The sequence below is a fragment of the Erythrolamprus reginae genome, chromosome 6 (assembly GCF_031021105.1).
Source record: "Erythrolamprus reginae isolate rEryReg1 chromosome 6, rEryReg1.hap1, whole genome shotgun sequence".
NCBI classification, from domain to species: Eukaryota; Metazoa; Chordata; class Lepidosauria; order Squamata; family Dipsadidae; genus Erythrolamprus; species Erythrolamprus reginae.
The window spans coordinates 1,837,178-1,889,325 of NC_091955.1; the positions used below are offsets into that span (position 1 = coordinate 1,837,178).

The following is a 52,148-nucleotide window of genomic DNA, read 5'->3' on the forward strand; positions in this document are numbered from 1 at the left end:
GCTCAAGAATTTCAAATCCCACTCAAGTAATTACTTAGGATTTTTCCACAAACCAAATATATAGGGCTCCCAAATCCTAACTTTTGTGCCGACTGATCTGATGTTTTTAAAAAATGTTATTTGAAAAGGCCACGTTAAAGATTAAACACCCCACATTAAGCCTCCGTGATTCTAACTTTTTGTCCTGTCTGGAATTTCAGATGGCAAAAGGTGAAGTCAACAATCCGAGGCTGAGAACCAGCATTAGCATTTACGACAAATTCAGTAGAGAAGATTGAATTAAAAGTCCAGTCCAGAAGCCAACAAAAACCATTCATTTATCTAAAAATTCAAAGATTCGGAGGATAAGGTTGTAAATGGAGGGTCTTGTTTTTGATGCATTCGGCACAGTAATCTATGTACAAGTTTGTTTCACCTAGATGTAGTCGTCTTTGGAGTTCCTGGCAGAGTTCATGGGAGCAGATGCGTTATAATAAACATAGATCAGGTCTGGATCTAAGTTTGTTGTGATTGGCATTGTTTCTGGCAATGGAGTTTATAGCGTAGATAAATTGTCATTTGCTGGACTCGTTTTTACATACCACTCTGCAGAATCGGGGAGGGGGGGAGCACTCGTTGTTTTCTAAGGTGTTTCTAAGGTATGGGTCCATGCCTACTTTGAGAGAGGAAACACGCTCTGCCCACAGGCAAAGATTCCTGGCAATCCCGCATCTGTATTAAAGGGTTGTTCCATGGGTGCCCTGGCCGTGCTTCAAAGGATTCAGCCTGAACTGCCAGCAAATAAGGTCAGCCTCTCTCTTTCAGGCTGGAAGCGCGTTACACACAGGCGCACCAAATCTGAGCCAGGCATGCTGGGTTTGCCATACGGAAGCCCTCTGCACATGCTTGGAAGAATTCAGCATGAAGAAGACTAGTGGGGAAAAAAAGGTAGGAGGGCTTAGTTGCCTGACCTTAAGTGGCTTCTTTGAGAATGGAAATTCACAGACAGATAGGTCACGTTTAGTGACGCTTGAGATTCCTTTCAAATCCAGATGGACTCCTAACGTGTCCTGTGTGGTCACATCATGCCAGTTCTTTCTTTCTTTCTTTCTTTTCTTTCCTTCCTTCCTTTATCTATCATCTACATACCTATAATTTTCCTTCCTTTCCTTCCTCTATCCATCTATCACCTCTCTCATCTATCATATACATACATAGAAAAATAGAAACATAGCAGACTGACGGCAGAAAAAGACCTCATGGTCCATCTAGTCTGCCCTTATACTATTTCCTGTATTTTATCTTAGGATGGATCTATGTTTATCCCAGGCATGTTTAAATTCAGTTCCTGTGGATTTACCAACCATGTCTGCTGGAAGTTTGTTCCAAGCATCTACGACTCTTTCAGTAAAATAATATTTTCTCACGTTGCTTTTGATCTTTCCCCCAACTAACTTCAGATTGTGTCCCCTTGTTCTTGTGTTCACTTTCCTATTAAAAACACTTCCCTCCTGGACCCTTTAACATATTTAAATGTTTTGATCATGTCCCCCCTTTTCCTTCTGTCCTCCAGACTAGACAGATTGAGTTCATGAAGTCTTTCCTGATACGTTTTATGCTTGAGACCTTCCACCATTCTTGCAGCCCGTCTTTGGACCCGTTCAATTTTGTCAGTATCTTTTTGTAGGTGAGGTCTCCAAAACTGGACACAGTACTGTATTATTCCAAATGGGGTCTCACCAGCACTCTATATAAGGGGATCACAATCTCCCTCTTCCTGCTTGTTATACCTCTAGCTATGCAGCCAAGCATCCTACTTGCTTTTCCTACTGCCCGAAATCACTACCCCTAAATTCTTCTCTTCTGAAGTTTTTGCTAACACAGAACTGCCAATACAATACTCAGATTGAAGATTCCTTTTCCCCAAGTGCATTATTTTACATTACCGTCCTTTCATTTCTCTTATCTATCATCTATCAATAATCTCTCATCTACATACCTATCATCTTCCCTTTCCTTAATCTCAACTTACAACAGTTGATTTAGTGACCATTCAATTACAACAGCCTCAGAAGGGAGCAAGGGAAGGAGAGTGACGGAAAAGCGATTTATGACCATTTTCCACACTTAGGAGTTGCTGCACTCCCCACCCCAAGGCCACATGATTAAAATCCAGCTGCTTGGCAGTGGATTCCTCTTTATGACAGTTATAAGTGGTGCGTGCATGTGTCACGCGATCCCGCTCTTGCAATCTTGCGCCAAGCAAAGCCAACCGGGGAAGCCAGTTTTGACTTCACTACAGAGCACACAACAGATTTAAACTTAATATTAATCGCTCCAAACTTGACTGTAAAAAATACGACTTCAGTAACCGAGTTGTCGAAGCGTGGAACTCATTACCGGACTCCATAGTGTCATCCCCAAACCCCCAACACTTTACCCTTAGATTATCTACGGTTGACCTATCCAGATTCCTAAGAGGTCAGTAAGGGGCGAGTACAAGTGCACTAGAGTGCCTTCCGTCCCCTGTCCTATTGCTCTCCTATATCTCCTATACTTTCCTTCTATTCCTATATCTCTTCTTCTATTCTTTCATTGATATGTTTTATATTTCGGCCTTATTTTGGCCTCATCAGCTAGCCATACCCACTGGGACTTGAACCTGCAACCTTTGCCTAGAGAATTATCCTCTAGGCTACAGTATCCAATCCCTTCAGCTCTGCACCAGGGAAGGGTTACATATTTGTGTCGAATATATACATGTATACCCACTAAAACTCTCATTGTGTATTGGACAAAATAAATAAATAAATAAATAAAAATAAACTTCACTAACTTAACTCCAGCAGCAATTCACTTAACCGCAGGGCAAGGAAAGTGGTAAAAACAGTGGGAAAAGGAACGTGTCTCATTTAGCATCATAAATATGGGGCTCTTGCAGATTTAAAGCTGAGGGCTGCTTATATTCAGGGGGTCCAGGGGGAAAGCATTTTGAAATTCACCCATATTTCCCTGCAACTTGTGATCTAGTTAATGCATGGTCATAGAGGACCTCATACCAAACGGCTCAGCCATGGAGAAATATCGGTAGCCAAGGAAACAAGTTGTTGCCACAGTTATGCACATTTTTGCTTGACTCTGCCAGGCAGCGCGATACGTTTTTTAAAAAACATTTTTCCTACTTTTAAACATTGTATTCCCCCTCATTTATTCCATTTTTCCACAAATTTCCTGATAATTCCTTGATATTTCCCAAACTGCCAATTTCCATGATAATTATCAAATCGAATAAATAAATATACACTGCCCAGAATCCTGAAGGAGTTGGACCGCTTGTAAATATACGCCAGTAAGGGGCGTACATAGGTGCACTGGTGTGCCTTTCGTCCCCTGTCCAATTGTCTTTCCTCTCTTTCACCTATCATATATATTTTCTTTCTTTCATATATCCTCTCCTCTAAGTCCACTTTTACCTTTATATATATTACCACATGTCTATTTTTCTTCCTATGTATTTGTGTATTGGACAAATAAATAAATAAATGAATAAATTATCCCTCCCCCAGTTTAAATTAAAAGCCCAGGATCACCTGGTGGCCTCCCATCCACGCAAAAAAAAATAAATATCCCACATACAAAGGGCTGTGCATGTGAGTGAGTGAAAAGAAGAAAATTTTCTGAGACGTCCGAACTTTGCCCCGCCCGAGCCGCCTCAGCGTTTCCCGCCTTTTTTTCCCCCCTGCGCAGGCGCCCTCGCAGAGAGGGGGATCCCGGCGCGCGCCTGTGTGCGTGCGCGTGCGCATGGAGGGGGGGGCGGCGCCGTCCCTCCCGCCCCTCTGAGGCGGCACTCGGGTGCAGCCGTTAGTCTCTCGCCCCCCCTCCACCCGCGAGGCCGTTTGAAGGAGGGGAAGGAGGCGGGGAAAATTAACCCCCTCGTGACCGCTCCGACGCTCCTTTTCTCCTCTTCCCCCCCCTCCTCCTGCGACTGAGGTGGCGCTGAGGGGGGAGAGCCACGCGCCCCGGTGCATTGTGGGAACGGAGTGGGGGGCGAGCCGGAGCGGCGCGGGGAGTCCCGTCGGCGGGCGGGAAGAGCAAGCCGAGTGCGCGGTAAGGAGAAGGCCGCGGGGGGGGGAAGTGGGGGGGGGGGGCGGTTGAGGAGAACGCGCTTAAATTGGAACGCGCCCCCTTCAGGATGGGTGGGGGGGAGCGCGCGGGAAGAAGCCCCGGGGTGCGGGTGGCCGTCTGTGAGGAAAACCCCTTAAAAAGAAGGCGCTCCTTTAAAAAAAAAAAACCTTGCCCGCCTCCGGAGGGGAAGAGGTTAATCTTTCCGCCCGTCGACATTTTTCTTTCTTTTTTTTCCCCCTCACTGAGGGTGGGGGGAGTGAAGCGGGAGGCCTCGCGCGTGCGCACTTGCGCCTGGAACACCCGGACCGCGCGAGCAGCGGCCTGGCTCGCAGTCGCTCTTTTTTTCCCCGCCGAGGCCACGCCCCCTCAGGGGGAGGAGCCAGAATACAAGCTCCGCCCAGGCCAGGAAAGAAGGGGAAGACGGGAGGGAGAGAGAAGGCGGGAAGGCGGCTGGGAATGGGAGGAAATAGAATAGAATTCTTTATTGGCCAAGGGTGATTGGACACACAAGGGATTTGTCTTTGGTGCAGATGCTCTCAGTGGACATAAAAGAAAAATATGCATTTATTGAGAATCATGAGGTACAACATTATTATTATTATTATTATTATTATTATTATTATTATTATTACTACGCGTAATGGTTGTCATAGGGGTCAAATAAGCAATCAGGAAACAATCAATATTAATAAAAAATCTTAAGCATACAAGCCACAAGTTACAGTCATGAGTGGGAGGAGATGGGTGATAGGAATGATGGGATAAAAACTAGTAGCAATAGTAGTGCAGATTTATTAAAGAAGAGCCTTCTCTGTGGGGGCCCCGGCCCTCTGGCATCAGCTCCCCCTGGAGATTCGCACTGCCCACACTCTCCTCGCCTTCCGCAAGAGTCTTAAGACCCATCTATATCGCCAGGCTTGGGGCAATTAGGTCTCAGCCCCCTGGCCAACAAAATGAGATATATGTTGTATGATTGAACTGGTATGATTGTTTTTAAATATTGGATTTTTAGATTGTAATTTTAAATTTAATTAGATTTGACGTTGCACTGTATTGTTATATTATATGCTGTTATAGGGCAGCATACAAATCAAATAAATAAAGTTTTGAGGGAATTATTTGTTTACCATAGTGATGGTGTTCGGGTGTGTGTGTGTGTGAACTGTCCTTGAGTCTAGTTGGATGATCTCCAAAGTCCCTTCCAACTATTCTATTTTCTCTCCTATTCAATTCCACATTTTCTATTCACCTTCTGTTTTCTGTCCTATTCTTTTCTATTTTTGTTATATTTCTATTCCGTATTCTACTTCTGTTTCATTTCTATCCTGCTTTGTATGACTGTAAGTTGTCGCTTATATCCTAACGATTTATATGAATATTGATTGTTTCCCGAGTGCTGAATTCTGTTCTATTCTAATCTACTCTACCCTGCTATATTTTCTATTTTTTCTACCCTACTCTCTTCCTCATTGCTTATTTGTACACTATGACAATCATTAAGGGTTGTACTTCAAGATTCTTGACAAATGTATATTTTGTTTTGTGTACACTGAGAGCATATGCACCAAAGACATCAATCACACTTGGCCAATAAAGAATTCTATTCTATTCTACTGTACTGTATTCCTCATTTCTTATTTGTATGCTATGATAATCATTAAGAGTTGTGCCTCATGATTCTTAACAAATGTATATTTTCTTTTGTGTACATTGAGCATCTGCACCAAAGACAAATTCCTTGTGTATCCAATCACACTTGGCCAATAAAGAATTCTATTCTGTTCTATTGTCTCACTTACCAACATAAATTTTGGGCTCAGTTGTGGTCATAAATTGAAGGTTACTTGTATTGTGTTTCCCTGGAAAATGCTTTGCTTTTCATCCTAGCTTCTTCTGTTCTAAACCTCCGTTTTCAAAGAAAGAAAAGCGAAGTCCAGTTGTCTTTTGGAAAAAAGCACCTTTGGGACAGTCATGACTTGGATGATTGAGAATCTCCATAGACATCCCAATTTATTGAACTGAACTGAATTGAATAAGCTTTTCTGAGAAGGGAAACTTCAAGGGGAAAAACAAAACAATATCCTGTTGTCTTTTGGAAAGCAAGCACCTTTGAGGCCTTGTTTGCTGGCTTCTCCTAATCGTTTGGGTTCCTCTAATGTGCATTTTAGCCAAAAGTATTATATAAACTCAGCGCTGGTGTCTCCACCCTTCAGTTGGCTGGAAAAACTCTTTGTTTAATGTCATGGCTTTTCCAAAGAGCCAGTATGACATGCATGGGATTCTGTAGTCATTTCTCCAAACTTTTGTTACATCCCTGATGTGTTTGTGTGCAATATTGCACATGTACAATTCCTAGACCAGTGATGGTGAACCTAAGGCACGGGTGCCACAGGTGGCAGTCGGAGCCCTATCTGCTGGCACGTGAGCCGTTGCCCTATCTCAGCTCCAACGTTCTGCTGTGTGCTGTCCATTTGATTTTTGGCTCACACAGATACTCTGGGAGGGCATTTTTACCTTCCCTCGGCTCCAGGGAAGCATTTGGAGCCTGGGAAGGGCAAAACATGAGCCTATTGGGCCCACTGGAAGTTGGGAAACAGTCCATTTCTGGCCTCCACATGGCCTCTTTGGGGGGTGGGGGAAGCTGTTTTCACCCTTCGGAGTCAGCTATGTGGACTGGGGAATTCTGGGATTTGAAGTCTACAAGTCTTACAGTTGCCAAGTTTGGGAACCCCTGGTGTAAGATAAACAAACTCAAACTTACTTTGGGCAAGAGCTAAATATTTTTGATGGGGCATTCGCAGTGGGAATGGGGAAGAGGATATGATAGACGTGGTCCTTACCAGGGAGAGAAAATGTTACCAGGAATATTTTAAACACACAAAAACAGCGTATGGATGGTTTCCTCAACTGCAGGTGTGCATTAAATACAAGATTTGCCAAGTTTTGAACCTTTGGCTGTTTAGCTTTAAAGCTGTTTTTGCTTTTATGTTTTAACAAACATATTGCACAAGACTTCTGAATTATTCTGATATGACCACCAATAATTAATTCATTTGTCGCTGACTTCATTGCTCTTTTCCCTGTCAACCCCTGACAATTCCACATTCATGCACTAAGTTAAATTGAATTGGTGTCTTGGTCTATATTTGGAGTGGTCTCAACAATTCATCTCAACCATCACAATTTGGCATGGATGAACATCTACAAAAGGCCTACAGGCTAACTGAAAAAAAATGTTTACTGCTTGAACAGGCATTGCATTTTGGTGTTCTTAAGGAAATTCAAAGTGTTTCTATGGCTTTTTATTTCTAAATTATATGTAGTATACTACAAATGCAAAGATTAAGAACAAAAAACAGTCTGTAATTACATATAGTAAAATCACAATTGGTTCATTGGCCATTTAACTCCAGTAGATTGTCACTGAACAATTTAGCAGACAAAATGAAATCTAATAGGCTGTTTCATGAAGAATTTTGATGTATATTCCATACAAAAACAGTTGGGAGATCGCAGTTTTATACAGAATATTGCGACTGTCACAAAAGACAATGTTTATGCCATATGTTTGTATTTTTTTTACAAAACCTAGGATAACAACCCAACCTACTTCATTAAGAAGAACAAAATCTGCCGTTACGAACTCTGAGAATCATGTCTGTTCGAGAGTCTTTTAATCCAGAAAGTTACGAACTTGACAAAAGTTTTCGGTTAACCCGATTCACGGAACTTAAAGGCACCGGCTGTAAAGTGTCTCAGGACATTTTGCAGAAATTGCTCGAATCCTTACAAGAAAATCATTTCCAGGAAGATGAACAGTTTTTGGGGGCTGTTATGCCAAGATTGGGTAAGAATACCTTTTACCGGTTATAATTATTTCTTGGGTCTTTGATGCACATTATTGAAGAGTACAACATAGAGGTTCAAAAAAAAATCTTCTGCGTGAAATCATAGGGGAGCATTTGGCAGTCGGTACCAGCAAAACTACTGTAGGGTTATTAGTGGTCGGGCTCAGTCCTAAAAAGCTTCATTTAGTTATGCCTCAAATAGTGATATGAAAACCATTGGGTTCTACAACATTTTGAAAACTTTTTGACTTTCTTTTTTATAACCCTAAGCTTTTATATGCCAAATTATTGCCTTAATGTATGAAAATGCTGTTAGTGTAAAACTTTTTATCTTTATGGGTATCTTTTTTAAATTTTAATCTTAATTATTATTATTATTTATTAAATTTGTATGCCGCCCCTCTCTGTAGACTCGGGGCGGCTCACAGCAGTAATAGAAAAACAATATACTGCACAATACAAATCTAATAATTAAAACTAAAAACCCATAATTTAAAAAAACATGTACACAACATACCATACATAAACAATATGAGAAAGGTCATAAAATGGGAGGGGGAGGGAACTCAACAAATATTTCCCTTAGCAACATAAATTTTGGGCTCAATTGTGGTCTTAAGTCAGGATTGCCTGTATAATCCTTATGAAGTCTAGTGCACGTGACACTTTCTCTCAGGTAGACAAACGCTGAAGAATGTGGCAGCCTCAATGACAAAAGGAACACTGGAGTGTCGCTTTCAGAGTCACACTAGAATACACACCGTAGAAAGGTGGTTACAAGAACAGGCCAATATTCTGGAAAATAAAGCGGCTTAACTTTTATTACAGGGATTGGCATGGATACGTGCGTTATTCCTTTGAGACACGGAGGTCTGTCTTTGGTCCAGACGACGGACTACATTTATCCCATTGTGGACGACCCTTACATGATGGTAAGATGTTTTGAAATGTTGGTCACTTCTTGTCAAATAAGAACTTTGGAGGAATGGGGATGGATGTCAGACTAAAGGTTTCACCTGGCTTTAGCTTAGGCGTCTTCCCTGGTTTTGGCTGGAACTACCAGGCCTTTGAAGAAATTCTCCCACCCACCCACCCCCAAAGACCCTGGACTGATCTTGGTTTATTTCTACTCTTAACTAAATGAATGAGGGCCTTATGTAGTGGTAGCCTGGTACTCAACCCCTTTGAAATTCATCCAACTTGGTACCCCAACACATTTTGACATGAAAAAGTATTTTGACATGTCCCAGTAGTCATCATTTGTTTGGTACTCAACGTATAATTTGCTGTCGGCTGCCTTGTGAATCATACTACATTATTCCTTATGGGAAAAAATTGTTTGGTAATCACAGATTTTAGTAATCATCGCACCTCCCCCGTTAACAATGAGTACCGAGGTACCACTGTATAGAAATTCAGTAATATTCTATATCAGGAGTAGGCAAATTTGGCTCTTCTATGACTTGTGGACTTCCAACTCCCAGAATTCCTGGGCCAATCATGCTCGCTCAGGAATTCTGGGAGTTGGAGTCCACAGGTCATAGAAGAGCCAACTTTGCCTATCCCTGATCTAAGCTTTCAGAGAAGATGGTTTTAACGGTTGGAAAAAAAAAATCAGAATTTACTGGTTTGCCCAAAGGAAGATAATATACAAAGCCCTCCGTTGATGCCAAACTTTGGGGGCATCTGGTCTGCGATGAGGCCCATGAAGCATAGGACTGTGTAAAATGTTCAGAGGATGCTCTGCAATAGATATTAGTGTCAACCACTTACATTTCTGGTGGTGTCCCCTGGACAGCTGCTTTGTTGTGCCAGGAGAGATGTCATATGCACGGTGAATTAACACACTGTCTGAGAAAGTGTTTGAAGCAACCGTTCTGAGCTTTCTAAGAGACGGAGCTTCCAGAGCTATTTAGATGATTTTTATCCCCTTACATTTAAATGCATTGCATAGTCCTATGATGTTTTTTTTTGTTTAAAACAAATCTTCTTTTTTTTTTACATACGTTATTTTTCAAGGTTTTCTAGGTTTTCTTGTTGGTTCTGTTTAAAGTTGCTTTAATGGTCAAAACTCTTTTGCATCCCAATAAGTAAATAAATTGGTGTTTTTCTTAGTGCTCAGTATACAACAGAGCTAAATGCAACAGTAATAGCAATTCTGTTAATTTCTTTCACTGTTATACAGTGGTACCTCTACCCAAGAACGTCTCCACTTAAGAACTTTTCTAGATAAAAACCAGGTGTTCAAGATTTTTTTTGCCTCTTCTTAAAAACTATTTTCTACATAAGAACCCAAGCCCGGAAAAATTTCCCAGGAAATTTGAGAGCGGCACAAAGGCCCAACCAGTTTCCTGCCATTCCCCTTGGGTTTCTCTCTCTGGTGCAGTGTATGGGAGGCAGCCTCGCGCCGGGTGTATGGAAGGCGCATGCTCCTCACCGTCTCAGAGTCCCTCTTTTTTTTTTAAGCCTTAAAATTTTGGATTTTCTTTGTTCCCATCACCTCACTTTCTTCTTTTGGCAGCAACTATCCTCCTCCTCTTCCTCTTCCTCCTCCCATCCAAATTCCAAGCTTTTATTTCTTTCCTAATGGGTTTGCACGCATTATTTGCTTTTACATTGATTCCTATGGGGAAAAATTGCTTCTACTTACAAACATTTCTACTTAGGAACGTGGTCACGGAACGAATTAAGTTCTTAAGTAGAGATACCACTGTATTTTGTTTCTTCCATCTGCCACCTCAAATTTCAGTTGGTAGATATCTTGGTCTCCCCCAGTCTCTTTTTAAGGTTAGTTTAGGAAGCAGGTTAAGTATTAGAACAACAGTTCAATGAGAATTCTTTGTGTTGCTTATTCCAGGGACGCATCGCCTGTGCCAATGTCCTTAGTGATCTTTATGCCATGGGAGTCACCGAATGTGACAATATGTTGATGCTTCTTGGTATCAGTAATAAAATGACAGACAGGGTAAGTTCCTTTAATTGTGTTGATAAGAAATTCTGATCCGCTATTCTCTGTATCTCTAAATTGACATTAATCTGCACAATAAAAGTAAATGGTATTTCAGGCATCTGTAATCCAGAATCTGCCAATTGTCCACCTCTGTTATTTCAATTATTAGTTGCTCTTGCTTACATTACTGTGCTTGAAAATTCTAACAATTACTAAAAAATACAGATTTTGGTGTGATCGTTGTATTCAAGCCGTTCAAAATCATGAAAGGCAAAATAGACACTCATAATTTTAAGTATTCGCCGTATATATTTCAGAACTGATAAATGCATTGGAAGGGTGTTTGATGTCTATTATTTCATCACAAAGTATAAGGGTTTTTTAAAAGTTATTTTTTAAAGATATTTTCATGATTTCTTACCGAATTTGAGAGGAAGTTGCACAAGAAAGTTTGAAATATTTGTATTTGTATTTATTAGATTTGTATGCCGCCCCTCTCCGAAAACTCGGGGCAGCTAACAATATAAAAAGACAATGTAAACAAATCTAATATTAAAAATAATCTAAAAAAAACCCAATTTAAAGAACCACTCATACATACAAGCATACCATGTATAAATTCTATAAGCCTAGGGGGAAGGGAAATTTCAATTCCCCCATGCCTGACGACAGAGGTGGGTTTTAAGGAGCTTGCGAAAGGCAAGGAGGGTGGGGGCAACTCTGATATCTGGGGGGGAGCTGGTTCCAGAGGGCCGGGGCCGCCACAGAGAAGGTTCTTCTCCTGGGTCCCGCCAAACGACATTGCTTAGTCGATGGGACCCGGAGAAGGCCAACTCTGTGGGACCTAACCGGTCGCTGGGATTCGTGCGGCAGAAGGCGGTCTCAGGGGTATTCTGCTCCGAAATAATTGACTCAATGATCATCTCATCTATTTCTAACGTTTCTAGTAACTTGTGCTAGAAAGTCACAACGGGAGTTGGGAATCAGACACTTCAATAAGCCACCAAGTTTGTTGCACAAGTTTTCCAGGGATAACTCATCATTAAAATTTTACTCTGGTTAGTTCTCTAATGTATAATAGGGTTTGCTTCTCCATAGCTTCACATGTTGTATGAACCTTTTTTTCAGTCCAGCTGAAATAAAGTAACCAAAGGGGTTGTTGCACATTTTTGCCAGATTCCCGTGCAATTTCCCAATATAATTTTTCTCCAAACTATGTTGAATGTTTTGGAAATCCAGTGAGGTACTTTATTACAGGGGGGATCCCACCCTGGGCCACAGCCCACCAGGAACCAGCTGCACAAGCAAGTCAAGTCCCATCCACATGTGCAGAATTCAGGCAGCACATAAAACCACACACACACAGAGAATCCGTGGAAAAACCACCTTCCACGCAACCGGTCCCTGGCACCCAAAAGGTTGGGGACCACTGCTTCACTATAAAGACGAATTTACCAAACTTGACTTTTCTCATTTAATTTGTGAGAAATGGCCTCATTCAGCTTTTATTTATTTATTTGTTTATTTATTTATTTATTGGATTTGTATGTCACCCGTCTCCGCAGACTCGGGGCGGCTAACAACAATGGTAAAAACAACATGTAACAATCCAATAATAAAACAACTAAAAACCCTAATTATAAAAACCAAACATACCATGCATAACTTGTAATGGCCTAGGGGAAGGAATATCCTAACTCCCCCATGTCTGGTGACAAAGGTGGGTCTTGAGTAATTTGCGAAAGACAGGGAGGGTGGGGGCCGTTCTAATCTCTGGAGGGAGTTGATTCCAGAGGGCCAGGGCCGCCACAGAGAAGGCTCTTCCCCTGGGGCCTGCCAAACGACATTGTTTGGTCGACGGGACCCGGAGAAGGCCAACTCTGTGGGACCTTATCGGCCGCTGGGATTCGTGCGGTAGAAGGCGGTTCCGGAGGTATTCTGGCCCAATGCCATGTAGGGCTTTAAAGGTCATTGCCAACACTTTGAATTGTGACCGGAAACCGATTGGCAGCCAGTGCAGGCTGTGGAGTGTTGCAGAAACGTGGGCGAATCTAGGAAGCCCCACGATGGCTCTCGCGGCTGCATTCTGCACGATTTTGAGTGGAACCTACAGATAACCAACTACTTTTAACTTTAGGGGGGTTAGGGAAGTATACATTCCGGTAAGTAGACTGTTTCTACTGTATGTATATATGCAGGTGTGAGGGGATGTTTCAACTTTAGCAGTTGTTGAAATATGAATCCCTTTGGGATGTCTTGTAAGTTGTTAATGCTTTTAGTAGATGCTTGACCAGGCAATTGATTTTTCCTACCTGAGTTTTGTTTTGTTTCTCTGAAGGAACGGGATAAAATCATGCCTCTAATTATTCAAGGATTTAAAGATGCTGCAGAGGAGGCAGGAACGTCGGTGACTGGTGGTCAAACTGTATTAAACCCTTGGATTGTTTTAGGAGGAGTGGCCACAACTGTCTGTCAGCCTAATGAGTTTATAATGTAAGTTGGAGCATTTTATGCCAAGGAAAAGGTGCTGAAAGTATTAAAAGAGGTAGCTACTTCTAAAATTCTGAATTGTTTCTCTTATATGTTGTTAACTTTGAGGAAATTAAATGCTTGCCTTTGGCTCTGGACTCGGGATATTAATAACAACGCCTGCTTTTCTGGTGAAGCTTTGCAAATTTATTAAGAGCGTTCCTCTTGCAAAGACACAGTTGATTTAATCGTGACTTGTTTAAAAAATTACACTTGATCAAGCTCATACAGGATGCCAAATAGTCAAATTATGATTTCCGGTATTTAGTATTTGGATTAAAATAATGCTGTAAACAAAACAAAATGAAAAATTACATTGCTGTGAAAACTTTAGAACTCATTGTGATAGCAGTTCTACAATATTCTGTGGTTATATTGAGTTTCTCTTCACTGTAGGTAGCTGGTCTATTTCATCAACCTGGAAAAACAGTGTGACAGTAAATTATTTCATGATTCCAACTGTTAAAAATCTGAGCTCTGAAAATCTGACTTATTTTCAGTGTCTAAAATAAAGGCAACAAAATCTTATCCAGAAGTAGTTTTGTTTTTTTTAAATAGAAGTAGCAGATACTGAAACTAGTAACAATTTCCCTTTAGGGCAAAATTGTCATGTTAGCCTTCAATATGCCTCAGATAAAAATCTACCAATAATCATCATATATTTGTAAGCCTTGATGATTATCTGTGGTTACATTTTAAAGAAAAAATACTCATGTAAGATAACTTATGATAATGAGTGCCTTTTTTGGTTGTATTCATTCCAAATAAGATTTCTGGATAATATTAAATAAACTTTGTAGAGTAATTACTGAAAAATAATGATGGCATATGTGCTTTTTAATAATATTATGTTCACTATCTCTAGGCCAGATAATGCCGTCCCAGGAGATGTACTGGTGTTAACCAAACCATTGGGGACACAAGTAGCTGTAGCTGTTCATCAATGGTTAGATATCGTAAGTAAATCAATTTAAATATAGATCCGACAAAGTGGCAGCCCCTATTTGTGACTAAGCTATATCAAAGTAGGGTAAATGTAATTTATTTAATACCAACCTGTTCTTTTGGTTTATATTCTTTTCATATACATTAAATATTTGGAGATAACTTTGGAATATTGTTTTATATACAGTAGTACCTCGTGATATGAACCCCTCGTCATACAAACTTTTCGAGATATGAACCTGGGATTCGGAATTTTTTTGCTTCTTACAAACTTTTTTCGCCTTACAAACCCGCCACCGTCCTTCCTGGCCAGCTGAAACGTGGACTCCAGGAAGGACGTCTTCGTGACGTCAAAGCTCCGCCCCTGGAATTCCCTATTGGGATTCCCCACCTCTGTTTGAGCCTCCCTACCGGCCGACAGCTCCGCGGGTCTTCTGCAAAGGTGAAAGCTGGGCGGCGGCACTTCTCAACGGCCTCCCGAATGCTGAACCCGAACTTTTGCTGAAATTCCGGGTTCGGTGTTCAGGAGAACGCTGAGAAGCCCCTGGCTGTTTTGGGAGGTGACAGACAGGCGGTGGCGCTTCTTGGCAGCCTCCCAAACCCAAACCTTTGCCAAACCTCTGGGTTCGGGTTCGGGAGAACGCCAAGAAGTCCCCCCCGGCTGTTTCAGGAGGTGACAGCCGGGCGGCGGCACCCTCCGAGCGCCGATTTTGTGATTATTTTTTTTTGCTTGCACGCATTAATCAGTTTTACATTGTTTCCTATGGGAAACATTGTTTCGTCTTATGAACTTTTCGCCTTACAAACCTCCTCCCGGAACCAATTAAGTTCATAAGACGAGGTATCACTGTACTGTATTTTTTGGAGTACAGTATAAGATGCACGTTAGTTTTTGGGAAGAAAAATTGGGAGGGGGATCTGTCTACCAGGTATTCATCCAGCTAGCATCCTTATTCTGGTCAGCTTCAGCACATTTATTTTAAGCTATGGCTTAAAAAAATGTTATATGGAGAGAATAACAATGAAAGAGCCAGCAAGCTGGGAACATCATTAGCACCTTGTTAGGGCTGGAAAGAAACCTATTCGGAGCAAGTATAGCAGTGGAAAAAAGCCTGCAAAGACTTAGAGCTGGAAAGACATTCTTCAGAGAGAGTAACAATGAAAAAGCTTGCAAGGGAACAGCTGGGAAGATCTAGTTAGGGCTGAATTTTAAAAAAGCTTCACAAAAAGATACATTCAAAGCATAAGGCGCATCCAAATTTTCAGCGTGACTTATACTCTGGAAAATACGGTATGTATGGAAAGTTGTCATTGTAAAATGACAGAAGGAAAAGGGACAGAAGGAAAAGGGGGGACATGATCGAAACATTTAAATATGTTAAAGGGTTAAATAAGGTTCAGGAGGGAAGTGTTTTTAATAGGAAAGTGAACCCAAGAACAAGGGGACACAATCTGAAGTTAGTTGGGGGAAAGATCAAGAGCAACGTGAGAAAATATTATTTCACTGAAAGAGTAGTAGATCCTTGGAACAAACTTCCAGCAGACGTGGTTGGTAAATCCACAGGAACTGAATTGAAACATGCCTGGGATAAACATAGATCCATCCTAAGATAAAATACAGGAAATAGTATAAGGGCAGACTAGAAGGACCATGAGGTCTTTTTCTGCCATCAGTCTTCTATGTTTCTAAAAACAAATTTCTGGATGTATGTTGACTATATAGAAATCTGTTTCAGAAGAAAAAACACTTTTTATTGTACTCGAAGTAAAATTTATTGAAGAGGAAATGTAAAAAAAGCAATGATAATCCTTTTTCTCCTTAATTTGCCCTTAGAAATTAATTGCATAACTGAAAATAAAATTTATTTATTTCATTTTTATTTAATTCGACTTCCCATGGGACTCAAGATACACTCTGAAACTCTGTTTCAGCTGCTACTAATTCTCCTTGGTCCTCATCCAGCAAACAGAAAAAGCAGTTGACCAGAATCGGTTTGTAAAACAAAGATGTTCTGATTGTGGCTGTCCAGATAATAAAAGTCCATAGAAACATAGAAGATTGATGGCAGAAAAAGACGTCACGGTCCATCTAGTCTGCCCTTATACTATTTCCTGTATTTTATCTTAGGATGGATCTATGTTTATCCCAGGCATGTTTAAATTCAGTTACTGTGGATTTATCTACCACATCTGCTGGAAGTTTGTTCCAAGGATCTACTACTCTTTCAGTGAAATAATATTTTCTCATGTTGCTTTTGATCTTTCCCCCAACTAACTTCAGATTGTGTCCCCTTGTTCTTGGGTTCACTTTCCACAAACGCAACAAGAAGGGCTTCAAAGGATTTCTTCAAGTGGGGAGAATCGGCCCTTAAGGCTGTTCAAATATTCATTCATGCGTAGATTGATGATCTTGAATTAAAGAAGATTGTCAAATCCCCTCCTAAGATTATCAGGAAAGGATAAGAAGTAACAATTAAAAAAAACACCCTAAAATACCATAACATAGCTATATGTATGTAGCCTTTCTCTTTCCTTCTGTGCCTTAGCCAGAAAAGTGGAATAAAATCAAGTTGGTTGTGACCCAAGAAGACGTGGAACTCGCCTATCAAGAAGCGATGATGAATATGGCCAGACTCAACAGGACAGGTAAGGGAACAGGTGGTCAGTTTCTTCCACTCAGTGGAAGGCCGGCTGTGACGTTTTAAAACACGCGCGCCGCTTTGCAGCTGTCTTCTGAAGCCGAACGCGGAAGTTAGCGTTCCGGCTTCAGGAGACAGCTGCAAAGCGGCGCGCGTGTTTTAAAACGTCACAGCCGGCCTGGGGGGCTCGGGGGGGGAGCCCCCCAGGCCGGCTGCCACGTTTTAAAACACGCGCGCCGCTTCGCAGCTGTCTCTGAACGCTAACTTCCGCGTTCGGCGGCAGCAGTTTTTTTTGTTGTTGCACGGATTAATTGACTTTACATTGTTTCCTATGGGAAACAATGTTTCGTCATACGAGCGTTCTGACTTACGAGCCTCCTTCTGGAACCAATTAGTCTCGTAAGTCGGGGTTCTACTGTAAATCTAATCTAATCCAATACTGAGAGATGGGCTGAATCCTGAAGTTGCGTCACCTTTTTCTCTTTCTCGCCCCCCCCCCCCCTCCTCTCAAGCTGCAGGGCTCATGCACACGTTCAACGCTCACGCAGCCACGGACATCACCGGCTTCGGGATCCTGGGGCACGCACAGAACCTAGCAAAGCAGCAGCGCAACGAAGTGTCCTTCGTCATACACAACCTCCCCGTCCTTGCCAAAATGGCGGCAGTTAGCAAAGCTTGTGGGAATATGTTCGGTCTTATGCATGGGACTTGTCCGGAAACATCAGGTAAAATAAATACATAAATATATAAATCAAGAATTGTCCTAAAAGTGCGAGTTCCGGGTGTATTTATAAATGAAGAGGCAACAGCCATTGCGATCTCCGGAACGTTTAAAGTTTATTAAAATCTACTAAAATTAACTAAGCTTTCGTTAGTCCTCTACTAATGTCATCAGAGTGTTACAATCCCCATTGAAGACAGTTGACTTTATATAATGCTGCTCACTGCCCATTGCTCAAATCACAGGCCCACACTCTTCCTTCCTTCCTGTCTTTATCTTTTGCGTATTGCCCCTTTTTAATTGATTGATGGATCAGATTTATATAGTGAAGCCGATTTCTTGTTGTGCAGTGCGTGAAAAATACTTACGCAAGATCAACTGAATTTTCATAACGGAAGGTCCTATCTTCAGGCCCCTCTGTTCTATTACAAATAGAATACTTACGAAAGAAAAATTGTGTAACACATTATCCCAGGAAGTCCCTGCCACACACAGTGGTCATTGTGCTGCTACCAAAAGAAAGATGATTCCTTAGAGATTCTTGTAAATGGTCAGTGGATGGCACTGTTTCTCCAGACAACTAGATTCTATATTGGAAACCTGTGCTGAGAAAAATCTGCGTTTGACAGATGTGGGATTGGCTATATACACTGGTACCGCTATCTGAGAACGCCTCTACTTACAAACTTTTCTTGATAAGAACCAGGTGTTCAAGACTTTTTTGCCTCTTCTCAAGAACCATTTTCCATTTACAAACCCGAGCCTCCGAAACTAACTGGAAAAGATGGGGAGAAGCCTCTGTGGGGCCTTTCTAGGAATCTCCTGGGAGGAAACGGGTGGAGAAGGTGGGGAGAAACCTCCGTGGGGCCTCTCTAGGAATCTCCTGGGAGGAAACGGGGCCGGAGAAGGCAGGGAGAAGCCTCCGTGGGGCCTCTCTAGGAATCTCCTGGGAGGAAACGGGGCCGGAGAAGGGGGGGGGGGAAGCCTCCGTGGGGCCTCTCTAGGAATCTCCTGGGAGGAAACGGGGCCGGAGAAGGGGGGGAGAAGCCTCCGTGGGGCCTCTCTAGGAATCTCCTGGGAGGAAACGGGGCCGGAGAAGGGGGGGAGAAGCCTCCGTGGGGCCTCTCTAGGAATCTCCTGGGAGGAAACGGGGCCGGAGAAGGTGGGGAAAAGCCTCCGTGGGGCCTCTCTAGGAATCTCCTGGGAGGAAACGGGGCCAGAAAAGGCAGGGAGAAGCCTAGCCTGCTAGTGATCCCATCACAATTGGTGCAAAGGTTAATCAGCAGATAACGGTTATAAATCCAGGCAGCAACGTAGCTTTGTCCCGTGAATGAGAGCTAACGCCGTCCCTTCTCCTTTCGCAGGGGGCCTCCTTATCTGTTTACCCCGGGAGCAAGCAGCACGTTTCTGCGCTGAGATCAAATCTCCGAAGTACGGCGAAGGCCACCAAGCATGGATTATTGGGATTGTAGAAAAGGGAAACCGCACTGCCAGGATTATAGACAAACCTCGGATCATCGAAGTCGCGCCCCAAGTGTCCACCCAGAACGTAAACCCCACACCTGGAGCAGCTTCTTAATCCTAGATGAAATAGGTGTTTTTTTCCCCCCTTTGTTTGAGGATTGGTTGTTTTTTTCTTTTGTTTTGTTTTGTTTGTTTCATTTTTAAAAAATTAGATTATTTCCTTTACAGCTTAAAAGAACTGTGTAAAAAAGAGAGAGAGAGAGAAGAAAGACATTGTGTCTGCAAATCTGGTGGCCTTAGGTCGGTTGGGACGTGTGAATTTAACCCCCTTGCCTTTCTTTTCCCCCCTCCCCTCTTTTCCTGTTACATGAACTGAAGATGCTCCCGTCTCGAGGCAGCTTCTGAGTTGAGCATAATATTGTTATCCAATACTGTTGATTCATTTTGAATCTTTAGACACTGACCTCTTGCCGCATGGGCTCTTTTTCTTAAAAAGGTGCTTTCACGTAGCGTTCGTGGTATCCAATGCAGTTTATGTCCCTTTTTTTTAAAACAGAAAAAAAACACTTCTTTTTTTTTTTGGAGGCTTTGTGTCTAGTTACCACTAGCTCTAATTTTGGATGCCTTGAAAATGAAATTCTGAAAGGCAATAAAATTTTGACGCACAAGGAAATGAACCCGGAAGCAAAGAGGGTTGCATGTCTACCTACGTTTTGTCTTTCTCATTTATACAATCTAGTCGTGAAGATCTACAGCCTCGGACTTAGCGCGGGAGTACACTCTGTTAACGGAAACACACAAGTGCTGCCTTCACAAGGAGAAACACACCAGAGGGTGAAGGAAGGAGCAATTTCGTTCGCTCAGACAATGTTTACTTTTTCCAATTAATCATTTCCTTTTTATTGATGGTATAAACGGCATAAATCAATTTTCAACGGGACTTGGTGTGCTGAATAGCAGCAGAAAATTGCCAACTGAATGGGAGGGTATTCTATAATCATTTACATTTCACTATATAATTTTTTAAAATATAACCAATTAAAAAAAAAAAAGCCCTGTTCTGTGGATAGTAGTGTTTAAAACATTTTATATTTTGTATAGTGACTATATTTTTTTGCTTTTCTTAACACCGGCTGTCTAGTGCGATGCTTAGTATTTTTGTTCAGCCCCCATTCTCCTGCACGCTTTTGTGATGTGTTTAAAAGCTACGTTGCCAACTTTGCAGCCTGGACTTAAGCTTATTATTTGAATAAATATTTAATTTTTTTATTGCTCTCGTGCAAGTGGGTGACTTTTTAACCTTTATGCCTAAGCTACCGGGAAGTGAGAACAAAGCTTTTAAATTGGGTTCTGCCTTTAAATTAACTACCACTAAGTTTAAAAACAAAGGCTTTGTTTTCTATCTAAAGCAATATAGCGTTTACTTCCAAGTTTCATAATGTAACAGGTCATATAAATACCTCTTCCTGCCAACATTTGCACATATACCATAAATGTTTCTGAACCTGAAGTGTTTATTAAAAACCAGTTTTTCTAGTCTGGTTGGGTTTCATGTATAAAAATGTCTTAAAAAGAGATTGCAACAGGCCTCTTTCCAATGGGAACCTTTCCTTGTGCTTATGGTTTTGAAAGAACGGAGGAACCTGAAATAGGGAATAGTTATTCTGAAAGATCACGCGCATGTAACAGGCCTTTTTTTGAGTGAAGATAGCTGGTGGTTGGATTTGACCTTTTAAAAAAAATGTATGCAATAATTTGGTATTACACCCTTGCACGTTGTGACCCTGTCCTTAAATTGTGATTATATAATTTTAAAACAACAAAGATTTCACATATGATGGTGTGTGCCATATTTAAAGAAACGGCAGCGATATATATGGAAGTTCTCCACTTGAGAATACATAATTGTTGAAACTTGTACTATTCTTACACGTAGGAAATCAATGCAAATGGAAGCGAATATGTGTAGCTCAGGGTGGAGCTGGCAGGTGGGGCGGGTGTCTCTCGTTGGTGCTGTCTAAACATTGTTGTTTTGCAGACATTTAATTACCATTACCCAACTAGGTAACGCCATCAGAGCTAAAAGGAAGTGAGGTTTGGGCTGTTAGGCACTGCAACAACTGGCAACATCAGGAAAAGCAAAGCAAATAATTTAATCAACGTCTCCTGCAAGATTGGATACCTACGCAACTTTATCAAAGAGTGCCTCACCACTTGACTCATCACCAGTCCTTAACAACAGTTTGCTTAGTGACCAAAGTTACAACCGGACTGCAAAAAGGGACATATGACAATCGCACCATCCCCCATGGTCACGTGATTTACATCTGGGCGCTTGGCAACTGGCTCGCCTTTATGACAATCTCGGGGTCCCAGAGTCACGCGAGCCCCTTTTAACCGGAGCCCGGATTCACTTAACATCCGTGTGACTAAAGAACTGCAGTGATTCGCCTAACAAATGCGGAGAGAGAAGTAACGTGGGGCAAAGCTCAACAACGGGGCAAAGCTCAACAAACAGCAAATTGTGGGCTCAATTGTGATTGTAAGTCAAGGACAACACAAAACGGAAGGATAATGCTGGGATATGTTTTGAAAACATCCGATTGCAATGGCCACGTGGTATCACGGTAGCACACCAACCCAACTACGTCAAACAGCCAAGCTCAATGCAAAAGGACTCCGAACATACCTCAATTTCCTCTCTTCTTTCTTCACCCATATGGCAAAAGGCATTATGGTCTCAAGAAATCCTTTGATTTATAATTCGCAAATTACTTGGGTAATTTTTGGGTGGCAAATTAATTTTAGTAAATCTCACATGGGCAAACATCTGTTTGGGGGCACACGTTAATTTAATCTACAGCGGGCAGTTGAAAAATAAAGAGCGGACTTTGGTCAAAATTATTTGGTACACAAGTCTTCGGGTCACCTTTATTTTTTTCACTTTTTTTTTAATGTTCAGAAAAAGCCATTTCAAATGAGCATTTTTTTAAAAAAAGAAAGAAAAGTGTAATATTTTGACTCTGTTTTGCAGAAAATGCGGTGGAATAAATTACCAATTCAGTGATAATAGAACCTGACTTCTGTAGTTGAATGGTTTGTTTGTTGATTTGAGAAAAATGTCATTTATTCTATAGAAGGGCTTTTTGGACTCAAAATACCTCCAAACCTAATTTTGTTTGTTATATACAGTGTTCCCTCGGTATTCGCGGGGGATGCGTTCCGAGACCGCCCGCGAAAGTTGAATTTCCGCGAAGTAGAGATGCGGAAGTAAATACACTATTTTTGGCTATGAAAAGTATCACAAGCCTTCCCTTAACACTTTAAACCCCTAAATTGCAATTTCCCATTCCCATAGCAACCATTTAGATTATTACTCACCATGTTTCTTTATTAAAGTTTATTAAAAAATATATTTATTAAAGGTGGATGAAAGTTTGGTGATGACATATGACGTCATCGGGCGGGAAAAACTGGTATAGGGGGAAAAACCGCAAAGTATTTTTTAATTAATATTTTTGAAAAACTGGTATAGACTTTGCGGAGTTCGAACCCGCAAAAATCGAGGGAACACTATAGTTATTTTATCTCCCACATTTATATACAACCCACTCGCATCATGTTTCTGGGCATCTTTTAAAAATACTGTATCCCTAACTGAGATGCTTAAATTAGTTCAATATTTCCGCATAAATATGACTGAAAGTGTGATGTTTTTCACATAACTCAGAGCTAAAACTCAACTAAGGGACCCAGATAAACAAAGCAGTCATGAACATGACTCTTTATGGAGGAAAACTATCAAAAGCTACATATTTACGCAGTTTGTACATTTCTTGTAAAGACAACAAAAGTAGTCACATTTCCAAAGTCCAGAGTCTAAAGTCTAAGCATGAAACCTATCAGGAAAGACTTCATGAACTCAATATGTACAGAAGACAGAGAAGGGAAAGGGGGGACACGATCGAAACATTTAAAGATGTGAAAATAAGGTTCAGAAGAGAAGTGTTTTTCATAGAAAAGTGAACCCAATAACAAGGGCACAATCTGAGGTTAGTTGGGGGAAAGATCAGAAGCAACGTGAGAAAATATTATTTTACGAAAAGTAGTAGATGCTTGGCACAAACTTCCAGCAGACGTGGTTGGTCAATCCACAGTCACTGAATTTAAACATGCCTGCGATAAACAGATCCATCCTAAGATAAAATACAGGAAATAGTATAAGGGCAGACTAGATGGACCAGGAGGACTTTTTCTGCCATCAATCTATGTTTCTAGAGAAAGAATTCAACCGTTTTATGTTTATGTTTATTTAGATTTGTATGCTGCCCCTCTCTGCAGACTCGGAGCGGCTCACAACAAAGTGCAAAAAATACAATTTATAACAAATCTAAATTTCTACTAAAAACATTTAAAAACCCCATTTCTAAACACACATACATACACACATACCATTCATAAATTGTATATGCCCGGGGGAGATGTCTCAGTTCCCCCATGCCTGGCGACACAGGTGGGTCTTAAGGAGCTTGCGAAAGACAAGGAGAGTAGGGGCAGTTCTAATCTCCGGGGGGAGTTGGTTCCAGAGGGTCGGGGCCGCCACAGAGAAGGCTCTTCCCCTGGGGCCCGCCAACCGACATTGTTTAGTTGACGGGACCCGGAGAAGGCCCACTCTGTGGGACCTAATTGGTTGCTGGGATTCGTGCGGCAGCAGGCGGTCTCGGAGATATTCTGGTCCAGTGCCATGAAGGGCTTTAAAGGTCATAACCAACACTTTGAATTGTGACCGGAAGTTGATCGGCAGCCAATGCAGACTGCGGAGTGTTGGTAAAACATGGGCATACCTGGGTAGGCCCATGACTGCTCTCGCAGCTGCATTCTGCATTTTAACAAGAACAAGGCTACTTGAGAAAAGTACTTTGTCTCTAGAATTGAAAGGACCCACACACTAAAATAATTCTGATTCTGAAATTTAAAAATTTGTAAAACTCACAAGGTGTTGTGATTCAGCCTGAGGCTCCTCAGGGACCGGCTGGATTTCTGCCGGATCCATGCCCAGAGGAGGAGGACAGTGAACAGGAGGGGGAGGACCAGGCAGACGGGGGAGAGGAACGTCAGGAAGAGGAGGAGGGAGAGCAGCCTGAGACCCCCGGGGGGGGGGCCTCTCCCCAGCATAACCTGCATTCATTGGATGAAGACGCACAGGCTATAATAGACATGAGGCAGGGACGTGCAGCTCAAAGACGGGGCCAATTAGAAAGGTATTTCCATCCCTGAATTGGCAACAGCTGGGTTTGGGTGTGGTTCTCCTCAGCAGGGTTGAAAAGGCAGGCCCGTCCTTACAGTCTTGTGGAGAGTTATCAACTAGGAGTCCTGTGACCTTGCTTCGATTCTCTGCATCTCTGATCTTGGCTTGTGGCCTAGAAGTCTGGAAGACTTGGGGGAGGCGTGGGTTTTATTATCTCCAGCGTTGTTTTTGCCAGCAAGAATCCTGTTTTATTGCCTGGCCTTCGTGAAACCTCTGTGAAGCTTCATCGTGTTCCTGTCTGTAAGAACAGTTTTTGTTACCTGTGTTTGCCTTGAATTATATAAACTGCCTTTGCTTTTTACCAGTGTGTCTGGCTTCTCTTTTTGGTTGGTGTTGGCGTCTGGGGGGACCCAGACAGAACACAAGGTTAGGACAAATGTTGCATCAATGTTCAATATTTGGCCTCGTAAAGGTCAAAATGCCCTTTGAAACCACTGGGTTCATTTTCAAGGTCTAAATGTTTTCATTGAGATCATTGACATTTAGAATAGGGCTCTGCAGCTTTGGCAACTTTCACCCTGGAGGACTTTAACTCCCAGAATCCCTCCAAGCTTCAAGTTGCCAAAGTTGGAGACTCCCTGATTTATTTATTTATTTATTTATTTATTTATTTATTTATTTATTTATTTATTTATTTATTTATTTATTTATTTATTTATTCTTTGTCCAATATACAATACATATGAAAGAATAGACATTAAGTAATATATATAAAGATAGAAAGTAAAAAAGAAGAGAAGTAGATGGGAGGGAGACAATATATATGATATAAGAGATAGGGGGAGAATATATATGATATATATAATATATATATTATATATATACTGTGTGTATATATATATATATATATATATATATATATATATATATATATATATATATATATATATATACAGTAGATTGTTCTGAGTTCGGGTTTTGCCCTGTGTAATATTTTGCATGTTTATGCGACGTTTCGGTGAAATCACATCCACCATAATCAGGCTGAAGTTTACAAGCTTCGTGCTGTTGTAAAATGGAATGTCTGCAACTGTCATTTCTTCCTAGTGTATAGTGTGGGGGTGGAGATAATATACACTAGGAAGAAATGACAGTTGCAGACATTCCATTTTACAACAGCACGAAGCTTGGAAACTTCAGCCTGATGATGGTGGATGTGATTTCACCGAAACGTCGCATAAACATGCAAAATATTACACAGGGCAAAACCCGAACTCAGAACAATCTACATACATATACCCGTGAAAATTTACGAAAACATATATATATATATATATATATATATATTAGATAGATAGATAGATAGATAGATAGATAGATAGATAGATAGATAGATAGATAGATAAGGAGATAATATATATAATATATGAGATAAGGAAAGACAATTGGACAGGGGACGATAGGCACACCAGTGCACTTATGGACGCCCCTTACTGGCCTCTTAGGAACCTGGAGATGTCAATCGTGGAGAGTCTGAGGGAGAAATGTTGGGGGTTGGGGGTTGACACTATTGAGTCCGTTAATGAGTTCCACGCTTCGATGACTCAATTGTTAAAGTCATATTTTTTACAGTCAAGTTTGGAGCGGTTAATATTAAGTTTGAATCTGTTGTGTGCTCTTGTGTTGTTGCGGTTGAAGCTGAAGTAGTCGTTGGCCAGAAGGACATTACAGCGAATGATTTTGTGGGCAATACTTAAATCGTGTTTTAGGCGCCGCAGTTCTAAGAATACAAATTTGGTAGAATTGCAACCTATTATAATGTAAACATAGAGCTAAATTCGTTTGCCTAGCTTACGTGTGTTAAATTCCAGCTTCCACAATTCTCAACTACAGCCCAAAGAGAATGTTGTCTTAATATCCTGAAGGCAAGTAGTTTGAGAATATTTAAAGTTCTGTGAATTTTCTTGATTGATGTCTTGCTTCAACTAGTTGCAGCTTTTATACTGTGATGTTACACACAGGGAACAGCATTTTAAGTCTAGCTGGTTGGTTACAGCACAAATACTGCCATACTATGTGTTATAGATAAGAATCCTGAAAAAAAGATTTAATAAAGAATAATGAAAGGATGGTTAAAAAACAGAATTTTCTTTAGATAGTGATTTTTGTTAAATCTGTGTTTAGATGTAGTGTGTGCATTTTTATACTGATTAACACGTGATACCGTAAATATTCTGGGTTATTTTTTAAGCTGTGAGAAGTGGTATTAAGTTTTCTAATATTTTTTTTGCTTAAGCAGCCAGAATCTCCTGTAAACTTTAATGGTGTACCATGAAAAATGGACCAGGGTTATTTGGACATGGCATTAATAGTCTTTTTTAAATGAAAAAGATTGTTGTAAATAGAATAGAACAGAATGTATGTCATATGTTTTTGCTGACTTTGAAAATGAAGTTGGGTATACCAGGGTGATTCCACAGGAAAAACATGTATGTATGTACGTACATACGTATGTACATACATACATTATCTGTATATAAACAGATAATGACTTGGAAGGGACCTTGGAGGTCTTCTAGTCTAACTCTTTACTCAAGCAGGAGACCTACCATTTATGACTAAGGGTTATTCAATCTCTTCTTATTAAAAACCTTTTTGGGAAGGGGGAGGAAGGAAGGAAGGAAGAGTAAAGTTGAAAGGGACCTTAGAGGCCTTCTGATCCAATGTCCTGCTCTGGCAAGAAATCATACCATTTCCGACAAATAGCTGTCTTCTTAAAAATGTAATGGAATAGAATAATAATATAATAGAAAATAGGGAATGGAATAGAATGAAATGGAGAGGGGAGAGAAGAATGGAGAAGAGCAGAGAATACAGAAAATAGAAAAGGAGAGAAGAAGGTTGTCCAAGTGTGATTGGACACACATGCGCACACAAGGAATTTTGCAGAAGCAACAGGTAGTAATAATAACAGAGTTGTAAGGGACCTTCCTTCCTTCCTTCCTTCCTTCCTTCCTTCCTTCCTTCCTTCCTTCCTTCCTTCCTTCCTTCCTTCCTTCCTTCCTTCCTTCCTTCCTTCCTTCCTTCCTTCCTTCCTTCCTTCCTTCCTTTCCTTTTCCCCATTCTCCTCCCTCCTCAGATCCGGGGCTTTCCCCAAAGTCCCTCCTGCAACGCGCTCAGGGAAACTTGCCTCCTTAGCAAAGCCAAGCCAAGCTTGGGACCTGGTGCCGGAGCCTAGCGGCCCGTCCGACCCAATCTTGGCTCCATTCGCTTCCAGGCGGGCGGTCAAGCGGTCGAACGGTCGAACGAGCGAGCGAGCGCGCCGGGGAAGGGAGCATCGAGCGCGCATCTTGGCCACCTGGCCCGGCCTCCGGGGCCGCCCCCTTGCCGCCTACGCCGCCGGCCCCGAGCAGGTGGGCTGGGCTGCTTCCCTTCTCCGCCCCTTCTCGGTTACACCTGAGCCCCAGCAGCGGCCTGCGAGAGCCGAAGCGCCGGGGCCGAGCGGTGGAAGCGGACCGGTTTGCTGCGCCAAGGACGCGCGCCATGGAGAGGTTGGAGAAGGGAGCCAGCGCGCCCCTCCGGCTGCGGACTTTGCTCCGGCACCTGGTTCCCCGCGACGGAGTCGTATCCTTCTCCTGCTCCGCTGGGCCTTTGAGTCGCCTCTCCCGGGAACTTGGCCCCTTCTGGGCCCCGGGACCGACCAAGGCCGCGCATTGGAGCTGGCAGCGTTCGAGGTATCAAAGCTCAACCGGTTGGAGGAAGAGTCGGGGCTCCCTCGGCGATCTCTGAGTTTGGGGACCGGGGCGTCTTCATGTAGACGTTTCATGACCCAACTAGGGTACATTATCAGTTACCAGAAGGGAGTGGGGTTTGTAGAGGAGGAGGATTATTGTGGAAGCCTTCGAAATATAGGAGATTGACGGCAGCAAAAGACCTCCTGGTCCATCTAGTCTGCCCTTCTACTATCTCCTGTATTTTACCTTAGGATGGATCTATGTTTATCCCAGGCATGTTTAATAAATTCAGTTACTGTGGATTTACCAACCACGTCTGCTGGAAGTTTGTTCCAAGCCTCTACTACTCTTTCAGTCAAATAATATTTTATCACGCGGCTTCTGATCTTTCCCCCAACTAACCTCAGATTGTGCCCCCTTGTTCTTGTGTTCACTTTCCTATTAAAAACACTTCCCTCCTGAACCTTATTTAACCCTTTAACATATTTAAATGTTTTGATCCTGTCCCCCCTTTTCCTTCTGTCTTCCAGACTCTACAGATGGAGTCCATGAAGTCTTTCCTGATACGTTTTATGCTTGAGACCTTCCCCCATTTTACTAGTCCATCTTTGGACCCGTACAATTTGATCCATCTCTTTTTGTAGGTGAGGTCTCCAGATCTGAACACAGTATTATTCCCAATGGGGTCTCACCAGCGCTCTATACAGTGGGATCACAATCTCCCTCTTCCTGCTTGTTATACCTCTGGCTATGCAGCCAAGCCTTCTACTCGCTTGGAGAGCTTGCCTTGGAGAGCTCTGATCATGGTTGTTTTCCTGGAAACCTTTCATCATCCAACTAAGTTTATTTATTTTATTTTATTTTAGTTTAGTTTAGTTTAGTTTAGTTTAGTTTAGTTTAGTTTGTTTGTCGAACAATTATAGGGTGATAATTTGTACATATTAAACATTTGATAAGTAATGATAAAAAGTAGACAATAGGACAGGGACGGTAGGCACAATGGTGCGCTTATGCACGCCCCTTACAGACCTCTTAGAAAGGGGGAGAGGTCAATTGTAGATAGTCACAGAGTCCGGTAGTGCATTCCAGGCGTTGATGACTCTGTTGCTGAAGTCGTATTTTTTGCAGTCAAGTTTGGAGCGGTTGACATTGAGTTTAAATCGACTTCGTGCTCGTGTGTTTTTGCGGTTGAAGGTGAAGTAGTCGTTAACAGGTAGGACATTTTGGTATATGATTTTATGAACTATAATTAAGTCGGAACGGAGACGACGGAGTTGTAAGTTGTCTAAACCAGTGTTTCCCAAATATCTTCAAGTTGCCAAGGTTGGGAAACACGGGTCTAAACCAAGAATTTCACGTCTGGCGGAGTCAGGTATTTTGTTGTGAGAAGAGGAATGAAGGACTCTTCTTGTGAAATATTTCTGGACTCTCTCCATTGTGTTGATGTCAGATAGGCAGGCGAGCTGTACATCAAGTTCCATCATCAGTTGCCAGAAGGGAGTGGGGTTTGTAGAGGATTGTGATGACCTTGGGGCTCTTTGAACTTGTTTTTTCTCTTCTTGTTGTAGATGTTGTAGATGGCCAGATGGGAGGGCCTTCTCTGTTGCCACCCCGGTTCTGTGGAATCAACTCTCCCGCCCTTCCATGTCTGTACTGTTTTAAATCGGGGTTTATTAATGAATGTTTTTGTTCTTCTAGGAACTGTTTTTAATCTGTCGGAGGCCAGAGAAGGACCCAGAATCCTTCGGTGGGAGTTGGGTGGCATAGAAATATGTTTAATAAATAAATAATAAATAAAGCAATCTTTTAAAATTTTCTTAATTTGATGTCAAGACACCTTTTCCTACTTCAGCCCAGGTTGCTCCTCTGACGTCGCCAACGCAGTTCCGGTAAGTAGAAACTTTACTCTGGTTTTTATTTAGAAGATTGACGGCAGAAGAGCAGAGACCTTCAAATTTCTGGGTTCTATCATATCTCAAGACTTAAAATGGTCACCTAACGTCAAAAACGTCATCCAAAAAGCACAACGAAGATTGTTCTTTCTGCGCCAACTCAGGAAGATCAAACTGCCCAAGGAGCTGATGATCCAGTTCTACAGAGGAATCGTTGAGTCTGTCATCTGCACCTCTATCACTGTCTGGTTTGGTGCTGCAACTCAACAGGACCGACACAGATTTCAGAGGAGAATCAGAACTGCGGAAAAAACAGTTGTTGCCAACTTGCCTTCCATTGAGGACCTGTACACTGCATGAGTCAAAAAGAGGGCGGTGAAAATATTTACTGACCCCTCGCATCCTGGACATAAAGTGTTTCAACTCTTATCCTCAAAATGTCACTACAGAACCCTGCACACCAAGACAATTAGACACAACGACAGTTTTTCCCCGAACGCCATCAGTCTGCTAAACAAATAATTCCCTCAACACTGTCAAACTATTCACTAAGTCTGCACTACTATTACTATTAGTTTTTTTCTCATCATTCCTATCACCCATTTCCTCCCACTTAGGACTGTATGACTCTAATTTGTTGCTTGTATCCTTAAGATTTTTATTAATATGGATTCCTGATTGGTTATTTGACCCCTATGATAATCATTAAGTGTTGGACCTCATGATTCTTGACAAATGTCTCTTTTTATTTTATGTTCACTTAGAGCATTGCACCAAAGGCAAATTCCTTGTGTATCCAATTACACTAGGCCAATAAAGAATTCTGTTCTGTTCTATTCTGTTCTGTTCTGTTCTGTTATATTGTTATGTTATGTTATGTTCCGTTCCATTCTATTCCATTCACTATATATTCTATTCTGTTCTATTTAAAAAAAAACAATATTTCATGTTCCTGCAGTTACACCTTGGAGAATGACACCCTAACTCTAGAACAGAGAGGTTTCTATGAGGACAATGGGTACCTTCTCATCAAAAATCTGGTGGCTGATGAAGATATGGAACGCTTCAGGTATAACCAAGACAGGTGCCCTTGACCCACATGGTGGAAATCATTCAAACCAGCACCTTCAATTGCTCTTAAGACAGAGGTCTCCAAACTTGGCTCACCTGAAGGCTTGTGGACTTCAACTCCCACAATTCCTCAGCTGCCCATGCTGTCTAGGGAATTCTGAGACTTGAAGTCCACAACTCCAAGAATTCTGGGACCTGAAGTTCACAACTCCAAGAATTCTGGGACTTGAAGTCCACAACTCCAGGAATTCTGGAAATTGAAGTCCATAACTCCAAGAATTCTGGGACTTGAAGTTCACAACTCCAAGAATTCTGGGACTTGAAGTCCACAACTCCAAGAATTCTGGGACTTGAAGTCCACAACTCCAAGAATTCTGGGACTTGAAGTTCACAATCCAAGAATTCTGGGACTTGAAGTCCACAGCTCCAAGAATTCTGGGACTTGAAGTTCACAATCCAAGAATTCTGGGACTTGAAGCCCACAACTCCAAGAATTCTGGGACTTGAAGTCCACAACTCCAAGAATTCTGGGACTTGAAGTCCACAACTCCAAAAATTCTGGAACTTGAAGCCCACAACTCCAAGAATTCTGGGACTCAAAGTCCACAACTCCAAGAATTCTGGGACTTGAAGTCCACAACTCCAAGAATTCTAGGACTTGAAGTCCACAACTCTAAAAATTATGGGACTTGAAGCCCACAACTCCAAGAATTCTGGGACTTGAAGTCCACAACTCCAGGAATTCTGGGGCTTGAAGTCCACACCCTCAAGAATTCTGGGGCTTGAAAATCCACATGTTTTAAAGTGTCCACGTTTGGAGACCCATGCTCTAAGAAATCAATTGGAAACCATGCCATTTGAGTAATGTAGTAACTGCTCTTAATTAACTACATCAGAGTTTCTGTAACTCCAGAAGATGGTTCCAACTGGGTTGGGTGAAGTTGTGCAAAAGGATGATTTTCTTTTTGTAATTACGACAGAAGTTTTAATTGATGTTTACTGTGTGATTTTTATCGTACGAGGGTTATCCAGAAAGTCAGGTTACAAGGCCCATAGCTCTCGAGGAGAACGTTCACGAGGGAAGTTGGTATCCCTATCGTGTAGCGGGAAGCCAGCAGAAGAGAAGGAGCAGAGCCAGTGGTCAGTAGATCATGGACTGGCGTTGTGGGGAAGGTTAGAGGTGAGCGTCCTCATTCCATTTCCCTCCAAGGGTGAAGTGCGCACTGTAATACGCTACCTGAATGCTAAGGGCAGGAACGCTGCTGTGACAAGGGCCCAAGATTTGTGCGCGATGGATACCCAAGATTTTTCCCGCCAATTGTTGTGTTTTGAATTTTTGGGCTGAAGGAGAGTGGGTTTGGCGCCACTGCATTGATTGACGTTTGCTCTCTGGAGTCTGGGGATAAGCCGAAGTTTCATCTCCTGTCACTCTACAGTTGGGAAAGGCCTCGCCTTCAATCTCGAAACGGTTGAGAAATTCTCGGGCGGTGCTGACTCTGTCGATGTTGTGCGCTTCATGAAGCATCTTGGGTCCCCATCGCAGCAGCGTTCCTGCCCTTAGCGTTCAGGGAGCGCATGACAGCGCGCACTTCGCCCTTGGAGGGAAACAGAACGAGGACGCTCATCTCTAACCTTCCCTACTGGATGCCGACTATTTAAAATGCTTTTCCCCTTTTCTTTTCTTTTTTCCAAACCCTGTTTTCAGAGAAGAGTTTGCAAAGATATGCAGAGGAGAGGTGAAGGTTCCTGGCATAGTCATCATGAAAGACGTCGCTATCGCCAAGGCTGCGCCCAACGAGAACACCGTCACAAAGTTGCAGGACTTTATGTGCAGCGAAGAGCTTTTCCGATACTGCACCTTGCCTCAGGTGAGAAAACAGGACTGGCCAAATCCCAAACCTTTGCATAAACGTTTTTCCCCTAACGGTGGATGTACCCCCTTCTCCACACATTATGTCAGGCTGCCATCAAAGCCCAGCAGGGCCCAAGTCCCTTGATGGCAGATCTGACAATTCCCGCTGGCTATTTTCATTCATTCATTCACTCATTCATTCATTAGATTTGTATGCTGCCCCTCTCCGGAGACTCGGAGCGGCTCACAACAACAAAACAGTACAAATCTAATGGTTAAAACAATTTAAAACCCTTAATATAAAAAGCAATCACACATCTCATGCAAACCATACATAAAACAGAGACGGCCCAGGGGAATCAATTCCCCCATGCCTGACGGCAGAAGTGGGTTTTAAGGAGTTTGCGAAAGGCAAGGAGGGTGGGGGCAATCCTAATCTCCGGGGGCAGTTGATTCCAGAGAGCCAGGGCAGCCACAGAGAAGGCTCTTCCCCTGGGTCCCGCCAGACAACATTGTTTCGTCGACGGGACCCGGAGAAGGCCATCTCTGTGGGACCTAACCAGTCGCTGGGATTCGTGCAGCAGAAGGCGGTCCCGGAGATATTCTGGTCTGACGCCCCTCCTTAATCCGACCATCCGTAAGGATTTGTGGTGGGTTTTTCAACATCTCTTCTTTTCTGAGCTGGTTTTCTTCTCTGTTTAGATCGTAAAATACGTCGAATGCTTCACGGGGCCTGACATTATGGCGATGCACACGATGATGATCAATAAACCTCCCGATACAGGTGAGACACAGGTTGAATTGAATCAGAGTTTAATGGGTGGAGGGTGTGATCCCTTCCTTTCTTCCTTCTTTCTTCCCTTCCTTCCTTCCTCCCTTTCTTTTCTTCCTTCCTTCCTGCCTTTTTTCCTTTCTTTCTTTCATTCCTTCCTTCCTTTCTTTCTTTCATTCCTTCCTTCCTTCCTTCCTTTCTTCCTGCCTTTCTTTTTCCTTCCTTCCGTCTTCCCTTCCTGCCTTTCTTTTCTTTCTTTCTTCCTTCCTTCATGCCTTCCTTCCTTTCTTTCTTTTTTCCTTTCTTCCTCCTTTCTTCCTTCTTCATTCCTTCCTTCCTTCTTTCTTTCCTTCCTTCCTTTTTTCTTTCTTCCTTCTTTCTTTCCTTCTTTTCTTCCTTCTTTCTTTCCTTCTTTCCTTCCTTCTTTCTTTCCTTCTTTCCTTCCTTCCTTCCTTCCTTTCTTCCTTCCTTTCTTTCTTTCTTTCCTTCCTTCCTTCCTTTCTTTCCTTCTTTCTTTTTTCTGTCCTTCTTTCTTTCCTTCCTTCCTTCTTTCTTTCTTTCTTTCTTTCTTTTTGTCCTTCCTTCTTTCTTTCTTTGTTGATTGATTGATTGATTGTCTGACTGACTTCTATGCTGCCCAATCCCGAAGTACTCAGGGGGGCTTACAACAATATAAAAATTACAAATAACAGCAGCAATAAAAAAAAGAAGTCAAGGAAAAAACTAATTTCAAAAAATCGTAATTAAAACTAAAAACGACTCAATTGTATACATACTAAATCATTCAAACCAATCCGGACACATGGAGAAGCTAGAGGTTGGTTTGAGACAAGAGGGGATCCTCCTTTTCCCAGGCAAGAAAACCTCCCGTCACCCGTTGCATCAGGACCTCCACTACTTCGCCTTCCGGCCTGCCGACCGCGTTGTTTGTGCCTGGACCGCCATGCAACAAGTAGACCAGAGAAACGGATGCTTGGTTGTGTCGCCAGGGACTCACAAGGGCTGCCTGAAGGAGCACAAGTACCCGGATTGGGAGGTAAAATGATGGAGAGGGACAGGTGCGATTGGTGTGAGTTTTGCTCCAATTTTACGACCTTTTTTGGCGCATTCTCCATTCCACAAACCTCATTCCCTTCGAGCGCTGATGATGTTACCTAGTTAGAACCTGGGGAGCCACCAGAGACTGTAGAATCCCCCAGCTATAGTAATGTCTGAGTCAGAGGATGAGGAGGACACCGAGGACCCAATATTAGATGCTAGAATAAGAAGAATAAGAGACAGGCACGAATACCTCTATAGACGTAGATTTAGACATCGAATATCTCTAGGAGGGTCGCCCAGAAAGCAACGCACCACATTTCTTTTCTTCAACAATTATTTATTGAACACAATGAAACTTATACATAAGAAAGAATGACGTTTCTTCTACACTCCCCACTTTTCCACGTAACCTCCGTCCCGTTCTATGGCCTTCCTCCAGCAAGACACAAGGGTGTGTAGGCCCTGTCGGTACCACTCCTTGTTCTGGTCACAAAGCCATTTCTACAGTGTGAATCACCTCTTCATCATCCTTAAAATGTCTTCTGCGACTAACCGTACTTCTGTCGACTGCAGATTCTCCATAAACTGTGCACAAACGTTTGTGAATGTTCCCAACAGTTTCTTTCTCTGCAGTGAGAAATTCAATGACGCCATTTCGAAACACTGCCGCAGTGGTGCCTTCCTTTCTAGGTGACCCTCGTATGTACATTTTGCCACCCCTGGCAGTATAAAAAGGGAGGATCATGGGAAAGTGGGTGTGGAGGATCAGCATTCCTAACATGGCGAGCAAACCCCCTCCTAACCCCCCTGGGTTCTGAATCCTGGCTTTGACTGGAGCTGAGTGAGTAAACTGTCAGAGCCTAGAATTAATGACTGAGAATTTACGATCCTATTTTGGCCGGCTTTCTGGACTTTGCTGATAAACGGCTGAATTGGCAGTCGGCCTGGCATTCCGATGGTCTCATCGCTGTTTTTTAGCCCGTTTCTTTATAAAGACAATTATATAAGGTTGCCTTTGAGTCTGAGTCTTAATTGTAGATTAATTACTAGTAATTAACCGGCCTGGCGGAACAAAAGGTAATTTCTATCTTGGGTTTTTTCCCCCCAGGGTGGTGTGAACAAGATGTACCATGGGATCACTGAATATGACGAGAGTCTTCCCAGAGTCCACCTCCCCATGGAGAAAGGAGACACCGTTTTTTTCCACCCCTTGATCATTCACGGCTCCGGAAGAAACAGGACGGATGGATTCCGAAAGGTAATCCAGTTGATCGACTGGGTTGTCTTCAGGTCTTCGGAGCTCTCACCTGCTTGGTTCAAATCAAGGACTTTCTGGGGGTTACCTGAACATTTGGACCTCGTTTGTAATGGTTTCGTAATGGCCAATTAGGATTGAATAGTTAACATAAACAGTGGTATAATTTCTCTCTCTCTCCCTCCCCCTCTCCCCGTCTCTCCTTCTTCCTCTCCCACTCTCTCCCTAACTCTTCCTCTTTCTCTCTCCCTCCCTTCCTCTCTCCCTCCCTCTCTCTTCCTCCCTCTTCCCACTCTCTCTCTCCATCCCTCCCCCTCTCCCTGTCTCTCCTTCTTCCTCTCCCACTCTCTCCCTACCTCTTCATCTCTCTCTCTCTCTCCCTCCCTTCCTCTCTCTCCCTCTCTTTTCCTCACTTTTACCACTCTATTTCTCTCCCTCCCCATCTCCCTGTCTCTCCTTCTTCCTCTCCCACTCTCTCCCTAACTCTTCCTCTTTCTCTCTCCCTCCCTTCCTCTCTCCCTCCCTCTCTCTTCCTCCCTCTTCCCACTCTCTCTCTCCATCCCTCCCCCTCTCCCTGTCTCTCCTTCTTCCTCTCCCACTCTCTCCCTACCTCTTCATCTCTCTCTCTCTCCCTCCCTTCCTCTCTCTCCCTCTCTCTTCCTCCCTTTTCCCACTCTATTTCTCCCCCTCCCCCTCTCCCTGTCTCTCCTTCTTCCTCTCCCACTCTCTCCCTAACTCTTCCTCTTTCTCTCTCCCTCCCTTCCTCTCTCCCTCCCTCTCTCTTCCTCCCTCTTCCCACTCTCTCTCTCCATCCCTCCCCCTCTCCCTGTCTCTCCTTCTTCCTCTCCCACTCTCTCCCTAACTCTTCCTCTTTCTCTCTCCCTCCCTTCCTCTCTCCCTCCCTCTCTCTTCCTCCCTCTTCCCACTCTCTCTCTCCATCCCTCCCCCTCTCCCTGTCTCTCCTTCTTCCTCTCCCACTCTCTCCCTAACTCTTCCTTTTTCTCTCTCCCTCCCTTCCTCTCTCCCTCCCTCTCTCTTCCTCCCTCTTCCCACTCTCTCTCTCCATCCCTCCCCCTCTCCCTGTCTCTCCTTCTTCCTCTCCCACTCTCTCCCTACCTCTTCATCTCTCTCTCTCTCTCCCTCCCTTCCTCTCTCTCCCTCTCTCTTCCTCCCTTTTCCCACTCTATTTCTCTCCCTCCCCCTCTCCCTGTCTCTCCTTCTTCCTCTCCCACTCTCTCCCTAACTCTTCCTCTTTCTCTCTCCCTCCCTTCCTCTCTCCCTCCCTCTCTCTTCCTCCCTCTTCCCACTCTCTCTCTCCATCCCTCCCCCTCTCCCTGTCTCTCCTTCTTCCTCTCCCACTCTCTCCCTACCTCTTCATCTCTCTCTCTCTCTCTCTCCCTCCCTTCCTCTCTCTCCCTCTCTCTTCCTCCCTTTTCCCACTCTATTTCTCCCCCTCCCCATCTCCCTGTCTCTCCTTCTTCCTCTCCCACTCTCTCCCTAACTCTTCCTCTTTCTCTCTCCCTCCCTTCCTCTCTCCCTCCCTCTCTCTTCCTCCCTCTTCCCACTCTCTCTCTCCATCCCTCCCCCTCTCCCTGTCTCTCCTTCTTCCTCTCCCACTCTCTCCCTACCTCTTCATCTCTCTCTCTCTCTCTCTCTCCCTCCCTTCCTCTCTCTCCCTCTCTCTTCCTCCCTTTTCCCACTCTATTTCTCTCCCTCCCCATCTCCCTGTCTCTCCTTCTTCCTCTCCCACTCTCTCCCTAACTCTTCCTCTTTCTCTCTCCCTCCCTTCCTCTCTCCCTCCCTCTCTCTTCCTCCCTCTTCCCACTCTCTCTCTCCATCCCTCCCCCTCTCCTTGTCTCTCCTTTCTCTCCCACTCTCTCCCTAACTCTTCCTCTCTCCCTCCCTTCCTCTCTCTCCCTCTCCCTCCCTCTTCCCACTCTCTTTCTCTCCCTCCCTCCCCCTCTCCCTGTCTCCTCCTTTCCCTCCCGCTCTCTCCCTCATCGTTCCTCTCTCCCTCTGCCCCTTTCTCTCTCCTTGCCTCTCTCTTTCTCCCTCCCTCTTTCCTCTCTCTTTCTCTCCCCCCCTCTCCATGTCTCTCCTTCCTCTCCCACTCTCTCCCTAACTCTTCCTCTCTCTCCCTCCACCCCTTTCTCTCTCTGTCTCTCTCCTTAACTCTTCCTCTCTTTCTCCCTCTCTCCCTCTCTCCCTCCCTCTCCATGTCTCTCCTTCCTCTCTCCCTCTCCCTAACTCTTCCTCCCTCCCTCCCTTCCTCTCTCCTTCTGCCCCTTTCTCTCTCCTTGCCTCTCTCTTTCTCCTTCCCTCTCCTCCTCTCTCTTCCTCCCTCTTCCCTCTCTCTTTCTCTCTCCCTCCCTTCCTCTCTCCCTGTCTCTCCTCCTCCATCTCTGTCTCTCTCCTTAACTCTTCCTCTCTTCCTCTCTCCCTCCACCCCTTTCTCTCTCCGTCTCTCTCCTTAACTCTTCCTCTCTTTCTCCCTCTCTCCCTCTCTCCCTCCCTCTCCATGTCTCTCCTTCCTCTCTCCCTCTCCCTAACTCTTCCTTCCTCCCTCCCTCCCTCCCTTCCTCTCTCCTTCTGCCCCTTTCTCTCTCCTTGCCTCTCTCTTTCTCCTTCCCTCTCCTCCTCTCTCTTCCTCCCTCTTCCCTCTCTCTTTCTCTCTCCCTCCCTTCCTCTCTCCCTGTCTCTCCTCCTCCATCTCTGTCTCTCTCCTTAACTCTTCCTCTCTTCCTCTCTCCCTCCGCCCCTTTCTCTCTCCTTGCCTCTCTTCCTCCCTCTTCCCCCTCTCTCTTTCTCTCTCTCTCTCCCTTCCTCCTTTCTCCTTCCACTCCCTCTCCCTCTCTCTTTCAGGCTATTTCTTGCCATTACGCCAGTAGTGACTGCTACTATATTGACGTCAAAGGGACCAGCCAGGAATATTTAGAGAAGGAAGTGGCACAGATTGCAGAGAAGAGATATAAGATACCTGAAACATTAGTGGGTCTGAAAGTAAGTATTTCCTTCCCCCCCCCCTTTTTGTCCAAAAAACTCCCCCACCACGTTCAAAAGAATTCGGCCCTGTGCTTTTCCTATAGGGCATTAAATCATTCTCGGTAATTCAGAAGTATGTCAAAGAATGTCATTTCTGCAGAAATTGTTTATATCAGGGTATCATTTGAGGCTGAGCTTGTCTGCTTATCGGTATCATGGCACCGGACCAGATTATCTCCGGGACCGCCTTCTGCCGCACGAATCCCAGCAACCAGTTAGGTCCCACAGAGTGGGTCTTCTCCGGGTCCCGTCAACTAAACAATGCCGCTTGGCGGGACCCAGGGGAAGAGCCTTCTCTGTGGCAGCCCCGGCCCTCTGGAACCAACTCCCTCCAGAGATTAGAATTGCCCCCACCCTCCTTGCCTTTTGTAAGCTTCTTAAAACCAACCGAGTCTGCGGACAGGGGCGGCATACAAATATAAATAATAAATAAATAAATAAACCTCTGCCGCCAGGCATGGGGGAATTGAGATACCCTTTCCCCCTAGGCCCTTACAATTTTATGCATGGTATGTCTGTATGTATGTTTGGTTTTTTATAATAATAGGTTTTTAATTGTTTTTAGTATTAGATTATTATTATACAGCATATAAGAGTCTTCGGAGAGGGGCGGCATACAAATCCAATAAATGAATGAATGAATGAATGAATGAATGAATGAATAAATAAATAAATAAATTTCTTCTCTGAGATCGGAACAGGATAAAAGTTAACCACGAGCAGCACTTTCCATGCTGTAAAACTGGAATAAATCATGAATTATATTTCCTATAACTAAACCCTCGTTTGGAGGCTAGTAGTACAGACCGTCCTCATGCCCACAGTCAGGACAAGGAAGTTGTTACGTGAGTCGAGCCTGATTTTATGACCTTTCCGGGCACGGGTGATAAGTACCGTATTTTTCGGAGTATAAGACGCGCCAGAGTGTAAGACGCAACTTAGTTTTGGGGAGAGGAAAATAGGGGGAAAATATCTGCTTACCAGATATCCATCAGTTACTCTCTCATGCTTAGTCTGGTCAGCTTCAGCACATTATTTTATCTCCTGCTTAGGGCTGAAAAAAAACCTTGTTCAGAGAGAGTAACAATGAAAGAGCTTGCAAGCGGTAAGAGCTGGGAACATTGATAGCACCTGGTTAGGGCTGGAATGAAACATTCAGAGCAAATAGAGCAATAAAAAACTACAAAGACAGGGTTTGGGAAACATTCTTTGCAGAGAGTAACAATGAAAGAGCTTGCAAGTGGGTCAGAGCTGGGAACATTGTTAGCACCTGGTTAGGGCTACAAAGAAACTTATTTGGGGCAAGTAGAGCAATGAAAAAACCCCTGCAAAGACTTAGGGCTTGGAAAACATTCTTTACAGAGAGTAACAATGAAAGAACCTGCAAGATAAGAGCTGGGAAGATCGTTAGCACCTAGTTAGGGCTGGGGGAAAAAATGCTTCGGAAAAAAAAGCTACATTCAGAGTATAAGACGTACCTGAATTTTCAGGTAGGAAAAAGGCGTGTCTTATACTCCCAAAAATGGTTTCACTAAATGAACTGTTGTGAGTTAAGGACTAACTCGGAAAAATCTTGTAGTTTGTTTTTAATGAATGTCCAAGACGTTGACTAAACTCAACCTTTTTACATGTTCACTTGTGAATCAGGAGAAATCTCATTATTTCTGTTTTCTCTTCTCAGGAGGCACATCTTATACGGTCTCGCCTTGTTAAAGGGAAGAGAAAAAATCTTTAATACCTTATTGAGATGCGTTCTTCAATCAGCGAAGAAACCTTGGAGAATTCAGCATTTATTTTCTTTTACTTTGGGGGAGGGGGAAGTTAGTAGTAGTCTAACCAGGATTGGGTGGCATAGAAGTCAAATTAATTAAATTAAATTAATCTCAAAGCACTTTGAAGGATGCAATTCTAGGCTCATTAATATTAGTTACAATGAATTACAGTGAAATTTGTTTCTGAGTTAAAAAAGAAGAAGAAATGGTTAGAATTTAAGCTGCAATTCTATACAAGTTTTACTTTAAACTGGTATCCTAATCTTCTTTAATAGTAAGAAACTTTTAGCGGACTTTTAACTGTAATACATGCATTGAATAATAGTTTTAATTTAACAATTGTAACTGATGTGTTTAAATAAATGTAAGTAAATTAAAACTTTGCAGTATTTCGAAAAAAACTCTTTAAATAGTGCCTCATTTCTCAGAATTGGAGCTAGATTTTAAGATGTTTTTCTTTGAAGGAAAATCTTTACCTTAAGGGCAAATGTTTCTTCTCATAGCTTTTCACCAGAGTGCAGAGTTTTAGATAGTTAACTTGGTTATTCAAGAGTTGGAACGAGCTGTTTTATTTGAGAAGAATGTCATGGACTGGAAAAAGTAGAAGAAGCATCAAGCAAGGATTGAAAAAGTCCTTCGGGAGTTGAGTGGCCTATAAATAAAATAAAATAATAAATAAAAAACAGATTTTCAATTTCTGTGTGTGAGCTTTTTCTTATGTTAGAAGACAACATGAAAAATGGATTCGTTTTCTCCCCTTTTTTTGTCTTATTCCGATAGTTTCTGAAATCTTTCTTCCAAAGGAGACTTTGAAGAGGAGCAGCAGTGGAGAGATATAATTGTAATGCTAAAATAAAAAAATAAAGAACAAACATGGTTTCCCTTGTTTTGAATAATCTGTTGTTTAACAATACAGTCTTCCCTCGCTTTTCGCGGGGGATGCGTTCCGAGACTGCCCGCGAGAGTCGAATTTCCGCGAAGTAGAGATGCGGAAGTAAATACACTATTTTGGGCTATGAACAGTATCACAAGCCATCCTGTAACACTTTAAACCCCTAAATTACAATTTCCCATTCCCTTAGCAACCATTCAGATTGTTACTCACCATGTTTATTTATTAAAGTTTATTTAAAAAAATATTTATTACAAGCAGGTTTGGCGATGACATATGACGTCATCGGGTGGGAAAAACCGTGGTATTGGGAAAAAACCCGCGAAGTATTTTTTAATTAATATTTTTAAAAAACCGTGGTATAGACTTCGCGAAGTTCGAACCCGCGAAAATCGAGGGAACACTGTATATTGTTTTCTTACAGCAAATTGCCTTCCAAGCCTTATTAATCAAATTGCAGCACGCGAGCAGTCACAAGTTTGCCCAGATACACCCGTGTTTCTCCATCACTCCACGGTCTGCATTGGCTGCCAATTGGTTTCCGGACACAATTCAAAGCGTTGGTTATGACCTCTAAAGCCCTACATGGCATGGGACCAGACTACCTCCAAGACCGCCTTCTGCCGCACAAATCCCAGCGACCGGTCAGATCCCACAGAGTCGGCCTTCTCCATGTTCCGTCAACCAGACAATGTCACTTGGTGGGGCCTAGGGGAAGAGCCTTCTCTGTGGGGGCCCCAGCCCTCTGGAATCAACTGCCCCCGGAGATTGGCGCAGCCCCCATCCTCCTTCTGTAAGAGTCTGAAGACTCACCTATATCACCAGGCTTGGGGCAATTAGATCTTTGCCTCCTACCCAATGAATGTGTTGAGAGATATTGATCAAATTGAACGGGTCCAAAGACGGGCTACAAAAATGGTCTTGAGCATAAAACTTATCAGGAAAGATTTAATGAACTCGAAGTCAAGCTAACCAGGCTGAGGGCTAGATTTAGAGAGTGCCCCCTTGTGGCCGAGTAGCATAGAAAATGGGTGAAATGGTGATCATTCATCCCAATCCCTCTTGAGAGAAAAATCAATCTCACAAGAGAGAAACAAAATCAAGCTAAAATACTTCAGTGGGTCCAAAACACAGCCGCGCGAAGTATTGTAGGTGCATCAAGGTTCACCCACATCGCTCCAACTCTTTACGAGCTGCAATGGCTCCCAATTGGTCTCCGGACGAATACCTCCGGGACCGCTTGCTGCCTCATGAGTCCCAGCGACTGTTTAGGTCCCACAGAGTTGGTCTTCTCCAGTTCCCATCAACTAGACAATGTTGCCTGGCAGGACCTAAGGGAAGAGCCTTCTCTGTGGGGGGGCCGGCCCTCTGGAATCAGCTCCACCTAGAGATTCATACTGTCCCAACCCTCCTCGCCTTCCGTAAGAGTCTGAAGACTAATTTATGCCGCTAGGCCTGGGGTCATTAGACACTACCCCCTGGCCGACGAATGTATCGTGAGCTTGCTGATTGAATGGGTATGAGAGCATTTTAATTGGTTTCTTAATTAGTTGGATTTGGATGCACACTGTTCCTTATATGTTGTAAGCCGCCCTGAGTCTCGGAGAAGGGCAGCATATAAATCCGATTAATATATAATAAAATAAATAAATAATAATAAATAAAATAGCATTTTACTAGATAGCTTGTACTGTGCAGTATAGACCACAAGGTGGCGGTGGTCTGCTAAAAGTTGAAAAGCTTTCTGCCCAAAGTGTTACTGATCTCTCTGAAAGAATTCCAACTATTTTAGGACAGTATAAGCTTTAAAAAAATAAAAAACAAACACAAGGCACCCATAATATTATAATTTTCCTTTGAGAATGAAAGAAAATGTAGAAAATGTAGAAAAAAAGTAATCATAATAAAAAAAGAATAAAAGTAATAATTAAAACACAGCTGAAATCCCCGACTCTTTGTAATTACCTATTTCGAAATAAACCCTAAGTACCCTGAAGCAATTTCCTGTCATCTTTTGGACTTCTTCACGATTTGAGTATTGCCCACAAACACGATTTGAGTATTGCCCACAAGATCATATGCTGCAACGTCCTACCGGCCAATGACTACTTCAGCTTCAGCCGCAATAACACAAGAGCACGCAACAGATTCAAACTTAATACGAACCGCTCCAAACTTGACTGTAAAAAATATGATTTCAACAATCGAGTTATCGAAGCATGGAACTCATTACCGGACTTAATAATGTCAACCCCTAACCCCCAACACTTCTCCCTTAGACTCTCCACGATTGACCTCTCCAGGTTCCTAAGAGGCCAGTAAGGGGCGTACATAAGTGCACCGGTGTTCCTTCCATCCCCTGTTCAATTGTCTTTCCTTTCTCTCACTTATCATATATATTCTCTTCCTTTCATATATCCTCTCCTCTAAGTTCACTTTACCCTTATATATATTACTACATGTCTATTTTAATTCCTATGTATTTGTGTATTGGACAAATGAATTTAAATAAATGAATAAATGAATAAATAAATGAATAAATAAATGAATAAATAAATAAATAAATAATAAGAGTTCCATTATTAACTCCTGAAGGTTGGATGATGGAAACCCCTTTATTTATCCCGCTTCCCTCTGTGTAAAAGTTACCAAACTGTTTTTACATGTGGCTGAGATTGGGGAGATCTGAGCCCATGAAAGACAAGGAGCCGTTTCTTACTTATAAGGGTGTGCATTGTGAGTCTGAGCCTTTGTGTGTGTGTGTGTATAATTTGAAATAATTATTCATGAGGTGTTTTGCTTTGCTGGACGAAAATGAGCTGTAGGCACCAGAGAAGGAGCACCAGGTTAGTTTTCCCACAGGCAAATAAATATCGGGGTCAACAGATGTTTTTTGCAACCTATAAATGACATCAGGCCCCACTGGAGTCTAAAACATATGAAGAACAGTTGCAGGAACTGGGCATGTCTTAGTTCTATGAAAAGGAGGGCCAGGGGAGACAGGATAGCAGCCTTCCAAGATCTCAAGTGTTGCCACAAAGAAGAGGGAGTCAAGCTATTCTCCAAAGCACCTGAGGGTAGGACAAGAAGCAGTGGGTGGAAACTAAACAAGGAGAGAAGCAACTTAGAACTACGGAGAAATTTCCTGACAGTTAGAACAATTGATCAGTGGAACAGAAGTTGCCTCCAGAGGTTGTGAAGTTTTAAAGAAGAGGTTGGATAACCATATGTCTGAAATAGTGTAGGGTTTCCTGCTCAAGCAGGGGGTTGGACTAGAAGACCTCCAAGGTCCCTTTTAGAAACATAGAAGATTGATGGCAGAAAAAGACCTCATGGTCCATCTAGTCTGCCCTTATACTATTTCTTGTATTTTATTTGTTTGTTTATTCATTCATTCATTCATTTATTTGATATGTATGCCGCCCCTCTCCGTAGATTATCTTAGGATGGATCTATGTTTATCCCAGGCATGTTTAAATTCAGTTACTGTGGATTTATCAACCACGTCTGCTGGAAGTTTGTTCCAAGGATCTACTACTCTTTCAGTAAAATAATATTTTCTCACGTTGCTTCTGATCTTTCCCCCAACTAACCTCAGATTGTGCCCCCTTGTTCTTGTGTTCACTTTCCTATTAAAAACACTTCAATCCTGAACCTTATTTAACCCTTTCACATATTTAAATGTTTCAATCATGTCCCCCCTTTCCCTTCTGTCCTCCAGACTCGACAGATGGAGTTCATTGAGTCTTTCCTGATACGTTTGATGCTTGAGACCTTCCACCATTCTTGTAGCCCATCTTTGGACCCGTTCAATTTTATCCATCTCTTTTTGTAGGTGAGGTCTCCGGAACTGGACACAGTACTATTCCAAATGGGGTCTCACCAGTGCTCTATACAGCGGGATCACAATCTCCCTTTTCCTGCTTGTTATACCTCTAGCTATGCAGCCAAGCATTCTACTCGCTTTCCCTACCGCCTGACTGCACTGTTCACCCGTTTGGAGACTGTCAGAAATCACGACCCCTAAAACGGCCAATGCAATACTCAGATTGAGGATTCCTTTTGCCCAAGTGCATTTTTTTACATTTGGAAACATTAAACTGCAGTTTCCAATAATAATTTCAATAATTTAATTCAATTATTCTATTCTATTGAAAGGAATCAGCTTTCGCTTGCTGCAACTTCGAAGGAAAGAGACTTCCACGTGATTTGAAATCACTCTGACTGGCAGGACATTGAACGTCCCCCATCGCCCCCAGGACATTTTGTCACAGTAGTCTAGAAAGAACAAAGGTATATTTAAACCGCAAGCTCACCATTCACTGGCTCCAGTCATGCTTTAGTCAAAGACACAGCAGCCCCTTGTTCTCTGCGTTATCTCTGAATTCCATCGCTGCCTAGTTGGGAACCTTTGAACCTTCCCAGGTCATTTTAACTCACCTGTACAGCAGCCCCTGAGCCGAAAATCTCTCTTTTTCTATCCTTATTTCTTCTTGGGACATTTCTCCCTTGCTCGCTTGCTGCTTGTTGATTGGTTTGTATGTGTTCTGCCGGGGTGTCCCAACCGCCCGTAATTACAGGGTAATTAGTCCAAAAAGACACACACCACACGAGAGAAGGAAAACCAAAAGTCTTTATCAACAGAAAAGCAGAAACAGCTCCCTTTTTAAATGTCAAAGGGATTTTCTGGTACACAAAAGGCACAGGTTAAATGCAATCTAATTTCTCACCCACTAACTGGGAAATTGAGTCCAATTCCAAAGTCCAGAAAGTCCACACACAGTCTTGAACAGGGAAACAGCAAAACCACGATCTTGACGAAACCATGAATCAGATAAACTTCCACGAGGCTAAACCAGCACGCTGTTCTTTTTATCTGTAGCACTAATTACAGCAACCCCACCCAACCACAGGTGGCCTCACTTATCTCCTGTAATAATCCTTCAGTTGTTCTCTCCTATGCATCATTCTACGCATGCATGGGTCCGTCATAAGTTCTTGGTCAGAATCCAGGGATGGTAAGGATGATTGATCTCCTCCTGGGCTGTCTGCCAAACTACCCTCTTCCCTGTCACTCACACCTCCTTGGTAAGAGGAGACTTTGTCGGGAGATTCTACTGGGAGCAAAACAGGCCTGTGTCATGTGGATGTTTCCCCCACATCCACCTCCACATTCCTTGGGGCAGGAGCTGGGCCAGAGCCAACCACAACAGTATGTTTGTTTGCATTTATATACTGCCCAATTCCAAATGGACTCTGGAGGGCTTACAGTAATAATATAAACAGGACAGCATCGTAAGGAGAATTACTATTTGATAACACATGGGCATTAAAGCAGCTATTCTGTATATCTTTTGCGCTGAACGCAACAGAAATGAATAGGGACGTTTATTTTTGGGGGGGATCAAATTGGACAATGGATTTTTTTTTCCTGCCAGCCCTTAGAAATTTTAATCAGCTAAACAGAGCTGCAATAAATTGGCCAGGAGACGAAAAGACGATTGAAAGTGGCCCAGAAAACCAGTCGGGCTGCAAAACTCAAGATAAATGCAGTTTTAATTATCTACCCTTTAAAAAAAAAAACGCAAACAAACACAAAACCTGAATAGCTTGGAAGACACAATACATTTTAGGACTGTAATCAGATTCAGTTGCTCTCAAATGACCTGGTTAGGAGTCACACGGGCTTCATTTCTTTTATCCATTGTTTTCTCACCGTTTAAAAAAAGTAACGTTAAGGAAGAAAAGTTTTGGAAAAATAAGCTGATTTTACGAATCCAAGCACTGAACGTCAGAAAGAAGAAACTGTTGTGTTACCTGCCTGGCGTGACAACTGAGCAGTGATTAAAGTAAAAATGAAACACACAGAGTGGTGTTTCCAAAACACCAAAATATACTGCCTTGACAACTTGGCTGAGGGCCGCAATTACGGCAAAATAATGTCTGTTTATGGCCAAAGAGTCTGGGTTATCTTCAAGGCCGATAAAGAAAGTCTCAAACCCCCCAAGGTTTGTGGGGAATGTCTCCAAACTGGGCTGAAGCAAAGGTACTCACTCCTTTTTGCAACAGCTACAGTCTTTCAAAACACAATTGTCCAAAGGCTGGGTTTCTCCAAGGAAGCAAGGATATTGGTTTAGAGAAAACTCTGGATCTGTTTCTTTTTCTCTGCTAAACCATGAACGATAACTCCTGCAAAGAACACTTCCACAAACCTCCCCTTTTATGCATGCTGCAGCATTCCCTATGACTCTCAGCTGTGATCAAGATCTACTCCTGCGTCTACGCAATTGCTCCTGTCTCCCCCTAATCCTTCGCACACATACATTGAGGATGGGGTCATTAATCACCCCCCTCCTCATCCGACCCAGACGAGGCCTTAGCTGGGGGTTCCATAGGCATTGCAGGGGCCTCCATCTCTATCTCTCCAGAACCTCCAGCTTCCATCTCTCCTTCCCGCTCACTGTCTGAACCCTCCGATAGCCACACAGGTCTCCGATGCTCGGACGGACTCGGCTCATCTGGATCAAAACCCGTTATCAGAGGAGCTGGATGTGATCCAACCACAACATCTTCCACCTATTTATTCTGTTGTGGGTCTCCATTTTTCCCCTACCCATTTACTATGTTCATATTTATGTTTATACTATGGGTGTTATCTTGAACAACTTGGAAAAACTAAATAAATTAACAGGTTAACAGAGTTAGAAGGGACCTTATAGGTCAGTGATGGCAAACCTTTTTCTCCTCGGGTGCCTAAAGAGCATGTACACAAGCTATCGCGCATACACGAGTGCCTACACCCATAATTCAATATGGGAGGAGGGAAAAAATAGCTTCTGCTGCCCCTGGAGGCCCTCTGGAGGCTGGAAATGGCCTGTTTCCCTGATTTACATAATAATAATAATAATAATAATAATAATAATAATAATAATGATAATAATAATAATAATACTTTATTTATTTATTTATTTATTTATTTATTTATTCATTCATTCATTCATTTATTTATCAAATTTGTATGCCGCCCCTGTCCGCAGACTCGGGGCAGCTAACAACAGTAACAAAACAATATAAACGAATCTAATATTTAAGTTAATTTAAAAAGAAACCCCAATTTGAGAAACCAATCATACATACAGACATACCATGCCTAAATTGTAATAATAAAATTTAACAACAACAACAAGCAAACAACAAACAACAACAATAATAAATAAAAAGTAAAAAATAAAAAGTAAAAAATAAAAATAGATTTGTATGCCGAGAGTCACTAAAGACTCTCTCCAAATCAGCCTCTTGCCCACAACAATCCGCGTCCTCATTTGACCCACCTTGGAAGGATGGAAGGCTGAGTCAGCCTTGAGCCGGTGGTGAGATTTGAACTGCTGAACTGTAGCTAGCGGTTAGTTGAAGTAGCCTGCAGTGCTGCACCCTAGCCATTGTGCCACCCAAGCTACATCAACTGATGTATTGATGTATCGGTGTATCGGTGTATCGGTGTATCGATGGATCGATGGATCGATGGATCGATGGATCGATGGATTGATGGATTTATTTGTTTGTTTTATTTATTTGTCAAAATGTTTACAAGATAATAGGTATGGTATAAACAAAAACAAAATAAAAGTAGGTAAAAGTAAATTTGGACACTAGGACAGTAGGACAGGGACGGTAGGCACGATGGTGCGCTTATGCACGCCCATTTACTTATGGCTTGTAAGCCTACCAGTTTTCAAAGTTACCTCTTGCCTTTCCCAGTGGCAATGCATTTCAGGAAATCTACCTATCTCCTTACTTCCTTGGCTTGGGTACATAGCTGGAGGGGAAATTTGGAAGAGGGGATGAAAAGGTGAGCTGCGTTTCCAAGGCCGGGTAAGGTAAGCTGCTGTCCCAAACCAGCAAAATGATCCCGCAGTAGCTAATAATAAGATCTCCGAAGCGGAAAGGAAAATCCTGGAATGGTTCACCTGCCTTTTCTCTGAACAGCTCTGAATGAACAAATATTGCTTCTCTTGGACCTGAACGTGTGAACAAGCTATTGGGCACCATCCATCTAAGGAGGCTTCGACTGGTCTCGTGCAACAGGTCTTCACTACGCCTGCTGCAAATGCATCTTTGGGCTGTGTGGGACCCCCTTGCAATTCTTCTTCAAGAACAACCCAGAATATTTGCACAACACCGCAGTATGTGTGTCGACACTCCGAGCCTTCTTTGATCCTGCCCAGCCTGGTCAGGAGTTGCCAATGCTGGTGCCAACTTTTTTCCCAGCCGCCTGTTTTTAAAGGGAAGATCTCCCCGTTTCTGCACTCAGTCGCGTTCCCAAAGTCGCGGTGACCTTCCCTATCGTGCGGCTGAGAAGCGGTGAAAATATGAACTGGAGGCACATGGTCTTTCTCTCTGGCTTCACGGCTCTTTTGCTTCTGATGGGTATGTAGCACCAGCAACCACGAAAAGACCTCAAGATTTATTCAAACTTGGGTGGCTGCCTGTCTTGGTGCAAAAAGTTTGTAGAATTTGGAATTCCATCAGATTGAAAACACTGTCCACGTGTGTGTGTGTTTGTGTTTGTGTGTGTGTGTAATTATAGATGACACAGAAAGACAAACAGACAGAAAGATGATAGAGAGGCAGACAGGCAGATAGATAGATAGAGAGATAATTAGATAGATAGAGAGAAGGAGAGAGAGAGAGAAAGAGAAATATTTATTTTATCATTTTATTGGACTTATATGATTGATAGAGAGAAGGAGAGAGAGAAAGAGTGAGAGAGAAAAAGAGAGAGAGAAAGAGAGAGAAAAAGAGAAAGAAAGAGTTAGAGAGAGAGGAGAGAGAAAGAGAGAGAAAGAGAAAGAATGTTAGAGAGAGAGATAGAGAGGAGAGAGATGATAGATAGGAGAGATAAAGAGAAAGAGTGAGAGAGAGGAAAAGAAAGAAAAAGAGAGAGGGAAAGAGTTATAGAAACATAGACAGACAGACAGACGATTGATAGATAAATGTATATCTGTAAAAGTGACCTCCATTTTTAATTGGGTTTTTCCTTATATCTCTGTGAATTCTCTTTATATTTATGATCCGTTTTCCGGGGGGATGCTATTTCTTTTAAACATTCAAGATCCAGGTCTCCTTCCATCTGATGATGCTACAGAAGATAGAATAGAATGAAAAAGAATAGAATAACAGAGTTCGAAGGGACCTCAGAGGTCTTCTAGTCCAACCCTACACCACTTCAGACAAATAGCAAACGTCCAGTTGCTTCTTGAAAACCTCCAAGTGTTGGAGCATCTGGTGGCACGTTGTTCCACCAGCTAATTGTTTTAGCTGTCAGAAAATTTCTCCTTGGTTTTAGGTTGCTTCTCTCTTTGATTTTTTAAGAAAAACCTTGATTTTAAGCATTGACATTTTCAAGATGCTACTTTTTTTTTTACAAGAACGCCAACCTCCAGTTTACGCTCCGTTCTTTTTTAGTTCTCGACGGCAGCCGTAACATCGTGAAGGCCGCCAGCAGCAGCAGCAGCAGCCGCAGTTCCAGCGAACAAAGTAAGTTGAGAGAAATTCTCTTTTGGAGAAGGGAGGAAAGGAAAAGAGAAAAAGATAGGAGCCCAAGAAAGAAAGAAAGAAAGAAAGAAAGAAAGAAAGAGAAAAGAAAAGAAAAGCGGGAAAGAAGGAAGGAAGGAAGGAAGGAAGGAAGGAAGGAAGAGGGAAGGATGTAATAATAATAATAATAATAAATAATTTATTAGATTTGTATGCCTCCCCTCTCCAAAGACTCCTCCCTTTACAAAGGGGACGCTGTCTCTGGGTAGTGGAAATGGCCAGGGAACGGCACGACCAACAGATTTTGGCCAGGGAACAGCATGACCAACAGATTTCCAACAAAAAATTGCTGGATTTTTGCTTCTGTGCATGTGCAGAAGCAAAAATACCGGCAAAATTGAGAGGCCAGGAGAACTAACGCCTGGCTGAAATTTTCAAAAGGCGAGGAGGAGTGAAATCACTGTCTTCCAGCTGGACCTACTTCCCAGTAGCTCCTAATTGGCTCGCAGGGACTACAGGGAAGAGTGGGCATGGCTACTGGCCTATTTCAGGGGCTGCTCTCCACCCACGCTTCCCTTCGCTTCTCTGCTCTTTGCCTCAATGGACAATTTTCACAGAAGCAAAAATGCCGGGAAAAATAGCCAAAATCTCGCTTGCACTCTTGGGATTTCATTGACTTTCATGGTTTTTTGCTTCTGCGCACGAGCAGGAGCAAAAATATCAGCGAAAATAGATGAAATCTCACTAGGTTTTGTTTGCTGCGCATGGGCAGGAGCCAAATCTCGCACAGGGTGTGTGCATGCACGGAATAAAAAATACTGACAAAAATAGCTGGTATCTCGT

General features: G+C 42.8%; 2 protein-coding genes and 1 long non-coding RNA gene across 3 annotated transcripts; 2 read left to right on the top strand and 1 right to left on the bottom strand.

Annotated features, from left to right (window-relative positions):
• Nucleotides 1-3,725: 3,725 nt before the first annotated feature.
• SEPHS1 (selenophosphate synthetase 1) lies at nt 3,726-20,469 on the top strand. The gene is made up of 9 exons (XM_070755022.1): nt 3,726-4,086; nt 7,697-7,951; nt 8,781-8,884; nt 10,810-10,917; nt 13,241-13,395; nt 14,297-14,387; nt 16,923-17,022; nt 17,528-17,740; nt 19,101-20,469. The coding sequence occupies exons 2-9, from the start codon at nt 7,759-7,761 to the stop codon at nt 19,313-19,315; spliced, it is 1,179 nt and encodes a 392-aa protein (XP_070611123.1). The 5' UTR covers nt 3,726-4,086; nt 7,697-7,758; the 3' UTR covers nt 19,316-20,469.
• A 3,025-nt stretch (nt 20,470-23,494) lies between these two features.
• On the bottom strand, nt 23,495-27,735 carry LOC139169190 (uncharacterized). The gene is made up of 2 exons (XR_011559432.1): nt 27,639-27,735; nt 23,495-24,746 (listed from the first exon to the last, which is right to left on the bottom strand). It is a non-coding gene; the product is annotated as an uncharacterized lncRNA (long non-coding RNA).
• On the top strand, nt 27,648-41,573 carry PHYH (phytanoyl-CoA 2-hydroxylase). The gene is made up of 9 exons (XM_070755023.1): nt 27,648-28,072; nt 30,016-30,071; nt 31,033-31,143; nt 32,851-33,013; nt 33,700-33,781; nt 34,624-34,805; nt 35,919-36,068; nt 38,928-39,065; nt 40,789-41,573. The coding sequence occupies exons 1-9, from the start codon at nt 27,992-27,994 to the stop codon at nt 40,840-40,842; spliced, it is 1,017 nt and encodes a 338-aa protein (XP_070611124.1). The 5' UTR covers nt 27,648-27,991; the 3' UTR covers nt 40,843-41,573.
• Nucleotides 41,574-52,148: the final 10,575 nt, after the last annotated feature.

Bases quoted from the DNA above. Each gene is read 5' to 3' on its own strand.
- SEPHS1 (XM_070755022.1), top strand. From the start codon at position 7,759: ATGTCTGTTCGAGAGTCTTTTAATCCAGAAAGTTACGAACTTGACAAA. The intron at 13,396-14,296 runs GTAAGTTGGAGC...CACTATCTCTAG, and splicing joins CAGCCTAATGAGTTTATAAT to GCCAGATAATGCCGTCCCAG. The intron at 17,741-19,100 runs GTAAAATAAATA...CTCCTTTCGCAG, and splicing joins GACTTGTCCGGAAACATCAG to GGGGCCTCCTTATCTGTTTA.
- PHYH (XM_070755023.1), top strand. From the start codon at position 27,992: ATGGAGAGGTTGGAGAAGGGAGCCAGCGCGCCCCTCCGGCTGCGGACT. The intron at 33,014-33,699 runs GTGAGAAAACAG...TTCTCTGTTTAG, and splicing joins GATACTGCACCTTGCCTCAG to ATCGTAAAATACGTCGAATG. The intron at 33,782-34,623 runs GTGAGACACAGG...TCCTTTTCCCAG, and splicing joins CAATAAACCTCCCGATACAG to GCAAGAAAACCTCCCGTCAC.